Source organism: Canis lupus, chromosome 4 (assembly GCF_011100685.1).
Source record: "Canis lupus familiaris isolate Mischka breed German Shepherd chromosome 4, alternate assembly UU_Cfam_GSD_1.0, whole genome shotgun sequence".
Classification (NCBI taxonomy): domain Eukaryota; kingdom Metazoa; phylum Chordata; class Mammalia; order Carnivora; family Canidae; genus Canis; species Canis lupus.
The window spans coordinates 49,182,262-49,254,350 of record NC_049225.1 but is presented as its reverse complement, the minus strand read 5'-3'; the positions used below and the strand labels follow the sequence as shown (position 1 = coordinate 49,254,350).

General features: G+C 35.6%; 1 long non-coding RNA gene across 1 annotated transcript; it reads left to right on the top strand.

Annotated features, from left to right (window-relative positions):
• The first annotated feature begins 18,368 nt into the window (after window positions 1–18,368).
• Window positions 18,369–58,248, top strand: LOC106558726. Its single transcript, XR_005357619.1, has 3 exons — window positions 18,369–18,538; window positions 41,872–41,987; window positions 57,450–58,248. It is a non-coding gene; the product is annotated as an uncharacterized LOC106558726 (long non-coding RNA).
• The last annotated feature ends 13,841 nt before the right edge of the window (window positions 58,249–72,089 follow it).

The window sequence follows — 72,089 nt, the reverse complement described above, 5'->3', positions numbered from 1 at the left end:
GCTGCTTTAGGATGAAATGCTCTGAATATATCTGAAATATAACAGGTCAAAGCCATTGTTTCTCTGTTGATTTTCTGCTTAATCTGTCCGTTGATGGAAGTGGGGTGCTAAAGTCCCCTACTATTATAATATTATTATCAATTAGTTCCTCCGTGTTTGTTATTAATTGTTTTATGTATTTGGGTGCTCCCAAGGTGAAGGCATAAATATTTGCAATTGTTAGATCTTCTTGTTGAATAGACCCCTTTATCATGATGTGGTGCCCTTCATCTCCTGTTACAACTGTTGGTATAAAATCTAGTTTTTCTGATATAAGTATTGCTATTCTTGCTTTCTTTTGACATCCATTTGCATAGTAAATATTTCTCTATCCCCTCACTTTCATTCTGCACGTGTCATTAGATCTAAAATGAGTCTCTTATAGGCAACACATAGATGGGTCTTGGTTTTTGGTCCATTCTGACACCCTATGTCTTTGGATTGGAGTATTGAGTCCATTTACATTCAGAGTAATTATTGATAGATATGAATTTAGTGCCATTTTATTACTTGGTTTGTCACTGTTTCTGGAGATTTTCTCTGTTCTTTTCTAGTCCTTGTTACTTTTGGTCTTTCCCACTCACAGAGTCCCCTTTACTATTTCTTGCAGGGCTGGTTTAGTGGTCACAAACTCCTTTAGCTTTTGTCTGGGAAACTCTTTATATCTCTTCTTCTATTCTGAATGATAGTCTTTCTGGATAGAATATTTTTGGCTGCATATTTTTCCCATTCAGCACATTGGTTATATCATGCCACTCCCTTCCAGCCTGCTACTGTACAGAGTTCTCATTTTGTCTTTCCTTGTACATTAGGGACTTCTTTTTTCTTGTTTCTTTTAGGATATTTCTTTATCTCTATATTTTGCAAATTAACTACAATGTGTCTTGGTTTAGGCCCTGTTTTTATTGTTTACAACAGGAGGTTTCTGTACCTCCTGATCTTGGATATCTGTGTTCTTCCCTTTTATCTTATTTTATGTTCTATATCACTTATTTGTTCCTCTGCTTCTTCCATACTTGTGGCCATTACATCTAGTTGGTTTTGAGTCTCAGTTACTGCATTTTTCATTTGGGCTGCTTAGTTTTTAGCTCTTTTATACTTTAGTAAAGGACTCCCTGTCATCTTTTATGCTTTTCTCAAGCCCAGCTAGTATCCTTATGATTGTTGTTTTACATTCTCCATCAAGCATATGACTTATATCTATTTTTATTAGATCCCTAACTGTGACCTTTTCTTGTTCCTTCTTTTGGGATGAATTCTTCCATCTTGCATTTTGCCTAGGCCTCTGTCTTCTGTGTGTTATAAAACCCTGTTATGTTCCCAGCTTCTGAGAGTAATGGCTTTATTAAGAAAAGGTCTATACTGTCCAGGGCCTGGCACTTCAGAGACTGTCTCTGGTATGTGGTGCATATAATCTGCTGCTATGTTTTGGATAATCTACTCCTCAGGTCAGTTGTCTACAGGGTTTCTCCTTGCCTGCAATGGGCAATGTTTGGATCTTGGCCAGAGTATGGTGAGTTTTAACTAGTTGAGCTCTGGTCGGCTTGTTAAAAGAGACGTGATGCTACTTACTAGAAATGAAATCTTGCAGAACTCTATGGTCAGTACACAAGTGTGCAGAAGGTTGTTTTTTTGTTTGTTTTTTTGTTTTTTTCCTGGGCTTCTGGGGAAAAGTCCTGTTGCACTGATCTCTAGGCACAACTGCCTGAGAAAAGCACTACAGGAGAGTATAGGACAGTGATACTCAATGTAAGCAGGTTAGGCAGCCAGAGTTGGTGCTGTGCTGTTTACTGAAATTAATTTATGCTGAGGGGCAAGGGAAGAAAATGGTACCAGTCAGCTTCTTTGTCTCCATAGAAGGGAGTCAGTGATTGCTGTATTCAGGGAAGCACTGTCAGAAGAAGGAATAATTTCCTCTCATGATCCCAGGTGTTTTTTAGACTGTTGTTTTCATGCTGTCTCCACATTGCTTGCCTGCCTGGAGTAGTGCAGGGAACTCCAGGCTCTATCCCAGCCAAATCTGCTGACTTTTAAAACTCCAATCTATAGGGATCTGGTATGGTAGGGACCCCTGATCCTCTGGGGGAGGATCTTGCTGCACCGGTGCCAAGGAAAGCTTCAATGAGAAGGGCAGTCACTAAAAGACCATGAAGATAGATTAAGGAAAATAAACGACAGTCCTGAGGAAGAAAACCCTACGTTTAATTGGTGTTCCCGAGGGCGCCGAAAGGGACAGAGGGCCAGAATATGTATTTGAACAAATTCTAGCTGAAAACTTTCCTAATCTGGGAAGGGAAACAGGCATTCAGATCCAGGAAATAGAGAGATCCCCCCCTAAAATCAATAAAAACCGTTGAACACCTCGACATTTAATAGTGAAGCTTGCAAATTCCAAAGATAAAGAGAAGATCCTTAAAGCAGCAAGAGACAAGAAATCCCTGACTTTTATGGGGAGGAGTATTAGGATAACAGCAGACCTCTCCACAGAGACCTGGCAGGCCAGAAAGGGCTGGCAGGATATATTCAGGGTCCTAAATGAGAAGAACATGCAACCAAGAATACTTTATCCAGCAAGGCTCTCATTCAAAATGGAAGGAGATATAAAGAGCTTCCAAGACAGGCAGCAACTGAAAGAATATGTGACCTCCAAACCAGCTCTGCAAGAAATTTTAAGGGGGACTCTTAAAATTCCCCTTTAAGAAGAAGTCCAGTGGAACAATTCACAAAAACAAGGACTGAATAGATATCATGATGACACTAAACTCATACCTTTCAATAGTAACTCTGAACGTGAACGGGCTTAATGACCCCATCAAAAGACGCAGGGTTTCAGACTGGATAAAAAAGCAGTACCCATCTATTTGCTGTCTACAAGAGACTCACTTTAGACAGAAAGACATCTACAGCCTGAAAATAAAAGGTTGGAGAACCATTTACCATTCGAATGGTCCTCAAAAGAAAGCAGGGGTAGCCATCCTTATATCAGATAAACTAATATTTACCCAGAAGATTGTAGTGAGAGATGAAGAGGGACACTATATAATACTTAAAGGATCTATCCAACAAGAGGACTTAACGATCTTCAATATATATGCCCCAAATGTGGGAGCTGCCAAATATATAAATCAATTAATAACCAAAGTGAAGAAATACTTAGATAATAATACACTTATACTTGGTGACTTCACTCTAGCTCTTTCTATACTCGATAGGTCTTCTAAGCACAACATCTCCAAAGAAACGAGAGCTTTAAATGATACACTGGACCAGATGGATTTCACAGATATCTACAGAACTTTACATCCAAACTCAACTGAATACACATTCTTCTCAAGTGCACATGGAACTTCCTCCAGAATAGACCACATACTGGGTCATAAATCGGGTCTGAACTGATACCAAAAGATTGGGATCGTCCCCTGCATATTCTCAGACCATAATGCCTTGATATTAGAACTAAATCACAACAAGAAGTTTGGAAGGACCTCAAACACGTGGAGGTTAAGGACCATCCTGCTAAAAGATGATAGGGTCAACCAGGAAATTAAGGAAGAATTAAAAAGATTCATGGAAACTAATGAGAATGAAGATACAACCATTCAAAATCTTTGGGATGCAGCAAAAGGAGTCCTAAGGGGGAAATACATCGCAATACAAGCATCCATTCAAAAACTGGAAAGAACTCAAATACAAAAGCTAACCTTACACATAAAGGAGCTAGAGAAAAAACAGCAAATAGATCCTACACCCAAGAGAAGAAGGGAGTTAATAAAGATTCGAGCAGAACTCAACGAAACCGAGACCAGAAGAACTGTGGAACAGATCAACAGAACCAGGAGTTAGTTCTTTGAAAGAATTAATAAGATAGATAAACCATTAGGCAGCCTTATTAAAAAGAAGAGAGAGAAGACTCAAATTAATAAAATCATGAATAAGAAAGGAGAGATCACTACCAACACCAAGGAAATACAAACGATTTTAAAAACATATTATGAACAGCTATACGCCAATAAATTAGGCAATCTAGAAGAAATGGACGCATTCCTGGAAAGCCACAAACTACCAAAACTGGAACAGGAAGAAATAGAAAACCTTAACAGGCCAATAACCCGGGAGGAAATTTAAGCAGTCATCAAAAACCTCCCAAGACACAAGAGTCCAGGGCCAGATGGCTTCCCAGGGGAATTCTATCAAACGTTTAAAGAAGAAACCATACCTATTCTCCTAAAGCTGTTTGGAAAGATAGAAAGAGATGGAGTACTTCCAAATTCGTTCTATGAGGCCAGCATCACCTTAATTCCAAAACCAGACAAAGACCCCACCAAAAAGGAGAATCATAGACCAATATCCCTGATGAACATGGATGCAAAAATTCTCAACAAGATACTGGCCAATAGGATCCAACTGTACATTAAGAAGAATATTCACCATGATCAAGTAGGATTTATCCCTGGGACACAGGCTGGTTCAACACCCATAAAACATCAATGTGATTCATCATATCAGCAAGAGAAAAACCACCATATGATACTCTCATTAGATGCAGAGAAAGCATTTGACAAAATACAGCATCCATTTCTGATCAAAACTCTTCAGAGTGTAGGGATAGAGGCACATTCCTCGACATCTTAAAAGCCATCTATGAAAAGCCCACAGCAAATATCATTCTCAATGGGGAAGCACTGGGAGCCTTTCCCCTAAGATCAGGAACAAGACAGGGATGTCCACTCTCACCACTACTATTCAACATAGTACTGTTAGTCCTAGCCTCAGCAATCAGACAACAAAAGACATAAAAGGCATTCAAATTGGCAAAGAAGAAGTCAAACTCTCCCTCTTCGCCGATAACATGATACTCTACATAGAAAACCCAAAAGTCTCCACGCCAAGATTGCTAGAACTCATACAGCAATTTGGTAGCGTTGCAGGATACAAAATCAATGCCCAGAAATCAATGGCATTTCTATACACTAACAATGAGACTGAAGAAAGAGAAATTAAGCAGTCAATCCCATTTACAATTGCACCGAAAAGCATAAGATACCTAGGAATAAACCTAACCAAAGAGGTAAAGGATCTATACCCTAAAAACTATAGAACACTTCTGAAAGAAATTGAGGAAAACACAAAGAGATGGAAAAATATTCCATGCTCATGGATTGGCAGAATTAATATTGTGAAAATGTCAATGTTACCCAGGGCAATATACACGTTTAATGCAATCCCTATCAAAATACCATGGACTTTCTTCAGAGAGTTAGAACAAATTATTTTAAGATTTGTGTGGAATCAGAAAAGACCCCGAATAGCCAGGGGAATTTTAAAAAAGAAAACCATAGCTGGGGGCATCACAATGCCAGATTTCAGGTTGTACTACAAAGCTGTGGTCATCAAGACAGTGTGGTACTGGCACAAAAACAGACACATAGATCAATGGAATAGAATAGAGAACCCAGAAGTGGACCCTGAACTTTATGGTCAACTTATATTCGATAAAGGAGGAAAGACTACCCATTGGAAGAAAGACAGTCTCTTCAATAAATGGTGCTGGGAAAATTGGACATCCACATGCAGAAGAATTAAACTAGACCACTCTCTTTCACCATACACAAAGATAAACTCAAAATGGATGAAAGATCTAAATGTGAGACAAGATTCCATCAAAATCCTAGAGGAGAACACAGGCAACACCCTTTTTGAACTCGGCCACAGTAACTTCTTGCAAGATACATCCACGAAGGCAAAAGAAACAAAAGCAAAAATGAACTATTGGGACTTCATCAAGATAAGAAGCTTTTGCACAGCAAAGGATACAGTCAACAAAACTAAAAGACAGCCTACATAATGGGAGAAGATATTTGCAAACGACATATCCGATAAAGGGCTAGTTTCCAAGATCTATAAAGAACTTCTTAAACTGCAACACCAAAGAAACAAACAATCCAATCATGAAATGGGCAAAAGACATGAAGAGAAATCTCACAGAGGAAGACATAGACATGGCCAACATGCATATGAGAAAATGCTCTGCATCTCTTGCCATCAGGGGAATACAAATCAAAACCACAATGAGATACCACCTCACACCAGTGAGAATGGGGCAAATTAACAAGGCAGGAAACCACAAATGTTGGAGAAGATGCGGAGAAAAGGGAACCCTCTTACACTGTTGGTGGGAATGTGAACTGGTGCAGCCACTCTGGAAAACTGTGTGGAGGTTCCTCAAAGAGTTAAAAATATACCTGCCCTATGACCCAGCAATTGCACTGCTGGGGATTTACCCCAAAGATACAGATGCAATGAAATGCCGGGACATCTGCACCCCGATGTTTATAGCAGCAGTGGTCACAATAGCCAAACTGTGGAAGGAGCCTCGGTGTCCATCGAAAGATGAGTGGATAAAGAAGATGTGGTTTATGCATACAATGGAATATTACTCAGCTATTAGAAATGACAAATACCCAACATTTGTTTCAACGTGGATGGAACTGGAGGGTATTATGCTGAGTGAATAAGTCAGTCGGAGAAGGACAAACATTATATGTTCTCATTCATTTGGGGAATATAAATAATAGTGGAAGGGAATATAAGGGAAGGGAGAAGAAATGGGTGGGAAATATCAGAAAGGGAGACAGAACGTAAAGACTGCTAACTCTGGGAAACGAACTAGGGGTGATAGAAGGGGAGGAGGGCGGGGGTGGGAGTGAATGGGTGACAGGCACTGGGGGTTATTCTGTATGTTGGTAAATTGAACACCAATAAAAAATAAATTAAAAAAATGAGAAGGGCAGTCACACCAAAGTTCAGGGGCATGAGATTAAAGTAGGCTAATAGCCAGTGTCCAAATCTCATCACCCTAAGCAGATGTCTCTGTGCCTATACTGGGGGTTAGAGAAGGGAAATGGAGCCTGGAAAGGGAATTTGTGTCCTGAGAGGTGGCTGCAAATGTCACCTCTCACAGATGCATCCAAAGAAGAATGACCAGTCTCTCAAAGCACCTTAGGTGGTCCTCCGATCAGAGTCGGCCTTGGGGTTGCTTGTGTGCCTTCTCTTCAGGGTCCTCAGGCCCTATCCCAGCCAAGCCCACAGACCTCTAAAACTCCAGTGTTTCAGCCCCTCATGGTTGCAAAAACTCACAAAAATTATGCCCTCTCATTGTCCCAGCCAATGACTTTGGGGAAGTGTTCACCTAGTGCATATCCCCATGTGCTCCACTCTCATCTTTCTCTGCTACCAAGGCTCCCTTCTGTCTGCAGCATCTGTGATCTGTTTATCCCCTAAACCATATCTCTGTATTTTCTACCTTCCTCAAAGTGGCCTCTTCTTTCCCTCTAGATATGCAATTTGTTCCATCAGTCCTCACATCTATTTCTTGCATATTTAGAATGATTTGATAACTATCTAGCTGTGTTCAAGGGACAAGGTGAGACTAGAGTCCTCCTACCATCTTAGCTCCCCCACTAGTAATATGGACATTTTAACAATATTAAGTCTTCCAATCCATGAGTATGGGATGTCTTTTCATTTATTTGTGTATTCTTTCATTTCCTTCATCAATGTTTTGTAGTTTTCAGTATACAAGCCTTTTACTTCCTTGGTTAAGTTTACTCCTAGGCATTTCTTTTTATTTTAGGTGCTATTATAAATAAGATTGCTTTCTTAATTTTCTTTTTTGATATTTCCTTGGTAATATATAGAATTACAACTGATTTTCTGTATGTTGTATGTTTTATGTCTGTTTATGTATGTTGATTTTGCATTCTGTAACTTTATTAAATTTATCAGTTCTAAGTTTTTTGGTGAAATTTAGAGTTTCCTATATATAAAATCTACCATCTACAGAGACAATTTTATTTCTTCCTTTCTGATTTGAATGCTTATTTTACTTTCTTGCCTAGTTGCTCTGGATAAGACTTCCAGTACTATGTTGAATAGAAGTGGCAAGAATGGGCATCCTTGTCTTGTTCTTGATCTTGGAAGAAAAGCTTCAGTTTTTCACTGGTAGGTATAATGCTGGCTGTAGGCTTGTCATGTATGTATTTTATTGAATTGAATTCTTCTGTAACTTGAAAAATAATAGAAAAAATTTAAAAAGGAAAAGTGGGGGCTTTTTTAAGATAAGCAAAACTGGCAAATATTTAAGTTGACTAAGAAGAAAAAAGAGAGGAAATACAAATAAAATTAGAAATGGAAAAGGAAACATTACAACTGATGCCACAGTAATGCAAAGGATCACAAGAGACTAACTGAACAATTATACATCAATGTATTGGATACGTTGGAAGAAATGGATAAATCCCTGAAAATATACAACCTACCAACACCAAAGAAATAGAAGAAATGAAGAAATAGAAAATCTAAATACACCAGTAACAGTAAAGAGACTGAATCAGTAATCTAAAACTTCCTAAAAAAGAAATTTAACCCAGGTGTAGATGGCTTCACTGATGAATTCTGCAAAACATTTAAAGAAGAATTAATAACAATTCTTCTCAAACCCTTCCAAAAAATTAAAGAGGATGGAACATTTCCAAACTAAATTTACAAGGCCAGCATTACTCTGAAACTAAAGCCAAAGGAAAGGAAAAGGAAATTATACAAGAAAAGGAAATTATAGGCCAATACCCCTATAGTCATAAATGCAAAATCTACAACAAAATACTAACAAACCGGGGATCCCTGGGTGGCGCAGCGGTTTGGCGCCTGCCTTTGGCCCAGGGCCCGATCCTGGAGACCCGGGATCGAATCCCACATCAGGCTTCCAGTGCATGGAGCCTGCTTCTCCCTCTGCCTGTGTCTCTGCCTCTCTCTCTCTCTCTCTCTCTCTCTCTGTGACTATCAGAAATAAATTAAAAAAAAAAATACTAACAAACCAAATTCAACAGTACATTGGAAGGATCATAAAACATGATAAAGTGAGATTTATTCCTGGGATACAAGAATAGCTCAATATACATAAATCAATAAATATGACATAGCACAAGGAGTATTTAAGAAAATTCAATACATTTTCATGCTAAAAATGCTCAACAGCTTAGATTAATATTTGATTACTTTGTGTCTTCTGAATTCCCTGCGGGCAATTAGTGCTGTATTCCAGTTTTTAGAACACTGAACATCTTTCCCATATTTGGGAAGTTCCTCACCTCATGAATATCTCCCACCAGAAAAGAAAATGCTGGATACTCGCTTCCCTAGATTTCAATGCTATGACATATACATATGACCTAGATTAACTGCATCAGAGCTAGTGACTAGAGCAGCAAAAGTGGTGAGGATCTCTCTCTTTATAGCAACAGTAACAGTTTCTGAAAATAATAAACCCCCCCAAAATTCCAATTCTATTAACAGCTTAACTCTATGATTTAGTTTTAGATGTGGTTTCTATCTGTAAAGCTTTGAATCTTGTCTTCCAGCACCCCAATAGTCCTATAAATTTCCAATATTTTTAAATAAACTATATTTCTGCTTTCTCAGCCAAAGTCAGCTTTGGTTGTTCTCCACCAAGAACAATGAGTTATATAGACAACATCAAATGTGCTAAGGGAGACACTGAAGGAGTTAATGGTACTTCATAGCAAACCTAGTTTTCTACAATCTATGGCTCAGGTTCTGAAAGAGTGGAATACAGCTTTGCCCTTGATGTATTACTGCCACTCATCCAGGGAACTTCATTTGAAATAATTTAGCTATGCATTTGGAAATTGCCAATTTATTCCTACTTTGTTTTTGTTTTGATATCAAGTCACTTTTTTTTCTATTTACATGACTAAGTGTTCAATGAATTATAAGCAAACAAAAATTGCCAATTTTGATACATTTGCATAAGAAATAAGTATAATGATTTTATATTGCATTCCAGTGAAGTAAATTCATAGTCACAGCTATTCAGATGAAAACCATGCATATTTTTTCTTTTAATGAAATATGGAGTTTTTTATTTAGAAGATTAAAATTAAATGCTGTATGCTTTTAGGCAAGCCTTGAAAGTAGTTTCAAACAAGAGCTCAGAAACAACAATAAAAGGTTAAAGTTTAAACACTGTACCTAGTTTAAATCATTCATTTGGCTGCATCATGTATTTTTTTTTATTCTTCAATTTCTCACTTTTTCTTCTTTTGCTGCAGATCATGTAAAACTAAAGAGAGCCCAAATATCTAATTGTGGCCACTTGTTCAAAATTTTGAATGATGGGTAAAAGTAGAGACAGATATCTCTTATAAATGAATGCTAATAGAAATTAAGTGAAAAAGAGAAAGAACATAAAAATCACCAATAATTATTGCTCATTGGCACTACTTCCATTTTATTTTAGATATTGCCTAGAATAGTAAATGGCTATGTTGTCCAAAATATATCCTTGTATTTTCTATCCTGCTTTAAAACAAAGCCTGGTTCTGAATCTGTATGCTGGGTCTAACTGACATGACTTTTTTTTCTTATACCTGGTTTATTATTAGATACAGGCTTAAAAGTCAAATTAATATTAACAAATTCTGTACAGCATGTCACCTTTGTAGATTATTATTCTTCCCTAGCATTTTCAAAAGAAGCTTTTACCAGAAACACTATTTATTTTGTGTCAGTTTAAAATTCGTAGAAAACGAATTCCAGAACTCACTCTGTGTCTGTGACTAGCTGTAGCATACCTTTATTAGCAAGTCATTACAGATGACTGTTTTGCTAAATTAGATTCATTTAGTCTTACCAATCTTGACTGCAAAAAATAAATCAGAAACTAACACTAACTATTGTGTATACATTTTCAGTATGTGTGTGTGTATGTGTGTGAGAGAATGTGTGTGTTGTGTGTGTATGAGTGCATTCTTGTGCCCTGTAAGCAATGTCTCTTCTTGAGGGGAACTCCCCATTGCAAATATAATTGGTGGGATACCTTATATAGGAGGATAGACAGAGGATGGTTGTAAAATCTTTAATCCTTATTCTACCCACTTTGCAGGTAGCCATATGCAAGTGCATGAACCAATCACAAACTCCGAAATCTATTCTTATTCACTTGCCTGTGAAGTTAAGAGTAAGAGCACCTGCCTCCTTCAATATGTTATGTGCTTCCTTTCTTTCTATCCCTCCTGCCCAAATGCACACCTTATAAGTTTGATTTTCCAGCCTTTATGTTACTCTGAATTCTAAAGAGCTTTTTATTAAATTTATCTTTTTCTAAGGATATCTAGGGATGGTTTCAGTTGCTTGCAGTAAACAAACTAAAAGCCGAAGCACCTTGACCGATAAACTATTAGGTTTAAGGAATGGTATTGACTACTTATAATGGTGCCGGATATTCAGGAAAAGTAATTGTATGTGTAGATGAATGGCATGGAAAAGGATGTTGATGCTAGGTTTACAAATACTAACTGATAATCTAAAACACCCTACCCTTTCTATCTCCTTTTTTAATAGCATTAACATGACTCTATGAAAATATCTCAGTATTTTCTTTTCCAAGCAAGCTCATCAAACTTTTCAAGGTAAAAATTGCCAGGTTTAAACCTTTAATTTAGCAAATATGTACCCTTTAAAAAGAGAAAAATGAAAAACTAAACAAAAATTTATAAAATCAACTTTGACTGCCATCACCATTCACACAAAATTTTAGAAAACTGATTATGTTTGCATCTCCAGCCTTCCACAGTTGAGCTTATGTACTTTCACTGTTTAAATTTTACTTGTCATAAGTGAGAAGCTAAGTAAATGAAAGTAGCTTTAAAAAGATTTGCACCCAGCATCATTGCATGAGAGTTGCAGACATCCAACTCAGGCTCATGAGCTTGCCTTCAGATTTAATTCTAGATGTCCTTTCTCTCCTGCACATGTGAATAAATAGGAAAATGATTTCCGTTAGCTAGATCTCTGGTTTAAGCAGAAATGCAATCATCATAGTTCCTAAATGTTGTGTGTACACTCTCTAACTCAATTTTCTCAGCATTATTTAGACACGCTCACTGCTTAAACCTGATAGGAAGCCTTCCTGCCCATACCAATTAACCTAACCCTGCAATTTAGTTTTTACCCAGTCGTCCTTGAATCCTCCCTTGTTCTCTGTGTGGCTTATTTGAATTGGTTTGAATCTTTTCCCAGAAAGTGTTTGTAATCTAAAAATTGTCTTAATTTCTTTGGTCCAATTTTTCCTGCTCTTTAATTTCCCATGGGACCCAAGTGGATTTCCGAACTTTGCCACAACACAATTTTTTAAATACAATTTTCTTTTTGTGTTTTGCCCATGGGAACCGGCATTCTAAAAACAGCAGTCATCAGCCACATCACAATAAAGGGCTTCTCTTGTTCCTATTCTCATGTGGTTTCTAGATGTTTCTCTCAGTAGGATCCAGAAAGGAAAGAAGAGACAAAAATATGTCTTAACTAACACGCTAATGCCACTCTCTACAGGTTAGGCATTGAAAAATAGAAATTGAGAGGTAGGAAGTCAATGATGCCCTTGGAATGACAAATTCTATTGTGCTTGGGACCAGACTTAAATAAAGAAACGAAGCTTAGACAGATCTCCAATTTGGCTCAATCAAACAAAAAAATATTAATCTTGCATCACTTATCATTATAAAAGCAAAATACAGTCATTAGATGAGGTGAGTATGTTCTCTGAAGATTTCATTTAGTACTTGGCACTCTTAGGTCATCATCTTTAGAGCCTCTATGTTTAACCTTGAAGTGATAATATGGACTTATGGGTTTAATTGGCTTATTTTTATACATAAATTCATCATTTCTTGCAAAAACACTAACAGATATTCATATCACTCTACATGCATTCACATTTTTCTCATATTTTTCTAGGTAGGAATTTTTATGTTAATGTTCTCCATCCTGTAAACAAATTGAGCTTTGTAATAAGATGTTGTAACAAACTGGTCAACTTGGGATTTAAGATCTGTACAAAATAGATTTCCTATAAAACTAATAACAAAGCAACACAAAATACAGTGATATATCCAATTTCTTTTTAGCGTCGTAAAGAGATTAAGCCGTGTTTCTATAGAGTTATATATGTTAAGGGAAAATGGAGTTTAAATAACAAAAGTTCTCAAAATTCTTTTTTTTTTTTAAAGATTTAACCTATTTCTTCATGAGAGACAGACAGAGAGAGAGGCGGAGACATAGGCAGAGGGAGAAACAGGCTCCATGAAGGGAGCCTGATGTGGGACTCGATCCCAGGACCCCAGGATCATGACCTGAGCCAAAGGCAGACACTCAACCACTGAGCCACCCAGGTGTCCCAAATTCTTAAAATTTGTTACTTCCATTTCTTCAAGTAAGCTTCTTCTTAAAAAAAAAAAAAAAATAAGCTTCTTCTTGTTTTTCCTAATAAAACATGGCCCAAAGACTAACAATAATAACATAGTAGACCATGTATTCGTGTAATTTTAGTTTATCCCCAAAATGACCTTCTGAGTTAGGTATCCACATTACTTCAATTTTAAAAAGAGAGTCAGGGTGGCTTAAAAGGGACTGTTATTTGCCTAGAGTTACAGAGCTAGTAGAGCCAGTACTTGAATCTAGGTCTATGTGGCTATACAGTTCAAGTTCTCAAACATCTCATCTCCATGGAGAGTCACAAATATTTATATCATAAATGTAAACCATGCAAACTACAATCTCAATAGTAAATCTATGCCTGGTACGAACATCTATACTATGTTCTTTTTTTTTAATATTTCTACATTAGGATCATTTTTCTTGATATTCTTTTTTTATTTTTTATAATAAATTTATTTTTTATTGGTGTTCAATTTGCCAACATACAGAATAACACCCAGTGCTCATCCCATCAAGTGCCCCCCTCAGTGCCCGTCACCCATTCACCCCCACCCCCCGCCCTCCTCCCCTTCCACCAACCCTAGTTTGTTTCCCAGAGTTAGGGGTCTTTATCTTCTGTCTCCCTTTCTGATATTTCCTACCCATTTCTTCTCCTTTCCCTTCTATTCCCTTTTACTATTATTTATATTCCCCAAATGAATGAGAACATATAATGTTTGTCCTTCTCCGATTGACTCATTTCACTCAGCATAATACCCTCCAGTTCCATCCACGTTGAACAAATGGTGGGTATTTGTCATTTCTAATGGCTGAGGAATATTCCATTGTATACATAAACCACATCTTCTTTATCCATTCATCTTTCGATGGACACCGAGGCTCCTTCCACAGTTTGGCTATTGTGGACATTGCTGCTATAAACATCGGGGTGCAGGTGTCCCAGCGTTTCATTACATCTGAATCTTTGAGGTAAATCCCCTGCAGTGCAATTGCTGGGTTGTAGGGCAGATCTGTTTTTAACTCTATGAGGAACCTCCACACAGTTTTCCAGAGTGGCTGCACCAGTTCACATTCCCACCAACAGTGTAAGAGGGTTGCCTTTTCTCCTCTCCAACATTTGTAGTTTCCTGCCTTGTTAATTTTCCTCATTCTCATTGGTGTGAGGTGGTATCTCATTGTGGTTTTGATTTGTTATACTATGCTCTTTATCTTTGGCAACAGAGAAGCCATTATCACGTAAGACAGAATCTTCCCATCTGTGAAGTAATGATTTGCATTTCTCTCTTAAAAAAGTAGAAAAAAATTGAAACTTCCCCAACAGACATGACATGAATACCAATCTACACAGAGTGTTTTACTTAACCTGCAATTATAATAATCTTTATGTCCAAAAGCCCCAACCATAAGACCAAACACACTTGTAAACAGAGACCTGGTAATTCAGTCTTTTTGTAGAATTATGTAACAGACCAGGGTAGTATATATTCTAGATATACAGGAGAGCAGGTGGTTTACATGGTTTACTTTTAGCATACATCTCAATATGTGTGGGTGTTTGCAAGTGGTGGACATAGAAAGAAAGGGGAGTATTCAAAACCATCTAGTCTCACAGAATTATTTTAAAAGTTACCAAATGATATATGTCTTTAAAACATAGAATATTTGTAATCTCCTATTCAAAGAATCCCATGTATCCTATAATTAATGCATTAGTTTAATTTTCTTTGATCTTTTAAATATTTTTATCCTTCAAAAGTATGCAACTAAAATTACATACTCTCAAATTACTTTTCTTAAGATTGATTTCCTGCTCCAATGGTTGCTACCTAGAAATATATCAGAAAATGCTGAGATAAATAGCTAACCATTTACAGAATATAGCATTAAGCTATGATAAACCCAGAACTATATATATTATATTACCAAATATTAGGAGTTGCCATATTAAAGACAATTTATAAAATAACTTTTTTTCCTCAGAACAGACATTTCACCAGGAATATTATTTTCTCTTTGTCTATGTCCTAATATATTTGAAAGGAAATTTTTAATACTGATGTGTGTGTGTGTGTGTGTGTGTGTATGTGTTTAATAATCAGAGGCTACAAAAAACAAACCATAGGTCTTTGTTAGTCTACAGAAAGATTTTACTTGAATATAAATTTAAGCCTTATGAAAATATAGTTAATCCTTAAACAACAGAGGTTTGAACTGCAAGAGTCCACTTATATACAGATTTTTTACTTTCCCTTAAATGTATTTTCTCGTCCTTATGATTTTCTTAATGACATTTTCCTTTCTAGCTTACTCGAATGTAAGAATACAGTCTATAATACATACAACATATAAAATATACATTCATGAAGTATTTATTTTATTGGTGAGGCTTCCAGTTGACAGTATGCCATTAATAGTTAAGTTTGGGAGCAAAGTTATATATGATTTTTAACTGCGTGAGAGGCCAGAGCCCCTAACCCGCACATTGTTCAAAGGTTAACTGTGCATTCTCTGGGTTAGCACTCTCCTGCAGTAAAATACAATTTCTGTATTTTATTTAAAATCATCAAAGTGATGTCTAAGTTCTGATTTGAAACAATGTGAGATGTTGGATGCTGAAAATTGCTATCTGTCATTTTAAAATAAAAGGAGGGCTACCAATTTCTACTAAAGTGATACCTTCCCTTGGTAGGGCTGGAGTCGGTTAGTAGGAGTGGATAGCAATGTTGTTTGCAACTCTCTAAGGTAATACCTTTCAAACTAGAATATCAACCTGAAGACTATATTTGCATTTCTAACAAGCTTCCTTGTCATGCTGATGTTACTGGGCCATAGACAAATTTTGAAGAGCACTCAGTGACCTAAGAATCTGAATCATCCAAAAGGCATTCAACTCATAGTACATACAAAAATTAGCATAAAATGTAATCAAAGACCTAAATATAAGAGCTATAAAAAAGCTGTACAATCTTAGAAGCTACAAAAAACTATAAAACCTTAGAGGAAAACATAAATACACCTTCATGACCCCAAATCATGTACCAGTAACAACAGAAATAAACAGATAAATAGACATCATCAAAATTTAAACAGTTTTGTTTTAAAGGACACCAATAAGCAGGTGAAAAGAGAATTCATGGAACCAGAGAACATTTTTACAAATCATATAAAATATAAGGAACTTGCACCTAGAATATACAAGGAAATCTTACAATTCAACAGCACACAAAAATTTATCCATGAATGTTCATAGCAGCATTATTCATAAATAACCAAAAAGCAGAAACAACTCAATATCTATAAAATGATCAATGGATAAATAAAACATCTTATATCCATACAGTGTAACACTGTTTGAAAATAAAAAGGAAATGAAGCATTGATATGTGTTATAATATAGAAGAACTTTGAAAACATCATTAGACTTTGAAAACTTTAGAGAATTCAGTTACCAAGGGGCACATATTGTACGATTCTATTTATACAAAAATGTCCCAAATTAACCAAGCTATAGAGACAAAAAGATTAGTAGTTGCTTAGGGCTGGGGGAGGAAGAATAGGATTCTGGGGGTATCTGCTAAGGAGTATGGGGTTTCTTTTGGTAGTAATGAAAATGTTCTACAATTGATTGTGGTGATGGATGTGCAACTGAGAATATACTAAAAACCATTGAAGTCTATATGTTAAATGAGTAAATTGTAATGCAAATTATATCTCAGTAAAGCTGATTTTAAAAGGCATTAAATATTTATTGAGCAGATACTACATTTGAGTACTGTCTTCTCCCTCTTTTTAATTTCAAAAGTATCAGATTTAATAGCAATTTCTCTGGAACATTTTTCTAACTTTCCCCTTTCCCAATGACTTGATCTGATGCTTTGACTAAATGCTTTTAACACACCTCTACTTCTGCTTCAGAGCCGGTGTGACACTTCAGTGTGATAGATTATTTAAAATTCTGTCATCTGTTTTAGATTCTAAACTGCAGTGACCATGAATAGTTTGTCTGGTATGTTATTTCCATAACTTAACACAGTGCTTGGTAGAGCTGGTGCTTAATAAATTATTCTCACATTAATGAATGAAGGGCTCCTGGTCTTGCGGGACTGTAAATCTCCCTGTTTATAGTCTCGTAAGACTTGGTAGCATGAGGTCAAGAGATTGTCAAGCACCTCCTCTGCTATTCCCGGGCATATAGCCGTGGTTATTGTGGAGACAAAGCAACTTCGTTACAATTGAAGAGGACACCAATGGAATAGCTTAAAAAGGGGCATCATGTTGCAGAAGATTTAGACTAAAATGCTTACCCTTTTTTTGTCTCTTAAGCTATGCAACTCTGCCTCATCCAAGTAAACTTCAGTTTCCTTATCCTTAAGGCATTGATAATGATATTCACTTCTACTTTATTGTCTGGGTGATTATGAAGAACAAAGAGAACCCAGGAGTTAACTTCTTGCAGATGTGAAACTATATAAATATAATTTGCTAATGGTATGGCATATTCATAGAGAATTAAAAATATGACAGCTAGGGGATCCCTGGGTGGCTCAGTGGTTTGGCGCCTGCCATCGGCCCAGGGTGTGATCCTGGAGTCCCGAGATTGAGTTCCACATCAGGCTTCCTGCATGGAGCCTGCTTCTCCTCTGTCTGTGTCTCTGCCTCTCTCTCTCTCTGTCTCTCATGAATAAATAAATACAATCTTAAAAAATAAAAATAAATAAAAAATATGACAGCTAAAGAAAGACATTTGTTTAGATCAGAACCAAACAGAAGGCATTCTTGTTTGCCTACACAATAGCCATTTCTCTATTCTTCCTTGCTAACAGAAATCCAATTTTGTTCAAGCAGCTGTGTGCCCTCCCCCAGGAAATGAATTACAATTGGTCTAAGCAAATCATTAAAATTATATTTCCCTTACCTACAATTGGTCTTAAGATAGGCATTAATTCAGTTCTGGCCAATGAAAAATAAGGTGAATCTAATATGTGCTTCAGGGGAAATATTTAACTCCTTGAAAAGAGGCACACAAGAAAAAAGTCCCTTTATATCTACCCATCTTCCTTCCTGTGTGAGATTCTGTTCTATTAGGACCTTAGGCAGAGTGCTGCGGCTGCTAACTTCCAATCATGAAAGAAGGGCCAAGAGAATCACAGAGATGCTTCACCAGCCACTGATCCACCAGCCACGGAACCACTGGCCACCAGAATTTTTAGTATGTAAATTCAATCACTGTCTTCAATACGGAAGTCGCTATTAGTGGGACTTTAAAACAGTTTTTTTTTTTTTTTTTTTTTTAAGAAAATGCTGTAACTGATACTTAGTTCTTTGGGGAAGTGTAGTGGCAGAGTGACACAGGGAGGATTAGGGTTTATCTTAACAGCCTTCCTCTGCCATGTGTAGCAGTGGCAGTCCAATGTCTCCTTGCACTTTGCCACATTAGAGCTGTAACAATAGGCAATTAAATCTTTGAAAATTAGAAAACTTGCTCTTGAAATTAGGCAGATTAATTGAAATGATAAAAGGTATTTTTAAATGATCATGTCTAAGTACTTGTCACACTAATTTGGTGAAAGAGGGGAAGACAAAGCATAAGAGAAAAAGAGGATGAGTCTTTCAAGCCTAAAGGATTTGTTGATTTCTGATGTAGATTCCTACAGATTCATGACATTGTTTTAAACAAGGTACAATGTACAGTTGAAGACTAATTATACAATTTTCTGTGTGGCTTCTGTAGCCTTGCTGTTCTAGCCAAGACCTGTCTCTTTTGTTACAATAATCACATCAAAGTAGCTATGAGGCCCAGGAATACATAAGCAGGCACAGGGACACACATTTACACACACACACACGCACACACACACACACACAATTACTTATAACAACACTTCCTTTATCTAACTGAAGAAAATGAGAGTGATTTCTGCCCAGTTGGACTTCTTTGGGGAGGAAGGTGCATTTATTGAAAACACACAAGTGCTATTAGTTAAATAAACCACCTAGTGCGGGATCCCTGGGTGGCGCAGCGGTTTGGCACCTGCCTTTGGCCCAGGGCGCGATCCTGGAGACCCGGGATCGAATCCCACGTCGGGCTCCCGGTGCATGGAGCCTGCTTCTCCCTCTGCCTGTGTCTCTGCCTCTCTATCTCTCTCTCTCTCTCTGTGACTATCATAAATAAAAAAAAAAAAAAAAAAAAAAATTTAAAAAAAAAAAAAAAAAAAAAACCACCTAGTGGAAACTCAGACAATAATTGATCTTAATGCTTTTTAACACCATGTCTAGAAAGAATGTCTATTGACACATATTTTTCAATGAATTTATTCCTCTTCCCTCCAGAAATATAGCCAAGGCAGTCTCAGCCTTGTTAAGCATAGGTAAAGCTAAATGATTTTAAGATACACTAATGAGTCATTTGTCTAAAAATGCTGACTCTAAGTTCACTGATAGCAAGGCTTTTTGCTTTATTCATATTTGAGTTCTCAATGGCAGAAGCGCTGGCACAGAGAAGTGGCTCAAGAAATTTTTGTGGCATAAATGTTTGAATGAAGTCATGAATAAATTACTAATTCCCCAAATTTTACCACTTCATTTCTTTTATTTTCCTTCCTAGATCAGGAACGTTGCATTTTTGTAAAGTATCTTTCAAACTATATGTATCATGAATATTTTGAACCGTGAGGGCATATATAACTCTATATAATTTAGATCATAAAGTAGAATGAAGAATCTTTTATTTTAGATTTATCGTGTTACACATTTATAAACCTTGAATAAGTAATGTGTGATCTCCTACAGGGATCCAGGACATTGAAAATAATAATTATTATTATAAATATGATTTTGAAATAATATTTATGAAATATAAAATAATTTCATATGAAATATGAAAATAATAATAACTCACAGACCTTGTGATACCTGAGCAGTCCACTGCATGTGCAGAGAATTCTAGACTGAGGGTCATTGGTATATTAATGGCCTGTCCTGGAGAATATACTATGACCAAAAACAATTGCATTCAGTAAGGCCATCTTTTTTATCCAAGCCCACAGCTTCAGGTAAGCCTCCTAGGAAATAAGTGTAGCCCGTCCACCTAAACACAAGTATAGCTTTGCAGTCCTGAAATAGAATATACTGTAGCCAAAATGCCCTCATGTCTTGCCTTCCTCTGTCCATAGGAAAGGAACTGACCTAAACAACCTCACAGGCCTCCTCCCAGATCAGCCACACTACCACTTTGACATTGTCCTTCACACAAAACTCGTTCATTCCCTGCTTCTGATTCTATTGGCCATGAAAACCTCAAGAATATCCTTCTAGGCTTTGCCTGCTCACTAATATGCTCTTCTTTATAGCAAGGTACACAATCCATTTCAAAGCAATCTCTTCCTTCCCTGAATTCCTAAACCATTTATAGCCTGCCCCATATCATTTGCCTATGCATAGTATGTCTTACATTATTTCACTATGTATTGCCAATCCTATGTCATTTCAATATAGGTTGTCTGTCCTATATCATTTTATTATGATCACTATTATTTTTAACAATCGATATATTTTATTGTTTACATATTATATACTAGGTGCTATGTTAGGTGTTACATCAGTGTGTGTCAGGGCCATATCTCAGATTTATCCCAAGGACAGTGTTCCCCTTCCTTCAGCCTATTCCAAAATAGAAACAAGGACTCAAAGAAAGCACTAGCCTAAGTATACATCCTTGACTAAAAGGTGACTGTGTCTCCCCTTAGATACCGGACACATATTTCATCCCTATGTTTACCTTTTATTTCCTTTTTAGATCATGGACTCTGTGTTTTTATAAAAACAAGGTTTATGGAAGACCCAGGAAGAGACAGAGGGGAAAAAAGTGGGGGACTTTGAATAGCCAAAGACAAAAGAAGTTTCCATTCTGGAAGATGTAGGAGTAAAATAGAAAGGCCAACCCTTCCAATTTTCTAGAGAATGGAGGATCCATTTTTGAAGGACACTCCACTATTCTAACAGTCTCAGTCACTTGTAAGTCCCTGAAATAAGAATGTCCAACTTGGGGAAATGTTATGTAGTTCTCCCCACTTTCTCTGAATTAAGAGGCCTTGGTCCATATGATATTTAGAAGGGTTTCATTAAAAACTATTACCATGTCTATATAACCCTTGAGTTCACCTTGATTATCCATTTCTATAGGACTAGAATGGTATTCAATTTATCCCCAGGGTACAGTAATTATCCTATTAATCAACATATTCAATTAACTAAGATGTCCTATTCATCAAAAACATACTTAATAAATGCAAGTTCATTTAAGTAAGAAAAAGCACAAGCATCTGAAACAACAGTAAATTTCAGATGGCAATAAGATTAACAAATGTTTACAGTCCATTTCTGTCCTCTGCCATCAAAGCAAACATCAAACTCAAGCTGTCATCACTTTGATCTTAAATCACATAAAATGTTAACAAGCTAAGAAACTTTAAAAACTAAACAAAGCACAAAGCATGTCTGTTGTTAGGGGGTAGGATGGGCCCAGACACTTAATCCTTCCTTACTAGTTAACCAAAGGAATTCAAACCTGATTTTTATCAATTTTTGTCCCTCCATATAAGACATAAAGTAGTGGTTAATAAAGTTTTCCAGGTTTGTCTACTGAATAATTTGTGACATCATTAATCACAAAGGAATTGATTATTTTTGCCACCTAATTAGTGAAACAAACTTCTACTTAGCACCTTGTGCTGAAAATGTGTCAGCACTTCATTACCCAGATATTGCAAACTGCAATCTGGTTGCTATAGTGACAAGATCCCATGGGGATTTTTTGTGTTTAGCTGACACCTCTAGATCAGATGGAATATGATTAAAAGGAAAAGAATCTAACTTAAAGCACTTTGGTGCTGAAAACACTGCAAAATTATGGTTTTAAAACTGCCAATTTCAAATAAAATGATTGCATAAGTCTCCATAGAAATAAACTTTTTTTGTATTTCATTATTTTTGGACCTTCATTTTTCTTTTTTAGTTGGAAGATAAAAATCGTTATTGTAGAAACACTCAGACCATAACCCCAATTGTTTCAATATTTTATTGGGTATAGTAATGTATAAATCATGTTAGAAGCCATGGAGTTAAGCCAAAGCAAAAAAGACAAAAGATGTATGGCCATAAAGCAATGAATAAATCAGAAACATAGATTACTTTATGTTAATATGATTCTGTGACAGTAATTGGCAGGGAAGCTTGTTAAAATGGCAATTCATTAAAAGTTATAGCTGTTTGGTTAGATGCTGAGTTTTCTCCTGCTCATCCTTTACACTATCCCACTGCATTCATTCATAACACTTTATTTTTACAACCTGACTTATGTATAATGGAGCTCTGGGGTCAATATTAAAATATAGAAAATATTCCAATCAACAAATAATTATTGAGCCCTCATTTATTCCTTTATTTTGATACTTTAATCCTCCTTTCAAAAATTTCATTGATCTCAAAATATGCAATGACTTACTTGCATAACCCAAATCAGCAACTAAAGACATAACCCTGGGGCACCTGGGTGGCTCAGGTAGTTGGGCATCAGAATTGATTTCAGCTGGGATCATGATCTTGGGGTTGTGGAATAGCCCCCAGATGGGCTCCATGCTCAGCATGGAGTCTGCTTGAGAGTCTCTGCCTCTACCTCTGACTCTCTCCCCTCTTTCTCTCTCTCTTTCTCTCTTTCCAATAAATAAATAAAACCTTTAAAAATAAAAAAGAAGACATAATCCTGCATAGCCTTGGGTAGTCAGGACCTGGATTTTGTCAAGACTAGGGTGCCATTACTGACAGGACAGTCAAGACCCAACAGAGTGAGAGAATCCTAGGATTGGTACAGCATGTGCTTAACAAGTGTACTCCAGAGCATATATTGCTGGCAAAGTGTGGCAAAGAGAGAAATCACTTGGCAGTTGGAGCCCCAAATGGTCAGTGTTCAGGATGGCTCTCAGCAGCACAAAGGATCTGAGATTTAATTGCAACAAAGATCTCAACCTTGGAAAAAATAAGATATTGGGCAGGAAACCAAGGCATTGGCATACGTACAACCTAGTTTGGGAAGTAGTTTTAAAAGTGTCTAACCTTCACTGATGCAGAATCAATAGGAACCAACAAGTCATTATTGATGTCCCAGGTGACACAGAGTAGTTAGTTCTGCCATTGGACATGCAGATTTGAGAACAGAAGTGATAACTCTTTGGAGACTCTGACCATAAAATATAGTAGATTGTACTGGTGAATATTGACTCAAGAAAGCCCAAGACAACTAAAAAGTGTGTTCATTAAAAAAAAAAAAATCATTACACAGAAATCATTTTGCCAGTCTGGATAATAATTTAGCAGAATTATAAAGACAAAGAGACTCTTTCCATATGACTCTAAGAGTAAATAGCAAAGCTGTTAGCATAAATTATCCTGCTGGCCTCAACTTCTCTGGAAGCACAAAAGGTAAATAATCTTCTACAATAAAGATATAAAACCAACCTTCAGTAATCCAGATGCCATTTACTCAAGGCAAAATAATACATACTATATTTTCTACATTTCTCTAGAATTCTTAATTAAGTCAGTAGCTTTGTATATTTGGTATATGTCTGCAGGGCTACTTTGAGTGTCAATGGCTTTACTTTTAGCTATATTCATGCTAGGTAGACTCTCTCCTAGGTACTACATGGCACTCTCAACTCCATGACTGGAGCAGGGAAACATAGGCTTACAGCTGTGGAGTAGATTTAAGTTTTTTGCATGATTTATGAATAAGTATCAGAGCTTTATACTTTATTGTTAGATATATATTAAATCAATTCCTACTAAACTAAGGAAAGTAGATGGCTATGTCATGATTTACAGAAGTGTTTATTAAACACTAAACTACAGACAAATATGAAAGTATAAGCTTGTTTGATTTTTCATTAAATCTCTTATTTTGAGATAATTTTAGAATCACATACAGCTTTAAGAAATAATACAGGAAGGTCCTGTGTACTCTTATCCAGTTTCACCCAAAGTTAAGATATTTATAAAACTATGGTACCCTATCCCAGCTAGGGTATTGACACTGATACCATCAACTTATAGAACATTTCCATCACCACAAGGAGCCCTCATGTTGCATTTTTACTAACATACTTCATTCACAACCATTCTGATAGCCACTAATCTGTTCTCTGTGTCCATAATTTTTCAAAAATGCTATATAAAGAGAATCATGCAGTATGTAACATTTTGTAATTGGCTTATTTTCTTCAGTATAATTCTCTGGAGGTTCATCCAGTTTTTTGCATGCATCAGTTTATTCCTTCTTTCCATGGTAGGAACGTACCACAATTATCTAACCATTTATTCTTTGAAGGCATCTAGGTTGTTTCCAGTTTTTAGCCACTATGAATAAAGCTGCTACCAATACTCATATACAGGTTTTTGTGTGAATGTGTTTTTATACTTCTGGGATAAACACCCAGGAATGCAACTGCTAAGTCATATGATAGTTTCATGTTTAGTTATTCAAGAATCCACCAAATAGTTTTCCAGAATGGTTATAACATTTAACATTTCCAAATGTGGTCCATGAGTGATCCATACTTGGTATTCTTGCCAGCATTTGGTGTCATTACTATATTTTATTTTATGATTCTGGTTAATTAATAGTGTGAGCTGATTGTGGTTTTAATTTTCCTAACAATATGATACTTATACCTTTTCATTATCTTATTTTCCATTTTCATATATTCTTCATGTCTTCTGCCCATTTTGTAATTGGACGAAATTGTTTGTTTTGTTTTTACTATTGAGCTTTGAGTGAACTTTATATACTCCAGATTCGAGTCCTTTGCACATTTAGTGTGCAAATATTTCCTCCAAACTTGTTGATAGTCTTTTCATCTTCTTAGCAGTCTTTCACAGCAAATTTTTTTAATTTTGATAAAGTTCAATGTACAATTTTTTTTTTTATTTTATGTGTCATACTTTCAATGTCAGGTCTAAGAACTCTGCCTAGCTCTAGAACCTAAAGATTTTCTCCAACATTTTACTTTTAAATATTTTGTACTTTTACATTTTACATTTAAATCCATGATCAGTGTTAACTGAATGTTTGTATAATGTATGAGGCAAGTTGAGTCTCATTCTTTTTTTTTTTTTTTTTAAAGATTTTATTTATTTATTCATGATAGTCACAGAGAGAGAGAGAGAGAGGCAGAGACACAGGCAGAGAGAGAAGCGGGCTCCATGCAGGGAGCCCGATGTGGGATTCGATCCCAGGTCTCCAGGATCGCGCCCTGGGCCAAAGGCAGGCGCCAAACCGCTGCGCCACCCAGGGATCCCTCATTCTTTTTTTTTAAACATTTTACTTATTTATTTGACATAGAGAGAGCACAAGGCAGAGCAGCAGGCAGAGGGAGAGGGAAAAGCAAGCTCCCTGCTGAACAGAGCCTCACAGGGGCTTGATCACAGGACCCTGAGCAGGACCACTTAACCGACGGAGCCACCAGGCCCTCCTTGGTTCATTCTTTATCTATGTTATTCATTCACTCCAGCACCATTTGCTCAAAAGTGATTTGTTTTCTCCCTTGAATTAATGTACTCCTTTGTCAAGAATTAATTGGGAATATTTGTGTGGGTCTATTTCTATATCTATTCTGTCCCATTAGTCTTTGTGCCTACCTCTGCGAAACAGTTTGGATTACTGTGGATACATAAAAAGCCTTGAAGTCAGACTGATTCCTCTCATTTTATTCTTCTTTTTTAAAATTGTTTTAGCTATTTGACATCCTTTGTCTATTAAATTTTAGAACAGTTTTGTCTATATAAGAAGTCTGGCTGTGATTTTGATAGAAATTGTTAAATCTGTATATCCATCATCTCAAAAACACAGAAATGGCTTCTGTGCCCATGGACAACAATCTAATACTCTGTAAGTCATTATGCCCATGCCAAGCTGCTTCATAGAACTCAGCTGGGTTTGAGAGAGAGGCCTGGAAGTCTAGTTTCTCCTGGTTCTTGCCTAACAATCTTCAATCAGTCCCATTTAAAACAATTTTATATATTGGTATGTGTATTAATCATTGCTGTGTAAGAAATTATCCCTAATTACTTAAAAAATAAATATTTATTTCCCCTCAAAATTTTGAGAGTCAGTAATGTAAGAGTAGTTTAGTTGTGTGGTTATGGTTCAAGGTCATTCATGAGGTTGCAATTAAGTTGTGAGCCAAGGTTGCTTCAATGGTGACTCATTCACAAGGCTATTAGCTGGAAACCTCACTTCTTCACCATGTGTAACTCTCTACAATGATATTGAGGATCTTCATGAGGATCTTCATATTCTCCCAGAGTGAGTGATTCAAGAGAGAAAAAAGAGAGGAAGCCCTAAAGCCATTTTTGACCTGGTCACTCATACTATCACTGTCGCCATATTTTATTTTCTAGAAGAGTCAATAAGACTAGCCTACCCTTAAAGCAAGAATTACCTTCCACCTTTTAGAGGAAAAAAACCCATCAGAGAATTAAACATAAGATACCAGGTTTTTAAAGTGTTTTGCTACTTTAGAAAAGTTAGAAAATATTTTTCTAAATTAACTTCATGAAGGTACACAACAATTCAATTATATCACCATTTAGGCATCATAAAGCTTATTATTGGTAATCTTTAAGCAAGGGAACAAAGAAAATTGTAAAAATGGTTATCAACAGAATAATAGTCTAATATTTGATTATAAATTACATAAATGTTAAATGACATTTAAATGCTGTCAAGAATTTCTGTATTTCCTGTCAAGATCTTATTACTATTTGGTATGTTTTAATTAGAATGAAATATACAGGAGGCCCTAAAGAAGTATGAACTATAAATGAAATGTAACTTGGGTTTTAGGCAATCATACTGGGCAGACAAGAGCTGATTGTTGATGCTAACATCTTTCCTAGGATCAATGATACATACTAGTTCCCAGTTTCTTTCTTTCTTTTTTTTTTTTTTTTAAATAGTACTAAGTTTAGATATATACCCTATGGTTTGATTAGAGAACTGAAAGAATTATAAATTAACATCATATTGAACATAACTATAAAGATCAAATGGAAAGCAAATTTACTAATTCCAATAAAAATAAGTGTCTAGATTTCTTCCACTACCAAATTTCATCATAGTTAACTATTAAGAAAAAATAGTTTTTGTGGCAAGCTTTGCAAGACGGTTTTACATACAACCCCCATACACATGCACTGACACACAAATATATCTCTACATTCCATGGACACAGATATAGATAGATAGATAGATAGATAGATAGATAGATAGATAGATGATAGATAGATAGATAGATATTCACTTGCCTAATCTTCATTTTTCTCAAGTACACAATAACAATAAAAATAGTACATAACACATAAGACTCTGAAGATAAAATGAGATGATACAGGTAATGTACTAAGCACAATGTTTGGCACATGGTTAGTCTCCAATTGTCCAATATGTGTTAGCTATTTTTGTTACTTAAATGGCATTATCACAAATATGCTTTCTTGTGATTGTAAATAGGAAGAAGTTATAGAGCATTAATTCTGCATTCTGGTAAGTATCTGGTTAATATTAAATTTCTCAAACAGAACTATCCTATTTCTCCACCACTATATTACTATTTTTTAAGACTCAAAGCCACCCACCTAATAAGTAGGCAAAATTGTGATTTAAATCCACAGTTTCCTGATCTTTCCACTACAGTATATGAATTGAATAGATGGTCTTCTGGTACATAATTTTAAGTGTATCCTTTTGTAATCATCCAATGATATACAGGTTTTTCATGTAACCCTCATTATATAGATACAATAAATTCTAATTAGATGTGTGAGGTCCTCAGGGATGGTCTAGAGTCTTACTGCTTTCATTGTCCTCTTTGCCCATCCTTTCCCCAACATAATCTCTCAGGTCAATGCAATTCTATGTACAGGTACTCAAAAAATTCATGCTTCTTAAGATGATAAATTCCTTTCAGCACCTACTTATTTGTAATAGTTTGTTTTGACTACAAACATTTATCTCTGACAGGAAATTGATTCAGATATTTAATAGCCAAGTAGAGTTTACAAGTGTGATAGTCAAGTGAACATAATGACCAATAGGTGCCTGAGTGTTCTGAGGTTAGTTTTCTCTTCAATGAGTACAGGCTTTGCTATAAAAAATTTATTCATGTTGGTATTTCAAATAAAGGAGAAGAAAAACCCTTCTCTTAGACTTCAACTCTACTCTAAAACAGCAAGCTGGAATTGGAGGGTATTATGGAAAGCGAAATAAGTCAATCAGAGAAAGACAATTATGTGGTTTTATTCATATGTGGAATTTAAGAAACAAAACAGAATCAAAGGGGAAGGGAGAGAAAAATAAAATAAGCTGAAATCAGAGAGGGAGACAAACCATAAGAGACTCTTAACTATAGGAATCAAACTGTGGGTTATTGGAGGGCAAGTGGGTGGGGGGGATTGAGTAATTGGGTGATGGACATTAAGGAGGGCATGCAATGTAACACTGGGTGTTACATGCAATAGATGAATGAGTTCTATGTCTGAAACTAGTAATGTAGTATATGTTAATCAATTACATTTAAATAAAATAATATTTTTTTAAAAGATGCTTAATAAAGAGTACAGCTCATTGGTTCTCAGAAACTAAAAGTAAGTATATGAATGGAAAACACATTTCAGTTCCTATTTGGATAATAACATCTGAGGAACTGTTGGTTGGACATTCTTATAAAACAACAAATTAGGATTGTCTCTGGTGCCCTTGCCCCATAAGTGTAATCCAACAGATCATTTCCCAAACTAAGTTGGTACTTCAGAGATAGAGTCAAGTCCTCTGGCTGAATTGCGTTCTCAAGAGGAGATTGAGTAGAAACAAGAGCTGGGTAATGGTCTGGAGAGACTTCTGGAGTGGCAATACTATTAAATATGGTGAATTTGAAAGAAGTCTTGATGCTCTGCCCCTACTCAGGGAATGTGCTTTAGAGGTTATGCTGGACTCTGGACCAGGGAATCTGAAAAGGAAGAGTATAATAAAAAATATCTTTTATTCCACAAGATGAGGAACCCACCAGCCTTAACAATAATGAAATTGGTAACCAGAGAAACCTCTCTCAGGGATCTAGACTCCAGAAAGAGATATACAAGTTGCTGTCTGGTTCACTAATCAACCAAGATTCTCCAGAGAGAGATGGCTTATGTAATTTACATGCTTAATGGACTCTAGATGCTCAACCTAAATACCAGAAAAAAAATAAGCCACTAGATAGAGAGGAAAACAAACAGAAGGCATAGAATGAAGAACTCTTAGTAAAATAGAACTATCGGAGAAAAGGTAGTAACTTGAGCAACACAGAAAAAAAATAATGAAAGCAATTAACAACTTCAAAATTAGCAAACAAAAAACGTTTATGTGGAAAAAAAGTGACATACAACTATAAAATTCAAAAATGAAGGCAAATTGAAGAGACATTGTTGCAATCCAAATTAGTGGCCTCAAAGATTAAGAGGAGAAATAATACAAAAGTAATAATAAAGGAGATGGAAAATATTAAGAAAACATTAGAAACTTGAAAGATGGATTTAGAGTACTAACTAAAAATAATAGGTGGCCCCAGAGGAAAAAAGCAAAAGAAGAATACATAGAAGAAAGATCATAAGTAAATTGAAAGAAATTTTCCTGAGAAAAAAAATCTCCAGAAAAATCTGTAACCAAAAATACAAATATTAGGACAGAAATCTTAATATTAGAGAAGAAATTGAGACTAGGGCAATTATTTTTGCAATATATATAGTTTAATCTAAATGGATAATGATATAGTGGCGGAGGGCTGAGAGTATGTAATTTAAAAGCTAAGCAAGGATTCTTAGCATAGAAAAGACACACTGCTGGGGAAAACATTATAATCTGGAACTAAAAATACTAAAATATCTCTGACAAAAATGAAGCATTAAAATAAGGCAGGATTCAGAGGTGGACTATTCTCAATATCTCTTCTTGGAAAATGAGGGCACAATAATAGAAAAAAAAGTCTATAATGAGAAGGAACTACTTATAAATTACTTTCATGTAATAGCCATGTGTATTCCACTAATAACAAAGTTTAGTAAATAGAGCAATGAAATAAACAATAAAACTCCAAAATAGCAAAAAAGACAGAGGCAAATAAAATTTTTCTAAAAAACAACAATAAAAAAGAAATGATTAGCAACTTGGTCCAATAGGCAAAAAATGAAATGGAAAAAGTAAATAACAATAAAAATAAACATTAGACATACATGAACCGGAAGAAATAAAATCTATTATAACCATTGTTATGCTAAATGTTAATATTTAAAAGCATTGAAAACTTTAAATGGAAAAGATATTATAAAAGGAGACACAGAAAAATGATCCTTCTGTATACTGCTAAAGGGTCATCATCAGTTCCTTTGGGAAGAATTAGAAATAAATAAAACCCATTTTTCATTATTTATATTTGATCTAAGGAATTCCTTTACAAAAGACATTGAATGGGAAGGAGGAAGGGAGGGAATAAGAGAGGGAGGAAAAAAAGTTGTATCTACTTGGTAGCGGTTCACCATTTATGTTCAAATGCCAAACATAGGAAAGTTGCCATTTATCATTTTGAATGGCTGGCATGCTCTTTGATTTAGAACATGTTCTTTGTAACTAGGAAAATGGTCCTATCTCTTACCCCAAAGAGATATTGAGGAAGTGTTTAATCAAAAGATAAAGAACAGAAATGCCTTTTCTCTAGATCCCTCTGTGTTTTGGTAGATTATCTCAATTGCCTCTATCATTTTCATCCTCTTAGTAAAAAACCAACTATGCTCCTACGGCAACAGTCAATCCTAGATTTTCCTTTCTGTCTCCATTCAACCTATACCAGATGTATTAATTTTTTAGGGCAGTCATACCAAAGTACCACTATCTAGCTGGCTTATATAACAGACATATATTTATTTTTGCACAATTCTGGAGGCTAAAATTCTAAGATCAAGGTGTTTATAGGGTTTTTCCGATGAGGCCTCTCTTTGCTTGTGGATGGCCATCTGCTCCCTGTGTCTTCTCATGGTCTTACCTCTCTATGTTCTAATCTTTTCTTTTAATAAAGGAACCAATTTTATTGAATTAGCCCCCACCCTACTGACCTCATTTTAATGTAATCACCTTTTTAAAGGCATTATCTTGGGACACCTGGGTGGCTCAGCGGTTGAGCAGCTGCCTTTGGCTCAGGGCGTGATCCTAGAGTTCCAAGATCCTGGAGTCCCGTGTTGGGCTTCCTGCAGGGAGCTTGCTTCTCCCTCTGCCTATGTCTCTGCCTCTCTCTCTCTCATGAATAAAGGCACTATCTCCAAATTCAGCCATATTCTGAGGTACCACAGGTTAGAATTTCAACTTAGGAATTTAGAGAGGGACAAAATTCAACCCATAGCCCCTGTCTTCCTCATCATTGCTTGCTAAGGATTGGAAGGACATTTCATTGACTCAGACTGATCAGTGAGCAGCAGCATTTTGGTGTTCGTTTTCCAGTCCTGTAGTGTCTATGAGATTGCTTAGAAACACCAAGGTCAAGAAATAATAGAATTAAATATTATCTTGCCAGCATTGCACACACTTCATATTATTATTTGTTGGCACTAATTTAGAGGCTTCCTGTCTGACCCTTGGTGAATATGGACTAAAGACAGAAATAAAGGAATGCTGGTAAAAGGAAAAACTTTTAGGGGCACCTGGGTGGTTCAGTTGGTTAAACATCTGCCTTTGGCTCAAGTCATGACCCCAAGAGGCTCAGGTAATGACCCCAGGGTCCTGGGATCAAGCCCTGACTTGGGCTCCCTGTTCAAGGGAGCCTGCTTCTCCCTCTCCTCCTCCTCCTCACCCCACTCTCCTCTCTTTCACTCACTCTCTCAAATAAATAAATAAAAATTAAAAAAAAAAAAGGAAGAAAAATTCTATTGTTCTCTATTCTCACACTTTGCTTATGAGACCAAATGTGTGTGTGTGTGGGGGGGGGGGTCCAATATTGAACAGCTATCTGGCATCAGTTGGTGTCCTGCAATTCAATTTAATTCTGACACTAACCAAATTTAGTACAGACACCACAGATTAAGGCCTCATCCCACAAAACACTCCCCAACTCAGATGCCAATCCTAGTGCCAAGTTATCACCTATACTCCTGACTGACCAGCTATAAATTAGGGGTTCCTCTGACACCGCTCTCGGGTTTGATAATTGTTAGAATGGCTCACAGAACCAAGATAATAGCTGACTTATTATTACTGATTTATGGCAAGGAGTATATTAGATGATACAAATGAATAGTCAAGTGAAGATTTCATACAGGATGTAATCCAGAAGTATCTTAAAGCAAAGCACAGGAGCTTCTTTATCCATGGAGTTTGAAATGTGCCACCAGCCTGACACATACATGTGTTCTTGTTCACTAATCTGAAAGCTCTCCAAAGCCCTTTGGCTAAAGTTTTTATGGAGTTTCACTATGTAGCCATGATTGACTAAATCATTTACCATTGGTGATTAACAGGCTCTAGCTCCTCTCCCCTCCCAGATGTCAGGGGATGGGGCAGAAAGTTCCAACCCTCCAATCACATAGTTGGTTCACCACACTCCTTTTACCTCTATCAATCCAGAGCCAACTCAGGAACTGGGGACAAAAACCAAATATTAATTTATTTTATTACATTAGGATCTCTGTGCCAAGAACCAAGACAAAGACTATATATATATATATATATATATATATATATATATATATATATATCATTATATCATTATATCATAATATCATACTTGGAAAAACCTGAAATATATTATCTCTCTTCCTTAGAAGTATTTTTCTCTTGAATCAAGCTTTATTGGGTTAATAACTCTTGGTTAAGTTTCAGGTAATTAAGTTTGACTATTACTTTTAATATCTCAGAACAAACCTCACCTAGAGGGGATAGAAAAGATCACATAATCTGCTCTAGGCAAGCAGAAGAGGTCAGTGTTTTTGTACAAGAAATGTCTTTATCTATTTATCCATCAAGTAATTTTTTAGTATCCATCACATTAGAAGCTCTCTACTAGCTGTTAAAACCATGCGACTATAGTCTCAACTATGACTAAAATAGACAGCACTGGTCTTCTCACACTTACAGTCTGATGAGGGGAGATACTATGAGCTGTACACCCTCTTCAGATCATACACATCATGTAAGATGATAAAATGTTAAACTTAGGATGAAAAAAATCTAGCATTTTTCATTCATTAAGAATCTGAGCACTCTCGGGGTTCTACTAAGAAATTGTTGCTTGAGAAACACTCAATTAAAAGTTGATTGCTGAATACAATACACATTTCCCCACAAAGATATACAAATGCCCAATAAAAACATCATTAGCTATCAGGGAAATGCAAAATAAAAGCACAATGAGGTACCACTTTATACCCAATAGGACAGCTATCATCAAAAAAGCAATAACAAGTGTTCTTAAGCTTGTGGAGAAATTGGAATCAACTAATACTGCATTGTAAAATGGTTATGCTACTTTGAAAACAATCTAACAGTGACTTAAAATGTTCAACATAAAGTTACCATTTGACCCAGCAATTCCACTCCTGTGTATGTACCCCAAGCAAACAAAAATATATGTTCACGCAAAAATTTATACACAAACGTTCATAGCAGCATTATTTATAATAACCTAAAAGTGAAAACGACCCGAACACCTATCAACTGATAAACTGACAATCAAAATGTGATATACCCATACAGTGGAATATTATTATGCAATACAAGAAAATGAAGTATTATTGCAGGTGCTATAATGTGGACAAATCTTACAGGTATGCTAAATGAAAGAAGTCAGTCACTAGAGATGACCTATGATACCATATAAATGAAATATTCAGAATAAACAAATCTACAGAGACAAAAAAAAAAAAAAAAAAAAATAGAACACTGGTTTCCCAGGGCTGGGATGTTGGGGTAGAAAAAATGGAAAGGAATTGGGGAATGAATGCTAATGGATATGAGGTTTCTTTTCTGGGTGATGAAAATATGTTCTAAAATTGTAATGATAGTTGCACACTACTGAATTGTACACTTTAAATAGGTGAATTGTATATTATGAATTATGTCTCAAAGCTATTATTTTTTAAATGCCAGTTGCTGTCATTCTAGGTACCTACTTCTCATTGATATGATGTTAAAAAATAGGAAAACAGGTATAAGTAGAACAGTCATTACTGATATAAAATGATTACCTCAATGGTCTTTATTCTTTAAAATTGTCATCGAGATAATAGCTCAACATTAGCAAAGTTAAGTAAGGAATTGAATTCTTCTAGTTTCTTCCATTATATTTTCTCCTTATGGATTGCAAAACCTCAAAAGGTGCCGTTCACAAGATAGTACTGCAAATGGCACCCCCTGGAGTTCAGAACAAAACCGAAACAGCAATCTGCAGGGATCCTGATTGGGCCATTGCTCCAATGGGTAGAAGAGGTTTAGAAGTATTTGAACTTCCCAAAGGTAACATATATCCTGATTTGTTTGCTGAAATTTACCATGTACTTTGCATTCTATTATCCTTTCCCAGGACCATGAAATCAGTATTTAGAAAAGCAAGGCATTTACTAACATCTGTAAATTACCGCTCTGAGGAGCCAGTATGGTGGGAGTCATGGACTGCTATCTGGCTGAACAAACTTGTCCCAGTGATTTTCTACACTCAAGCAACCCCAAGCAACCTTAAAAACAAAACTAAATCTTTTTATTTTAAGCTTATATAAAAAAATCAACATGATAGAATTTAGCGATTTAATTTGTTTCCTTTAATTTAATTTTCACATGCCAAAGGTGCAGACTAAAGAGGTGTTAAAATGCAGGGAACAACTTTATAGAATTATCCTTGCTCCCTGTAAGAGGTTATGAAGATGACATTGGTGAGCATTCCCTGAACCACTAAATTTTAATGCAGGTTGATTTGGGCATATTTAGGTGAAGTGTGTAAAGGGCTGACTTCCTTGAGATTTCACAGTGTACATAGATCATAAATGCACATCCTTGATGTTTCCCAAAGGTCCTTATGTTATCTGCTTAGAAGGCAGTACATTATATGTGAAATGCTGAAATCACGTCCACTATATGCAGACAGTGAAAATTTTTTTTCTGTAAATATTGATTCTTCTTTAAAAGTTTCAGTGAATTAATGATGAAATATGTTTTAAATAATAGATTACAATAAGTTAATATGTATGAGAAATAGTTTGAGGAAATCATAAAGAATTGTGTCTTTCCCTAACAACAGTTATAGATAAAATGATAAATATTACTTTTGTCTTTCATTAGAAAAGTAATGCTTATTCCTTAAAGAACAGGTTGAACACAGAGAACATTTTATACTATCCCAAGAACCACCACCATACAATAATCATGCTAACATTTTGGTGCATTTCCTCTTATGTTTTTATATATAATTTATTTTGTTTAGCAGAGCATCAATTATATATTTAACTATACTATTTATCTTTATAGTTTGGGTCCAAAGCACAGATGTAAGCCTGAATCATGCCATATTTTTCACTCACACATGCACACACACACCAACCACAATTTTATCTGAAGGACAAGTCCTATTTACTCTCATGTCCTTACTTTAAGCCAGAATATGTATATGCTCCCTTGAAGCTGAAAGCTTCCAGAAGAGCTATCAGAGTTCATTAGCCTGATCTAAACAGTTGCCAAAACAGATGCCTGGGGTTGAGAAGAAACTCAGGACAGTTGCCACTGTGGATGTTGGAATTCATCATCTTATATAGTTCCAATGCTAATGCTTGGACTGCGACTTGTTTCAGAGACATTATTATCTTCCAGGCAGACCACTGGGTTTGTTTAAGGTAGAAGAGAGGACAGCCTTACCATCAGGGTCGTGAAAGCTAAGGATTTCACACCAACATTAGCCTTGGATTCCATGATAGCCATTTAGATTCAGTCATAAAAGTTACTTTTGCTAGGACAGAAGCCTGGCTAGGACAGGATATATCTCTGTGTCACCCATGAAACCACTTCCTTTTTACTTAAAGCTTTAGAGCAAGGGAGAGCCCACTCATTCTTTCTGTGCCTATCTGCTTTTATGGAAAGTTTAGCTCAGTAGTAATACTATCCTCACCTGATCCCAGGACCTCACTCTGGGCCACCTCAATCCAACTGGCTTAGAAGAATGGGGTTGGATCTTGTTCTCTTTTTCTCTCCTAAAGCTCCTGGCACCTTATATAAATAAGCCCACTAATTCCAAAACACAACTTCAATACTTTCCTTAAGCAATAAAACAAAAATTTACCTTACCAAACAAATCATTGTCCTCTACATATAAGGCCACATCACATGGTAGTTAACAGTATGGGTTCAGGCACCTGGGTGGCTCAGTGGTTGAGTATCTCCACCTGCCTTTGGCTCAGGTCGGGATCCTGGGATCCTGGGATCGAGTTCTCTCTCTGCCTATGTCTCTATCTCTTTATCTGTGTCTCTCATGAATAAACAAAATCTTAAAATGATGATGATAATAATAATAATAATAATAATAATAATAATAATAGTATCGGTTCTACAGCTTCAAGGCCGGGATGCAACTCTCATGTCTGTCGTTTACTTTCTTTATGACCTTGGTCAAATACCATAAATCTTCTGTGCCTAGACTTCTTCATCTGCATAACAGAGACAATATCAATGTCTTCTTCACAAAGATGTATCAGAATTCAGAATTAACTTATGTAATGCACTTAGAAAAGCACTTGACAAGTAGTAAACACTGAATATATATTACTTATCAGTATCTTGATTTTTCTCACTCAGATTATGAGTATTTGCTATGCTATTTGATAGATGCCTATTTTCTATCAAATGAACTTAAGTTTTTTCAATAATTCTCTTATAATCAGACATTTAGCTTTTTTTTTCAGTTATTTACTACTATTACTCTATGGATATAAATATCTTTGTGCACGAAGTTGCTTATGTTTAGTGTTACATTTTTGAGTTCAAGTTTTCCAAAATGGAAACAACTACATTAAGGAATAAACAGTTAGGAGCACCTGATAAATTTTGCCAGAATACCTTACAGAATCAATCTAATTGTGTTCAGCAATTTTGATGCCAATTTAGTCTCATATCTCAAAAGGTAGAATGTGAAAAAGAAAAAAAGCCTCTTCCCCAATTTTTTAAACAAAGTTGTCAAGCCTAACCTTCAGACATTACCATGGATCTTATCTCTCCTCACTTTTTGTTCTGAGAGCAATAATACCATGCCAAACCAATACGTGGGCTTGAATTTAAACTTGGTAAAAGTGTAAAATGGTAGCTGACCTGCAATACCAATATTCTCAGTCTGTACAGCTCTCGGTATATATTGCTTAAACATTCATTGTACCAAAAGCCTTATGATGGAATCAAATGAAAAAAAGGGATGACTCAGAGACAAATACCTGAGATAAACCTGAAATGCATAAATTCAGGATAGTAGATAAAGAAAACTTAGAAAAGCAAAATCATTTCCTATCATCAAAATGTTACTATAGAAGAGCAGCATAGCAAAGTAGGTAATGAGAGCTCTAGGTTAGACTGCTTAGTGTAAGTGTGAGGTCTACCACAAATAATGTTTATTTTGAGCTAGTCTTAATATTAGATAAAATCTAATGGGAGACTGAATTTTGGTAGGTCTTCATTTATGGTACAGGGATGACTGAATTCAACTGTCCCCTAACATTCCTCATAAAATTTTGGATGGGCATGTGATCACCCAGTTAAACTACATTTCCCACAACTCTCACATCTGAGTTTGGCTGTGTGATAGAGTTCTGGCCATGGGGATATGAGAAGAAATTGAGTGTGCAATGCCTGGACATTGCCTTTAAAAGGAGTGAGTGTATACTCTCTAGTCTTTGCCTCTTCCCATAGTTTGATACATGGTGAGATGTGAAGGATGTGCCTTGGTTACACATACAAAACAAAAATATTGTAGATGACTGAGCTGAACTGTTCTATGAGAAGGGGTTAAGGTTCCAGGCATTTTAAAAGTAGGGTTTCCTTGTTATTGCAACTTAAGCTGCACCCTTTCTAATATAATACAACTCCACCAAAAGTCATTTGTTTTTATTTGAATTTTTAAAAAGAATAGGCACAAAATATCAAAAAAACATATTCACTGACTTCCACATTGTTCAATGATCTTACCCTAGCTGCCAGGAGTACCGTTGGTCCCTCACCTTCATCTGTCAGTTCTTCAAAGTTTGCCTTAGCTGTATAAGGCCACCTTGCCCATGTTCACACCCTAATAAACAGCTTGCACACTACAACTTTCTCATGTCCACTTCCCAGAGAGTTCAACCTACAACAGTATGATAGAAGTGGTCCCAAAACTCAGGCGGTAGAGTGGATTCTACGGCTGGATTAGTCACCGTCTGGCTGTCAGTTAAGGTCTCATCATTTGTAGACAGAACACAGATGGACCTTGGTACAACTACATGGCCCAATTGCTAAAACTCACTGGTGCTGAATTGTGATGGTGTACCAGAGCAAGGGAAGGCGTGAGCTAACACAATGTATGAAGCATTTGAAAAACTGGGGTAAATAGTAACCATAATGACAATGGAATTAAGTGGCTATTAGTAAGCTCCACTGATGCTCTAGAAAAAGACAATGAAAAGCTGAGAGCAATTAACAGGCAATTGAAAGCCAAGTGTGAGAGCCAGAGAGCCTCTTTGGTGGTAATAAGCTCTCACTTCCTGCAGCAAGGGGCCAAAGTTAAGGACCAGACTCAACATTTAATTGTTACTTAAGGAATTTGTACTTTGTCTTCCAAAGACTCTAGGTTCCTCAGAGATAGAGGTCTTGGTAATCCATAAGGCATACTGCCACCAGGGAACTAAGCAAGAGACCCTTTGGGTTATAAGCAAGAGCCATTGCCTCAGCACTTTGCACACAATGTGTCAAGAGACCAGTTGGCAGAAAGTCACCCCCTTGGCAGAGTTCCTATTACACAACATGGCAAGGATGAATATTTTTGGCACTCCAGTGTTCCACTTGGGTGCTGCTTGATACTCCTTGCCAAATTTTGATGCTACATCAACAAGTGAAGCAACATTGCCCTGAGAAGGACATAGTGGCCAGAAATGAGGTTCTGGATCATGCCACCAGATAAGCCAATGAAATCACCAGAGACACTAACTGGTGTTTAGGAAAATCTGGAATGTACAGATGAGGAAAGACACAAAGAGCATCAGTTGCAACCCCAAAACCAGCTATCATAGCAGGGGCTCTGGTTTATCTCAACTAAATTTCCTTTTCTAAGTTTATCTCAAAAAAGAGGGAAATCAATTGGAGAATTATATATTTATATATTTATAATTTTATAAGTTTATATAAGTTTATATATTTATAAATTTTTATATATAAATTTATATATTTATAAATATACATATATATAAATATATATACATAGTCACACACATATGTATATTTACATACAGTCACACACATAAATATATCTAATCTGTGTATATGTAATTATATATAATTTACATATATTTACAATAATAGACATACAAAATTTTAGATATACAAATCTGAGTGCAAAGGGTGGATTATAGTGGGCACAATGATGCACTGCTTAAGGAAGGGTTTGTCTCAGCCACTGGAAGAGACAACTGGAAGAGCCAAGGCTGTCTCAGACAACAACCCTTGGCTATCAGCCCCTTAAGGAACTGCCTTAGCTGCACATTCATCTGACTCAAGGTTACACCCTTCCTGGGGAAACACACATTCAGTGACTAACTGTGGTAGGGTATTAAAAGCCTAACCATTTTGGCCCAACCAAGGATAATTCTGGATGGACCATTTTAACTCTGGAGTTAGCCAAAGCTGTTATCATCAGATGGGCATTGTGGCTCTCTTTTTGCCCCATGTGGCTTCCTTTCTCTTCTTCTCATGGGTTTTGCTCTTATAGGCATTCCCTAATAAACATTGCATATGCTACAACTGGTCTCAGCATCTGCTTGCCAGGAAATCTACCCTGTTGTGACATACACTTTAACCCTCATACCCCTTGAAACACATTATTCACTTAGATTATAAGACAGTGTAGTCTCTTGTTTTTTCTTCTACTGCATCCGGCCACTATTTCTTCCCCCTTTTTTGTCCTTTCTTTAACTCAGCATGCTCCAGGACTCCCTTTTCAGTCTTTATCCCTCTTATCTCTCCATTTCTCATGCTGATATTAGCTAGTCCTCTTGCTTTAAAAATCATGCAATCTGTTTTTAATAAAGCAGACAAAACATTTTGTTAAAACTGTGGAGGCCGAGAAAATGAAGGCCATTCCACTTCAAGTTCAGCATTAGCACAAGTACAGCCATCCCAGGCCCCTGTGAATAAGAGCTGAAATTTACATTACTTCAGTTACAGGAAGAAAACAGTTTACAGCTTAACGTCCTAGAAAGCCCCATATTAGAATGAGAACAGAGCCCAAGCCAAGGGCTGGAAGCCCCATATTAGAATAAGAACAGAGCTCAATGCCCTTAAAAGCCCCATATTAGAATGTAAAGGGAACTTGAAAAATTCCTCCACCCCTTCTGGAGGTCCCCTAGACTAGCCCATAAAACTCAGCTGAAAGGGGGTCCAAGTCCCTGCTCCGCTGTGTCAGCTGTGTCGGGTATACTTGGACCCAAGCTCGAGCTTGTAAATAAACCCTCGTGTGTTTGCATCGGTGTCGGCTCCTTCGTGGTTTCTCCGATTCCCAATCTTGGGCACAACAAAAACACTGAAATCATGTCACTCCTGCCAAAACCATCCCATAAAACTCAGTTTTGGTTTTGTTTGTTTTTTGCTACAATGATCTACAGGTGTTGACACTAAGGGCTCTCAGACCTAGATATACATTAGAATTACCTGGGGAGCTGAAGATCTAGGTTAGAAAAAATAAGTACAGTATTTCAACTTTATAAAAAATTATTTATGAAAAGAATTTTGATAAAACAGGTATATTATTATGTCACCAAATCAAGTACAGATAATGTTACCAAGCAATAACAGCCACAGATATAGGTATAATAAAGCACACTTTTGAATACTACTAAAGTCAGATTCATACTTATGTCCATAACCACTCCCAACCATTACCATTAATCATTAATTACATAGATCAAACCTTAAGAATCATCTTTGGTTTTCCACTTTTTCTCATACCCTTACTCCATCCATCACCAAAGCCTGTGGCTCTATTTTCAAAATATATCCTTTATAGAAGTAATCATTAATGTTCAACACATATATCCCCAATATCCTTCATATTTCCCAGTCCCTGTGGATTTTAAGTTGGAACCATGGAATTAATACAAGTCAAGGAAGTTTGAATGGCAATAATGAGTATCATCTCCAGTCTAAAGAATCTAGGAGCTGATATGCCTCCTTTATCTCTCATTCTTCCTCTGCTGCAGTGACCTTGAAGGCGCCATGCTCCAGATGGTGAAGCTAAAGATGGAAGAAACTTTGATTCTCCAGTCACCATTTGGAAGAGAGCTTCTTTGGACAGCTGCCCAAATTGCATCAGACTGTGAGATAAAAAATACACTTTTAATGGGTTAAGCCATGGAGATTTGGGGATTTATGTCTTATAGCAGCTAGCATTAATTACTCTAAAAATTAACATTGGTAACAGGAATGGGCAGGGGTTCTCTAAAGAAAACAAAAGCAAAAATATAAAGCATATGTTCAGGGGTCAAATGTCAGGTATAGTAACTATGATCATATCATTACTGAGCAAGCAACTCTAGGGGAGGAAATGGGAAAATAGAAAATAAGTAGTGTTCATTGCGAAGTATAGGCTCTAAAACTATCCCTCTTCACAGATTTTCCTCTCTCCACTTCCCACAATTTAACCCTTCATTCTGTTCTATATCATTTTATATTACTCATTATTATCCTAAATTATACTATATTGTTGTTTCCTCATTGAGGATCTGTCTCACGAGCATAAAATCTCCACAAAGAAATGGCATAGAGTCCCATGTTTACCATTTTATCATTAGAATCTTTAGCAGTATCTGCCATACAGTAACAAAGAATAAATGTTGAATGAATGAACATACTTTTCATTTGAGATGAAGACTCCTTTAATATGCTGTGGGAACTGTTGTTACTCTTCCTTCTCTCTCTTATTCTACTTCACTTTCTTGTTCTCTCTACACAGTCTCTTTTCTTTTCCATTTGTGCATCTGCCTATTCTTTTCTCCCCACAGACTGGTTTCTCTGCTTCCAAGTTTACCCAACAGCCCCCCATTTTCCAAATTAATGTGTTCTCTTGCTATACTGTAATTCCAAGTTACCCTAAGAAATTATCTAATTTAGCTAGCTTGGGCCATTTATGATCATGTATGGTTATTTGGGGGGAGGAGATATATACACAATGGTTAATGCAATGTCCTAGGCAGAAATCTCAAAAGATGTCTACTATAAATGTTCTTGGCAACAGAATAATGAAGAGGAAGCTGATTAATGAATTTTCAAATAGTTGTCCCCTATTTGTGGCATAAATCCTGTACAGGTGGTTCCTGAGGATACCAACCATTGGAAAAAGTAATGAAGAAAAGCCCTAAAACTGCATTCTAAAAAGGAAATAGCTGAGTATTGACCATTTTGAAGAACAAGGAAATAATAAATATTTTAATCAAATCATATATCATGCAATACCCCCAAATCTTTGGAGTTACTTGCTCACAGTTATATGTTTAAAGCAAAACTCTCCTCATTGGAAGCATATTCAATCACAATATTACACAAAGATTATGAGGGTTAAAAATGGAATCACATATGCTTTTTCTTATATGTAAATATTTTATTCTGTCATTCATTTAGGAAAAGAAAAATTAAACAGCTCTAGCAACAAATTTATAAGCAGATGAAAAAGAAAGTCAGCTATAGTTTATTCTGGTACTTGCCTGGAAAAAGTTATAGATCAAAATAAAGATTCTGACAGTAAATACTATGTTTATGAGTGTGTTTTGTCCATGAATAGAGCTACTGATTTAAAATAAACTCACAGCTTATACTTCAAAAATTATGTTTTAAATGTTACTCTAATTATGTTGTCCAGTATAATCAGGCCTATTGGCACTGTCATTTTAGGAAAATAATTTTAATATATTTTGTTATTTGATAACTCTTTAATGTATTTGTGGCATACATAGTTGTGTAATATATACATATATCTGTATGTATGCAATATATATGTATATCCTGTAAACACATTGTTTTGAGTTGAAAATATTAAATTTAAATAAAATTTAAAACTATACCATGGATGTGTAGTTATCCTACCTCTTGAGTTCTCCAATCAAATTTTTCAGTTACCCATTATCCTCTATTGCCCAGAAACTGTCAAATTTTACTAGAGTACTAAGGTCTTACTATTTTTTTCCATGAAATATGTCTTCTGTTTCCCTTTCCATACCAATCAGAAGTTACATTCCAGAATGTCAGATAGATGATTATCTTATTATTGTATATGGTAAAAAAAGTTTTAATTTTCCCCATGTTCATTCAAGTAGGACACACACACACACCCCAAACTGACAATATGCTAAGGGTTAAAGAAACAATAGCGAACAAGCCAATTTCCTACACTTTTGTCATTTAGAGTCTAATAAATAAAATTATTAAGCCCTTACTATATGCCAACAGGTGATAACAAAGTATGGTAGCACATTTTGTTCTTTCAACCCTCTGACCTAGGGTTAATAACATTTTAAAGATGTCATAAATTATTTAACAAGTCAAAACTCAGATGGTGTTATATTTCTAAGTCTCTGGATATCAAATGCTCAAACACAAATATTAGGCATTAAGATAGTGTTTAAGGCACTATTAGATAGAATTTGAATAAGAAACAAAGGACCTGACATTCCCATTTCATCAAAAACCTTTTCCTTCTAGATAATTGCTGAACACACTAAATACATATATCGCTAATAAATGGTAATCCACACCAGCACATTAGTATTAGGTAAGCTAACAATTATACCCACACTCAAGACTTTCTTGTGACCTAGATCAAACACACAGTTTCAACTTAAGTACTAAGTGGGCTTCTATACGTCAAAGAATGGAATCCAATCAGGTTGATTCTCTAGGTTTGAGTAATGCTCTGAGAGGAACATAGAGATACAAGAGGGGCAATTGGCTATCTCATGCAGGAGTAGGCTTTGGTCTCCTTATTGGAGAGAAGAGAACGAGAAGGAGCTGCACAGTGACCCTGATTATAAATAACAATAGTCCAACCATTGATCCAAAGACAGAAGTTTTCTTTCTCTAGAGAAAAAGGAAAAAAAAATGTTTTGGAAAGAATGGAGCTTCCTCTCCCATGAAATTAGTAAATGTTGAAACCAAAATATGATTCAGGTCTTTTTCACTCCAAGAATTATTATTTTAACCACTCTACTTTTTTAAATGTTATTATCATGTATTTTTTAAAGAGAGCTTTATTTACAAAAAATGAACTTTAAACCAATAGAATATTTATAGGATCCATTTTTAAGCATACATGATTATTCTGCTTCTCTTTCCAGCAAACTGCTTCTTCCCACTACACTAATTCATTCCACTCATTTCTCGCATTGGTATTCTTGCCAAAGTGGTTTTTCCCAGATTTTTTTTCCCCAGATTTTATTAGCCCTCCAATTTAGATTGAGGAACAATCTAAAACTTTCCATTAGTGATATTTTATTGAAATAGAAAGATCAGGGCACCTAGGTGGCTCAGTCAGCTAGGTGCCTGCCTTTGGTTCAGGTTATGATCTTAGGGTCCTGGGATCAAGTCCATGTTGGGCTTCCTGCTCAGCGAGGAGCCTGCTTCTCCCTTTCCCTCTGCCTCTCCTCCCTACTCAGGCTCTCTCTCTCTAAAATAAATAAATAAAATCTTTTAAAAACAGAAACCAAAAGATCAAAATAATTATCATGATTAAATATTAACCAAAGCAATGATAACCTTAGAAGAAAACCTATTTAACCTTATGAGAAATATGTTTTGTCTTCATTTTTTTTTTACTTTAAACCTGAAACATTAATGAAATAAAAAATCTTCTACTTTACAAGATACCCTCATTCTGGGTAATATGGAACATATAGCCCATGAAAGCCCAATATTATTAAGTAAGTTGTGCTTTATTTTTTTGAAATGTTCATTTCTTTCCCCCACCACCAGATTTTGGGATAGGTATGCCCTTCAAAATCCTTGTGACTTTGAAGTTTTTTCTCCCATTTCTGGATTTTTTTTTCCTTTCTTTCTACTTGGTAAACTATGGATTGATAATACTCAAATCCTATGGGTCATTGGCACTGCACTTCACAAATGTGCATGCCTACAAAATTGTACATTTCCTAATTTTAGAATTTGCTACAATGTTGTAACCATAACACTATGCCATAACACTGTGCCATAACACGATGACATCCTGGAAAGAAAAGACTGTATCCCATTCAATTCTTAAATTTTCCTGCTGCAAAGCCTACCCCTCGCTGTACCTGTCTATGAACTGAACAAATGATGTTTGGAAGTGAGCAAGTACAAAGATTCACAACTCGAAACTCCCAGAGGATTATTCCTCTTCCCCATCCCCAGATCTATTAATACCCATATGAATATAACAAGCAAATTCTCACTTGGTGTTTTAACCTCTATTTAGTTCTGGGAAATCCATAATTTGTGAGTAAGTTACAGGATGAAAAGATTAATTTGTGGTGACTCATTTTGATCTATGTTAAGCAGGACAACAAAATGTATAAACTTCAAATTTTCAGAGTCTAGATTCTATGCAATTCAAAGGTATGGTATCTTATAAGAAAATTAAAGTTGACCGTCCAGCTCTTTAACTATTTGATAACTCCATTCATATAGGGAAATATTTTGATTCAGCCACTCAACTTTTTAGACCATAACAAAAATCTATATGTGAAAAAGAAATAAATTATTAGCAAAGAAAAATAAACTTGAAAACTTAGGAAAATCAAAGAACAACTCTTGTTAGTTACTGGTATTGACTTCATAGAAAATAGTTGGACATATAAAGGTATTTGAATGTTTTTCTGATTTAGACCATCTAAATCATTTTAGAATCACTTATATATGATTGTTAAGAGGTCTTTGTTTCATTCCACAAAGACATTTGAACATTTACTAAGTAGCAGTTACCACAGCTTTAGATGATGAAGAAAAACAACCAGAGAATCACATGCATAAGCCTTAATTAGGAAATGCCTAGCAGAAGAAGTCTTCCAAGAAGTATTTAACTTGGGGAAGGCTTCAAAAGAGTCCCTAACTTGTGTTAAAGGGATTTAGCAGAAGGAGATTGGCCAGAATTTAGTTATTTTCAGGAATGATTGATGAAAGATAGTTCTGGGAAAATGAGGGATTGTTCTTGTAAATTACCATTTATTGATTGAGCAATTTGGGATGCAGAGGAAAAGTAAGGAGATAAAGTTGTATATAAGAGGGAGTAGGGAAGACAGCTGCAGGAAACAAGGACATGCATTTTAAAATGCACAGCAGTAAGAAGACAAGGTACCACTGAAGAAGTTATTGTCACCACCAATACTGAAACAGCCTGTTCATCTAAACAAACACAAAGTATACAAATGCCTACCCCAGATCCTGAAAAACAAACAATAAAGTTATAAGGCATAGTTAAAAGTTGTGTTTGTCATATGGAAGTTATCTTTATCTTTCTTATAGCATACAATATCTAGAGGAAAATATTTACTATATTCTCACATCTAGAAAAATGTGTTTCTTCTAATAAACTATTGTTATTATATGAAAAGAAATTTATTATATGAAAATGAAACGTAATTAATCAGTATATCCTTCCTTGTGCTGATCATCAGAAAACTTGAGAACTAGTTTATAATCCTCCTAAGGCAATGGTCAGAACTTATAGTGCATAATTTTATTATAAATACCATCCTTGGATTTATCCTATTTTTCTTTCTTTGCCTGAATGTCCTTATAATTAAAAATACATGTATTTTTGTAAATGACTTTAAATCATTCTTAGAAAATTTGAGTAGATGAATTAAAAGATGAATGAATGATAAATAAATATATCCCTCCAAAATTTTTTTACAACTGACAAATGCAAGTTCTAGAGTTCTATTATAACACTACATTAAGTTGAGCACTAAAAGCAAAATTGGTTATTATTTAAAATTTGGTGTTGGGCATTCTCCCAATGCACATTTTCCACACCAGAAAGTTAGAGTTTTACTGGCCTTAATTCCTATCTTTAAACTCATCTCATATCCAAACAAGCTGTTTTATTCAATAAATATTTATAAAGCTCCCTTCTGACATGCATTTAAAGTTGTTCTGTCAAAGAGAAAAGGTTAGCAAAGCTCAACTAGACCAAATGGAATGCTTGAGAGAACAGAACTGTCTTTGGCAATTTTTGAACGTTAATACTGTTAGTGGATTCTATGTCCTTGGACAAGGAATTCTGTAGCTCTGGGCTGGAATTGACAAATTTGTCAGTAGCACCTGCCCACGCCAATCTCTATATGGGATGAGTAATAAGCCATCACATTAGGGTTAAACATGGTAATGCAGAAAAAAATTTATTTTCAAGTAAGCATTCTCAGCTATTTGATGTCTTTAAAAGAAAGCTTGCACTGTTGCTTTGAGTCTGATAGATGCTCTATTCCACTTCAGAGGAAGGTACCATTTAACATTGAAATATCTGCAGAAGAGACATTATTAAGTGAAATATTTAGAGAATTTTCCAGAAAAAATGGGGTTGCTCCTTGAAGTTACTGAAACTATTTTCTCATCTTTTAATAGCACCTCTTAAGTAAAAACTAAAATGTGCAGTAATTCTCTGCTTGATCACCAGAGACTTCTCATTTAAACACCAGATATAAACAGTTGAAATTGAGATTCAAACTGAGCAAATGTTCAGTTTAGTAAGACAAGTACATGTTAAAGCTGTAGATTTGGGAAAAACCGTGTGAATCTGAAATGTAATGCCTATATCTCTATGGGACAAAATAAGAGCAAATGCAGATCTTTTTTGTTACATGACTGATTTGTGTAATGGGATATAGAGTAATACTGATAATTAAAGAGATACATAGAAACATGAAGGAATCTCTGATAGAAATAAAGTTAAAAAGAGGGGAATGGATTAAATACCAGAAGTTTTATTTATTTTCTCAACTATGTGTTAGCAATAGAGGTTACCATGTAAATGAATTTCTAAATTGTTAGTCAATGTTAGACATTTTCTCACCAAATTAAAAATGCTAAATCCTAGTATTTAACTTTTCCAGTAACCTGCTACTTGAATTTAGGCGAGTTTCTTTATAAGACACTATTTTTATCAATAAAAATGGAGCTAATAATATCTTTTCTTCCTTTCTCCCAAGATCATTATAAGTGTAAAATGATATAGTAGGTAAATGTAAAGCTCTGCATTTAAATTCAAATGTTAATTGTTCAAAATAAGTCAGTTGCTCCCAATATAGATAGGATAGGAGAAACTATTTTTAAAATTATACTTGAAAAGATAAGATTATAACCTCCTGTTAAAAAGCTGATGAAATCCAAGACTACAAAAACAGAACTGTTGTGTAGCTCAAAGGACAGAACAAGCTATCTTACCCTGTACTGGTCACATCAAGTAGACATTGCTCAAAACTTTAAGAAGCTTTCTAAGAAGGTAGTGTTGAGAAACTGTGCCCTAGGAAAAAAACTTTGAAAGAGTCACAGATGATTACACAGGACAAGTAAGGTTTCAGAAGTGGTGTCATTAGACCATTACACCAGAAAAAGAAATTGGGCTTGAAATACTCCTAGCAATCAGATCTGTCCAATAAGTGAAAAGACAATGCTACAATATAATGAACTTCCTGTCATTAGAAGGGATCAAGTATAGGCTATATAATCAATCAACTGTCAGTGTGCTACAGAGAAAGCATTACTAGACATGCTCCAAAATCTCTTCCAACTAAATAATTTAATATGGTGAACATAGTAGTAATACTAAAATTAACAATATTATATAATGGAAAACTGCCATCTTATGGAACTAGATTTCTCCAATGGAAAAATCACTGAGTAATGTACTAATATGCTATTACTCTGAAGATGATGGTTCTGAATGGTAAAAAGGATACAAAAAGACCAATTAGCTCTTGTCTACCATTTTCACAATGAATGCTATGATTTCCACATGGATAAAAACAAATTTTTTAATGTGAACATGAAATTTGTCTATCATTTCTATTAATGGGAGCAGAAATTGCTTCTGTTTTGAAAATAAACTATAAAATTTTTGTCTCAGAAATGACTTACAAGGGATCCCTGGGTGGCGTAGCGGTTTAGCGCCTGCCTTTGGCCCAGGGCATAATCCTGGAGACCCGGGATCGAATCCCACATCGGGCTCCCGGTGCATGGAGCCTGCTTCTCCCTCTGCCTATGTCTCTGCCTCTCTCTCTCTCTCAATGTGTGACTATCATAAATAAATAAAAATTAAAAAAAAAAGAAATGACTTACAAGAAGTAAATTGGGGTTTTTTTTGCGTTAATACCAAGAATATTATATTATGAAACTAATAACTTTTTCATAAATAAAGTTATGGTCCAATAGAAAATGACTTGAGTTAGTTTTTTTTTTTTCTTTCTTGTTTCCTTGGGGTTTTTGTAAGGTTTGGGGGCTTTGTTTGTTTTTCATTTAACTTCAAGTTAGTTAACATATAGTGTAGTATTGGTTTCAGGAGTAGAGTTTAGTGATTCATCACTTATATATAAAACCCAGTGCTCATCCCAACAAGTGTCTGCATATGAGTGAAATCATATGGTATTTGTCTTTCTCTAACTGATTTATTTCACTTAGCATAATACACTCTAGTTCCATCCACATTGTTATAAATGGCAAGATTTCATTATTTTTGATTGCCAAGTAATATTTCAATATATATATCTTTATATATATATATCTTTATAAATATCCAAGTAATATTTCAATATATCTATTCTTTATATCTATTCTTTATATCTATCTATCTATTTATCTATTTATCTGTCATCTATTTATCTATCTATCATCTATATATCGATCATCTATCTATATCTCTCTATGTATCTATGTATCTATGTATCTATGTATCTATCTATCTATCTATCTATCTATCTATCTATCTATCATCTATCTCACTTCTTTACCCATTTGTCAGCCAATCAACATTTGGGCTCTTTTCATAATTTGACTATTGCTGATCATGCTACTATAAACATTGGGATGCATGTTTCCCCCAAAATCAGCATTTTTATATCCTTTGGATAAATATCTAGTAGGGCAATTGCTGGGTTGTAGGGTAGCTCTATTTTTAACTTTTTGGGGAACCTCTATACTGTTTTCCAGAGTGGCTGCACCAGTTTGTATTCCCACCAACCATGCAGGAGGGTTCCCCTTTCTCTACATCCTTCCCAACATCTGTTATTTCCTGAGTTGTTCACTTTAGCCATTCTGACAGATGTGAGGTGGTATCTCATTGTGGTTTGGATTTGTATTTGCCTGATGATGTATGATGTTGAGCATCTTTTCATGTGACTGTTAGCCATCTGGATGTCTTCTTTAGAAAAGCATCTGTTCATGTCTTCTATCCATTTCTTAACCGGATTATTTGTTTTTGGGGTGTTGAGTTTGATAAGTTCTTTATAGATTTTGGATACCAACCCTTTATCTGATATATCATTTGTAAATAACTTCTTCCATTCTGTAGGTTGCCTTTTAGTTTTTTTGCTCTTTCCTTTGTTGTGCAGAAGCTTTTTATATTGATGAAGTCCTAATAGTTCATTTTTGCTTTTGCTTCCCTTCCCTCCAGAGATGTGTCTTGTAAGAAGTTGCTGGGGCCAGGGCCAAAGGAATAGCTGCCTGTCTTCTCCTTTAGAATAAATTCCTGTCTCACATTTAGGTCTTTAATCCATTTTGAATTTATTTTTTGTGTATGGTGTAAGAAAATGGTCGAGGTTCATTCTTTTGCATGTTGCTGTGCAATTTTCCCAACTCTGTCTATTGATGAGACTTTTTTCCATTGGATATTCTTTTGTGCTTTGTTGAACAAATAGTATGTTGAACATACAGTTTTGTGTCCATTTCTGGGTTTTCTATTCTGTTCCATTGATCTATATGTCTGTTTTTGTGCCAGTACCATACTGTCTTGATTATTACAGCTTTGTAATATAGCTTGATGTCTGAAATTGTGATATCTCCCACTATAGCTTGACGTCTGAAATTGTGATATCTCCCACTTTGCTTTTCTTTCTCAACATTTACTTTAGCTATTCAGGGTCTTTTGTGGTTCCATACAATTTTAGAATTGTTTGTTTTAGCTCTGTGAAAAATGCTGCTCTCATTTTGATAAGGATTTGCACTGAGTGTGTAGTTTGCTTTGGATGGTATAGACATTGTAACAATATTTTTTCTCTTTTGATCCATGAACATGGAACATTTTTCCATTTCTTTGGGTCTTCTTTAATTTCTTTCATAAGTATTCTATAGTTTATTGAGTATAGATCTTTTACTTCTTTAGTTAGGTTTATTCCTAGATATCTTATAGTTTTTGATGCACTTTTAAATGGAATTGATTCCTTCGTTTCCCTTCCTGCAGCTTAATTATTGGAATTCATGTATTAGTTCTAGCAATATTTTGGTGGAGTTTTTCAGTAGTTTTGTTTGTAATCTCTCCTCTTTCATTCAGAATTTTATTTATTTGGATCCATTCTCTTTTCTTTTTGTTAAGTCCAGCTAGGGGTTTATCAATCTTGTTAATTCTTTCAATAAACCAACTTATAGTTTCCTTGATCTGTTCTACCATTTTTAAAAATTTCTGTATCATTTTTTGTTCCAATCTCTATTATTTTCCTTCTTCTATTTGCTGTTCTTTTTCCAATTTCTTTACATATAATGCTAGGTTGTGTATTTGAGATTTTCCTTGTTTTTTTTGAAAGCTTGTAGTGCTATGACTGCCTTTGCTGAACCCCAAAGGTTTTGGACTGCCATGTTTTTATTTTCATTTGCTTCTATGCATTTTTTAAATTTCTTCTTTAATTTCCTAGTTAACCCATTCATTCTTTAGTATGATGTTCATTGTTCATTAACCTCCATGTACTTGTGGTCTTTCCAAATTTCTTCTTGCAGTTGACTTCAAGTTTCATAGTGTTGTTGTCCGAAAATATCTATGGTATGATCACAATCTTTTTGTACCAGTTGAGGCCTGATTTGTGACTCAGTATGTGATCTGGAAAATGTTCTGCATGCTTTTGAAAAGAATAGGTATTCTCTTGCTTTAGAATGAAATGCTGTGAATATGTTCTTTAAGCCCACCTGGTCCAGTGTGTCATTCAAAGCCACTGTTTCCTTGTTGATTTTCTGCTTAGATTATCTGTCCAGTACTGTGAGTGGGATGTTGAAGTCCTTCACTATCACTGTATTACTGTCAATAAATCTCTTTAAGTTTGTTATTAATTGATTTATGTATTTGCTGCTGCCCAGTTTGGGGCATAAATATTCACAATTCTTAGATCATCTTGCCTGATAGGCCCCTTTATTATGATATAGTATCCTTTTCATATTTTATTATAGTCTTTGGTTTAAAATATAGTTTGTCTAAAATAAGGATTGCTACTCCAGCTTTCTTTTGATATCCATTAGCATGATAGTGGTTCTCCATCCCCTCGTTTTCAATCTGAAGGTGTCTTTGGGTCTAAAAGGAGTCTCTTGTAAGCAGTGTATTTATGGGTCTTGTTTTTTTTTATCCATTGAGTCCATTTACATCCAAAGTGATTATTGATAGGGGATATGAATTTAGTGCCATTGTATTCCCTATAAAGTTTCTGTGCCTATAGGTTGTCTCTGTTCCTTTCTTTTCTTTGTTACTTTTGGTTTTTCTTTTCTGCTCAAAGGATTCCCTTTAATGCTGAGCTGGGTTAGTGTTCACAAATTCCTTTAGTGATTGCTTGTCTTGGAAACTCTCTCTTGCCTTCTATTCTTAATGACAGGCTTGCTGGATAAGGTACTCTTTGCTGTGCATTTTTCCCATTTAGCACATTGAATATATCATGCCACTTTTTTCTCACCTATCAAGTTTCTGTGGACAGGTCTGCTGCCAGCCTTATGTGTCTACCCTTATAGGTTAGGGATCTTTTCTCCCAAGCTGCTTTCAGAATTCTCTCTTTATCCTTGTGGGTTTTTAAAAAATATTTTATTTAAATTCATTTTGCCAACATATAATATAATACCCAGTGTTCATCTCATTAAGTGCCCTCATAAGTACCCATCACCCAGTTACCCCATCCTCCCATTCTCCTCCCCTTTTGCAACTCTTTGTTTGTTTCCCAGAATTAGTATTTTGTAAGTTTCACTATGATCTGTCTTGGTGTTGACCTGTTTTTGTTTATTTGGAGGGGCGTTCTCTGTGACTCTTGGATGCCTGTTTCTTTCCCTGAATTAAGGAAGTTCTCAGCTATAATTTGTTCAAATAAGCTTTCTGCTCCTTTTTCCCACTCTACTTCTTCTGGGACTCCTATGATATGGATATAATTGGATTTTATAGAATTACTGAGTTCCTTGTCTACATTTGTGATCTAATAGTTTTACTTCCCTCTTCTTTTCAGCTTTGTTATTTTCCATGATTTTATCTTTTATTTCAACTATTCATTCTTCTGCTTCTTCCATCCTCACTGTGATTATATCTAGTTAGTTTTGCATCTCAGTTATAGCATTTTTTATTCCTACCTCACTAGTTTTTAGGTCCTTTATCTCACCAGCCAGGGTTTCTCTGGTATCTTCTATGTTTCTTTCAAGCCCAGCTAGTATTCTTATGACTATTGGTCTAAATTCTTATTCAAATATATTGTTTATATCTATTTTTAGCAAATCCTTGTCTGTGATTTCTTCCTGATCTTTCTTTTAGAGAGAGTTCCTTCATCTTCTCATTATGTCTGGGTTGCTGTCTTCTGCATATTTTGAAAGCTTGTCATGTTTCCTGCTCCTGAGAGTAATACATATTAAGAAGGGGTCATACCCTGTTCAAGACCTGGCTCTTCAGGAAATGTTTCTGGTGTATACTATATGCACTCTGCTGTTGTGTTTTGATTGCTCTTTTCCACAGGTCAGTCCTCTGTAGAGTTCCTCCTTGCTTGCAGTGGGGAGTGTTTGGACCTTTAACTAAGTATGCTTTGATCCGTTTCCTAAGATAAGCCCAATTTTTAAAAAAAAAAGAAAAAAAAAGCCTTATCCAAGAAAAAAGGAAAAGAATCAAAAAAGCAAACAACAACACAAAACTATAAGCCTGATTCTAAAGAAAAAGAAAGAAAGAAGAAAAAGAAAAGAAAAGAAGCTTGACACAGACATGAGGAAAGGAAACAAATCAATAAATTTTAAAAACTTATGAGATTCATACCAAAGAAGGGAAAAATAGAAAAACAAAACAAAATAAAATAAAATAATAAAAAATAAAAATCTAAAAAACAACTGTGGTTCTATTTCCATCAGAACTGAAGCTGATAGTTTGGAATACTACATGATCAGTAAAATTAGTACATTCAGGGGTTCTTCAGGGGCCTTCTGAGGGAGAGGACCACTGCACTGGTTCACAGTCAGACCAACCCTTGTAAAGATTCCCTTGTCAGCATCAGAGGGTGGGGTTTGGTATAAGCGCCCCCAGTGGAGGCTGGAAGTGCTGTGTTTCTCTCTGAAGTCCATCGTGCTAATGGGTCAGGGGTGGAAGATGGCACCACACTACCTTCTCATCTCTGGAGAAGGGTACTTGAATCCCTGGCTGTTCAGGAGGTCCTTACAGAAAAGCAAACAATCTCCTCTCCTATATCCTAGGCTCTCATCAGCTCCCTGCCCTTAATCTGTCTGTTCCCAGTCATCAGCATGCCCAGCAGCACAGTTCTGTGTTTTATCTCTGGCCAGTGGCTGGGATTCAAAACTCCAAATCTTAAAGAGCCCATCAAGGTGCAGACCCACACCCCTCCCATGGAGGAGAGGTTTTGTCTCAGAAAAGCAGTCACACAGCAAGCACACAATTTCTGGAGTCTATTGTGATGCACAGTGGAAAGCTGTGACCAGGTTATCTGCCCCCCCTATGCATGCCTCTGTCCTCTGCTGATGAACTGCTGCTCAAAGTCTCCTGGTGGGTCTTTTGTCCTTGGAGAGGCAAAATACCTCTTCTGAATGTACTGTAGACAGGAGAGTTATCTCTCCCAGTATGATCCAAGGGAACCCCTCACTGAAACATACTGTGCAAACCTTTGGGCTGCTCTCCCACTGTCTCTATGACCTGGTTCTACACAAAGGGTTCCCTCCCCTTTGCAGTATGATGGCTTTTCTCTCCCCCAGTTCATGGCTCTGAACCTCGCATCTGCCATGTTCTCTTCCTCCAATTGTGCAGATTGTTTTCTTAATCCTCAGATCAATTTCCTAGTTGTTAAAAATGATTTGATGTTCATCTAGCTGTGTTCTGGGGACCAAGAAAGCTCAAGGTCCCCATACTACTCCACCATCATAACTCCTTTTTAACTTTCTGTCTCATTTCAAATGGAAATTGTTGGCAGAGAGTTAGCTAAGTTTTCAGAATGCACCACTCTCTATGAGCTAAGTAATTTTAAAATTTCTTGATTTTAGTATATGTACATTTAATTTACATATAAACACACATTTAAACAAAGAATCTCTACTAGATTTTGTGGACATATATGGAAGAAATTCAAAATTCATTTTAACATCATATTTGACTATATGCTAAACTAAATATATAATTTGGCCCCTTATTCTTTGTTGCTATTCAAGTACATTGAGAAAGTCCAGACAGGCTAGGTTGGACCATTCCAAAACCATACAGTTAGAATCATAAGATTTTGAGGTCATAACTGTCCTCAGGGAACATCTCTTGAAGGGAATCACATTATCAATTGTCTTTCGAGACCAGGCAAATAAAAGAAAGGTAAGACTTCAGAAAATGACAGAATTTATGGACAATTATAGACTATCCCTTGACAAAATGTATCGGATTCAATTTATAAAAATTATATAATGCTCAATAAACATTTTTCTGTACCAGATCTGATTCAGAGCCATGTAGGCGAAACTCTGGATCTAATGCTCAGCCTCATCTAATGGATAACAAACAAAAGTGAATGTTGCATTAAGTAAGTGACTTACTCAAAGTTATTACAATAAGTCATGGCAAAACCAGATCTACATTCTAAGTGTTCTGTCTTTCAGTTGCATAACTTTTACATTACACAATGACTATTGCCAATATTCATAGCTCTTTGTTCTGGCTTTTTAAAAAATATTTTATTTATTTATTTATGAGAGACACAGAGAGTGAGAAAGAAAGAGAGAGAGAGATGCAGAGGGAGAAGCAGGCCCCATGCAGGTAGCCTAGTGTGGGACTCGATCCCAGGACTCCAAGATCACACCCTGGGCCAAAGGCAGGAGCTAGATGGCTAAGCCACCCAGGGATCCCCTGTTCTGGCCTTTAACATGTTTTCATAAACAAAAAAAAATGTGTTTAATTATACACTGATGTCTTTTATAATCCTAATTCACAGTTCTTTTTGCTTTTTCCTATTTACAAAAGGCTACTATGTGAAGTAAAATATAGTGAAAAAACTTTATAAATATGTTTAGTGGATATCCCTGTAAGTTGGTGGAAAAATTACACTACTCTATGTTATGAAGCACCCAAAGTTTTCTATTCTGAAAGGCAGTTATATAATGAAAACTGAGTCTACCATATTTTCTTATCCATATCTAATTTTGCTGTATTTGCATAAATATCTCCTTGAAGAGAACAGTAAACCATTTTATAACCCCCTGTGCAGTTGGCCTGGCATGGATCTTCATAGTCTGATATTAATAAAAGAAATTTTGTTAGGATAAGTCAAAGAAAAATAATTGTTTGCTTGCTAATAAGTCATCTGTAGATAGACCATAATCTTACTTTTTTTTTTCACAGCTTGAACATGTGTCATTGCATTTTGGGAAAGATTCATTTTTGCTTAGTGGAGACATAGCAAGAAACTGGAGCCTCAATCTGGTGATCTGCAAGAAAGACATCGTACCAGAAATAATCACCATGTTTACATTGGTTATGTCCATCAGGACATTAAACAATTGTTGTTCCTAAATAGGCCAGAGAAGAGAAACAAAAAATCTAATGAGCATCATTATTGAAGTGGCTTCAATCTCAGAACCCAAATTACAATTATTATTTGCCTCTAAGGCTTCTGATTATATAGGAATTCTTCAATAACAATTTATCTCTTCCAGAAATTTGTTCTTCATTCTTAAAATAGAAGCCTAACTCTTCCATGAATATAATGATGAAAGATGAGAGCATGCAGCCTAATCCATTTGTATGAATGAGTTGGTTTGATTTCCTTTTTGGCAACTCCAAACCCAAAGCATTAGGAATAAATGTGTTCATTCAACAAAAAATGCGTCTTATTTGATTGAATAATGCTCTGATCCAAGCAAAAAAGTCTGAAAAAGTGGAAAGGATTTGTGAGGAAGCTAATGAGATATTCATATTGTAATAGAAATAAAGCCACTCACTGGAATTTTTTGGAGACATATTTAATTCTCATCTGGAATGTAAGAACAGCACACAGCTCTTTCCCACTGACACATAGTTTCTAAACAGTTCTAGTTATTCCCTGGTCCTACAACCAATTGTTTATTTAGCCTTTGGTATTGGTAATGCCTGTGTCTGTTAAGATTTTTTGGTTATCATCAACAAAAATTGACATTTAATAATCAAGGAAAATAAAAAATTTACTGGAGGGCACCTGGATGGCTCAGTCCATTAAATGTCTGTCTTCAGTTCAGGTCATGATCAAGAGTTGGATCAAGCACCACATTGGATTTCTTGTTCAGCAAAGAGCCTGCTTCTCCTTCTGCCCTTCATCTCACTCACAAGTGATCTCTCTCTCTCAAATAAATAAATAAAATCTTAAAAAAAAATTCACTGGAAGATAATCATGTAGCACACAGATTCAAAGATAATACAGATAAGCCAGATTCAGAGATGGACAAGAATCAGGAAAACTAAATAATTGAGTTCCCAAAGGCAAGTATCTGACTGGCAGAACTTGAGACATGCTCAGAGAAGACACAATGCTTTGTGGCAATTGCAAGAAAACCACACAGAGAACAGGTGACTCTCTAAAAGGAAAAGAGGGTGAGACTATCAAATGGGAGGCAGGGGTATAAAATAAATATGCACTACACTGCCCTTCATATTTTGGCTTCAATCAGTGTAAGACTTGCTAATAGAGGCCCAGAGTACCTGTACAGGCTTTTGCTCATTCCTCCTGATTTGCCTCCATCTGACTCCAGTCTTGCTATCTGATTAAAGACACATTTTCTTCACTTCTGATTTGGGACCACACTTGCACTGTGTGCTGATACTGTGTACTGCTGTTTCATGCTTCAGTATCACAAAAAGGAAATCAAGCAAACCATCAAAAACTATTTTAACAGGAATCAGGCTGAAAATTTGTTATTTTTTTCCACTTTATTTTATAGAAACATAACTGTCTACTACCAATAGTTTCTGGATGTCTCTGAATTCATTATAACAAACAGTATCAAACAAAGAAAAACATTTTTTCATATAAATCAGAAGTGAAAAACCAATTTGTGTTTTTCAGGTTTCCAAACTTTAAAGCTTCATGTAGAAATAAATTTTGAGGAATATTTATTTCTTTAACAAGAACACCTAAAAACAATTTTACATGCCCAACATGCCATGGTGAGCATTTTGACTGATGGATATTTTATGATGTGCTTAGTAGGCCTAAATGAAATTCTTATCTGCAGCAGCATCAATTACTAAAATTTGCTATTTCCACCCCATGATGAGTGCTTTGCAAACATTAGTCCCTGATGTTGAGATACACTTGTGAGATGAATGGCCCTATTTCTGTGTTATGGATAAAGACACTAAAGCCTACAGTCATTAAGTAACATACCTAGAGTCCTTAGCTAGCAAATGCTTAGAAGTGGGGGCTAAAGGCTTCTTGGAATTCAGTTGTTACCCACTATGCCATAATTCTCCCCAAATCACCAGCTTTGAATATTATTTAGGAAAAATGAATCTAACTTATTCTTATTAGGTGGCTCAAATTTAATTCAGCTGACTTAGTCACAGATGGTGTCTATAAAATTTAAATAAAGGGGTAGAATTCAGTGTAGAAGGGTCAGGAGCACCAATAATATTCAAATTTCACATTGTAAAAATAAATTATAGTAACTCTCTAATGAAGTCAACTGATACTTTTTTTTTAATTGCCCATCATTCAGAGCTTACTAGGAAGTAACCACATTACTAGAGACATAATTTAACCATATGACAAAAGTTATGGTTAATATTATTTAGTACTCATCATTTGATTAATATCAAACATAAAAATATGCCCACTTCTTGCCCCATCCTATTTTTTCTAGTCTTTTCCTAAATGGAAATTGTTGTCTATTCTATACATGGTTTCTCACCATCAACAGTATTGACATTTTGTGTTGAATAATTTTTTTTTTTTTTTTTTTGTGTTGAATAATTTTTTGTTTTGGGAGCTGTCCTGTTCATTGTAAGATGTTTAGCACTATATCTCACCTTATCCCACCAGATGCCAATAGCACCACCTCCCCAGAGTGACAACCAAAAATATATCCAGAATTCCCCAAATGTTTTGGGGACTAAAGGGAGAAGGAATAAAATCAATCTCAATTGAGAATCACTACTCTAGAGTTTATCCCTTCTGTACCAACTTCTTGTATTCATCTCTGCCATGTTTGTAAGAATTTTCCCATCTCTATAATCACCTTCTCTCCAGAATGCTTAAAATCTTTTATATAGATTCTTCTCATTGGCTTTAAATACACAAGTCACCCCCTTTTATGAATACTGATTAATTAATTAATTAAAAGTCAACTGACCCCTTAAGCTTGTCTTAGTTCCTGTTTTGTCTCTATTTTCTTAGCCAAGTTTCTTAGAAAAGCCATCTATTCATATTGTATCATTTACTCACTTTTTTTCCACTCTGTAGCCCCATCCAAAATTGGTTTCCATCAATCCCTCTCTTTCCTTGGCTTCTGTACTTAACAGTCTCCTGATTTTCTTTTCTTTCTGGAAATTTCTCTCTCTCTTCCCTATCATGCTCATTCTCCATTACTTCACCATGAGATGGTGGAGTTTCTCAAGTCTAATTTCTAATTCGCCTTTTCTTTTAACACAAGATTCTGCACTTCAATGATCCCAGAGCTTAAATAACTATATATATAGTGACAGCTCACAACATTCCCAGGTCTCTCCTGGGAGCACCAACTGACTGTATGGGTCTAAATGATTTGACATTTTCTTTTGGAGATCCCAGAGCACCTCAAAGGCCAGATGTCCAAAATAAGACTTATTATAATAAAACTTATGATCATTCCATCTCTAAACCTATTTTTGTTCAATTCTTTATACAATAACTGGACCTTTGACTCATCTTGTTTTGCAGTTGAGAAATCTAAATGTTATTCCTGAAACCTCCATTTTATCTCTTTATCAATTTAATCACAAAATTATGTAAATTTTCCTCTTACATGTCTCTCAATTCTATCTCCCTATTCCATATTCATCAATTCTGGCCTAGCACACACAATATTTTTCTCATACTTGGAGTTATGACAATAGTCTCCAACTAATTCTACCAGAATCTTCTCTCTGATCACACATTCTCTACATCTTTAAAACTTTAAAAGGCCCCCCAATGCCATGCAAAACACACATTATTTAAAGTTTATACTACAAGCAAATCAATGTACAAAGCATTGTAGCCAATACCTCATCAAGCTATACAGAAGTGAAATCTACAATGACAACAACAAAACAGCAACCAAAACATGAAACCTTCACTATAAACCAAATACTATTCTAAGTACTTTACACACATAGAGTAATTGAATCTTCATAACAGTCCTAAGAGGTAAATATTATTTTCATGTCTATTTCATGGATGAAAATACTGAGTCACACAGAGTCAGAAGCAATCTTTTCAGATCACACCATGATGGAGGGTCAGAGGCAGGACTGTAATCCAGACACTCTGGTTCCAGGTTTACAGTTTAGACAACCACATTATTTTCTCTCCTAATAAAATAATTTTAACCACTTCAAAAATCATATGCCAAGATTTTTATTTAACTGAGATTTTCTTACCACTTTTAAAGTGATAACTAGCATAACCATTGGGAAAAAATGGTATCCAATTTCTACGGTTTAAGAAATATTTAATACTTTCAGTCAAATGTGTGTTACAATAATGCCTCTTCTGAAGTGCTTGGACAGGAGAAGAAATAGGCTCACCCAGCTAACTATGAAACAATGCATCTGGAAAGAGTGGGAGAGCCATGCTAAGGGCAGAAACTGCTCTCAAGGCAATAATGGGATTAAATGCATTACAGCTTTGAAAGGAGCAGACATTAATTGGAAGTGAAAAGAAAATTCACAAAGGTATACTTTTGCTATAACAACCATCAACAACAACACAGTCATGCTGATATTTATTGAGCATTTGTTATAAGCAAAAAAATTGAGTGGACCCCTTTATGTTTAGTAATTCATCTGCTTCTTACAGTAATATTTGCAATAAGTATATTATCTGTAATTTACAGTTGAGATTCAGGACCACAGAGCAAGAAAACCAGGCTGGAATTTGGATCCAACTTAATGGAGCTCTAGCAATTATAAAATTAAAAAATTAAAAAAAATTAAATCCACTACTTATAGAAATGAAATAAAATAAAATAATAAAGCATAGTGATGCAAATATAGGTCAGACCTTTCCAGGTCCTTGTCAGTAATGAGACTGCCTTGCCAAGAAATGACTGAGAAATATATGTAGAAACCTTGAAAAGCTCAAGAAAAAGGGCCTAAGTTTACTTACACAGCTGCCCTTTTTGCCTGCTCTGCTCTTTACCTCTGCTTTGCTCTGAGAATTTGGTAATTGGTTTTTAAAGCAAAAAGTTGTTCTCTAGCAAAAGGGTTTTGGTCCAGCCTTTAGGTAGATTAATTTTTTAAGCCTTCAGAGCTTATTTTTCAAACACTGCTCTCTGGCACTGCCTGAGGAAGGCAATCACTGAAGGCCTTCAACACACAGCCAGTATTGGAGAGTGTAATTGCCTGAAAAATAACAACAAAAAGGGAAAAATGGTTAAATTCAAATAAAAGCTGATTTGAAGTTGGTCTTTATTCTTCTTGACCTCTAGACAACTTGCCTCAAAATAACTTATTTTAGCCTGTATTCAAGATGCCCGAATCAGAGACCACCCTTCTGATGTACACAAGGTAGAAAAGTTTGAATGTTGTCTGGAGAACCCTTTACAGTCATAGCTTCTACACAAGTCGTTTTGTGGAATTCCTCTCAGGATCTCCCTGACCATAAGTTTCTCTCTCAGAGACATCTCTGGTGGCAAGATAACTTTCACACATATGAAAAATTAAATTTCTAAAACCAATAGGAATTTAGAAAGAACAAGATTATCTGGTTGGGAAAAGAAATACACTGAATAATATTAGGGGACATATGTAAAAATAACTTTCTTTTCCTTTAGATGAATCCTCTACAAAGATAACTCAGACTCAGTGATTAGGCACAAACCAAGACTTTAATAAATACTTATTCATTATGCAATGGACCATAATATAAGTAAGAGCTTGATCAAAATTTCTTCTGCATTTTATTGCAAAGAGCAGTCTGACTTGAGTATGTAGGCCACAGTTCACACCCTATTCTAAATCCAAGCCGTAACAGATATTAAGATGGTTTTTTGGTAGATTTCAAGAGCACCTAAATTGCCAGAACATGTTCTATAGAAGATAACAAGGAATTATGTTCCACTATTACTATTACAAGACAGGATACATTTTACTGATAGTTGAAATTTTTAGTTAAGCTAAAACACTCTAAAAATAAGGGTGCCTGTGTGGCTCAGTAGATTAAGCATTGAGCTCTTGGTTTCAGCTCAGGTCATGATCTCAGGATCATGAGATTGAGCCCCGCAAGGGCTCCATGCTCAGCATGAAGTCTGTTGGAGATTCTCTCTCTCTCTTCCCCTCCCCCTACTTGCTCTCTCTTTTTGTAAAAAGAATAAGTAAATAAAATCTTTCAAAAAATATTCTAAAAATCCACAACTCTAATGTTTCAAATACCATAGTTTCTAAGTGCTTTCTCAGAGCAAAGCAGGAGATTTTGGCAGATGGCTCTTATCTGTATAGTGAAATGGGATTCATATTTCTTCCATTCTGTCATCCCTAGAACCTAGTCTGTGCCTAGATCCCACCAGATGAAGGGAATAAAGAGGATACTCACTTTTTATTTTACTTTATTTTTCTTATTTTTTTACTTTTTTTTTTTTTTCACTTTTTAAAGGTCATAACCCAGAAAAGGCACACAGCAATTCCCCTCCCATTTCATTAATGAAAACTAGATGCATGACTGCATAAAGATGCCAAAGAGGCTGAGAACTGTAGTCTCTGTCTGGGCAGCCACCATTCAACCACACTTCAGCTGGCAAAAAAAAAAAAAAAAAAAAATTGAAAAAAGGATTTTTATGGCCACTTAGTCATCTCCATCACAAATCAATAAGAGTACAAACAAGTTAAGCTTGACTGACAACAGAATTTCAAAGGCAGAAAGTTAATAATTTAGGTTCCAGGGATTGATCATTCAAAATCAATGTAAAAATATCAGGAAAATAGCAAACACAATTTTAAAGTAGAAAGGTTCAAAATGTTGGTATGGTATTGTAGAGGAGGACTAAAAATTCACTCGTGGATCAATGGTCAATAGTTACGCTATTTTATGCTGTTCCATTTCAAGAATAAGGAGATAGTATGTAACAGGAAAGTCAGACAGATGTGGTTTATTTGAAGGCTCTGAATATTTCCAGCTGTATAAGCTTGGGAGAGTCAGTTAATTTCTCTGATTCTCAGTTTCCAGTTCTGTAAAATGGAGTTATTACCATTTGTTTACATGACTTTTAGTATTCTATTAATATATGAAAAGAGCTTAGTGGAGCTTACAGTACAAATGAGCGCTAAATGAAACAGCCATTACCATTATTATTTTTGTGATGTAAGTTTAAATTTAGAGGTTACCACAACATATTCAAAACCAACTTCATTCTACTGCAACTCTTTTCAAGTCCTTTGCCTGAGAGATGCTTCTATTATTGGCAAAACAACTATACCTGGATTCCTCTTTGATTTCCCCCTATTTCTGTATCCAAATTCCAGGTGTATAATTAGCCATCATATTCCTATTCAATCTTCCTAATTCACATTTCTATTATGTTTTTTTGGATCACCCTAAACTTTCCTGCTATGAGGCTTTTTATCCACCAGGGGTAGGTAAGAGCGTAAGAGAAAAAATAGTTCACTGTATTCCATGATGTCTAGTCCATCCTATCCCAATCAAAAATTTTAAATCACATGATTTTGCTAGATATGTGGATTTTGAATCAATGCTTAATTCAAACTGTGGTCTCAGAATTCAACAAATCACAATAGAAGTTTCAAAGTACAAGATATTAACTGGTCTTGTATTTTATGATTATTGTCATTTAAAAGCAAGTACATAAAATCATTTTCATCTTTGCTTACACACACACAGATAAAAAGATAGTGTATACTACTAACATAAAGGCAATTCTTTCCATATTCAAGACCATAAATCTTATTTCCAAGTACCTGTAACATTTCTTTCATCACTGAACCATCTGATTTCTTTAACAGATCTGACATGCACTTCTATCATCTTTTCTGATTATTCATCCAAACTAGACACTTCTCACATGAATTTTCATCATTACCTAATTTGTCTCCATATTTCTTGTAATTTCCTAGGCATGTTGATTTATTTTTTTTAAATTGGGCAACATTTGAATATATAATGCAGTAGAACTAGAAAAAAATAATTTTCTTGAACTCTTTCCTTTTTGCAGCCTTTAATCTGAGCCATTTGATCTCCATTTTGCCTATTACATGTGGAAACACTTTTAATAGATATAACAGAGAGGAAAAAAAATGGGCTTTAGAATCTGATAGACTTATCTTTCACTCTTGATCCTACAAATTATTCCCTGTGTTAACTTGGATATGTTAGTTAACTTTGAGATTTACTTTCCTTTTCCTTAAAATGAGGACAGAATATCATGCTCTTAAAATTACTAAAGAGTTAGATAAGCTACATTTTAAGTTCCTTGAAGTCAAATACCTCGCCTCGATCTTTCGATCACTCACTGTTACATTCCCAGCACCCAACACAGTGCCCTATACATGATAGGCAAGCAATAAACCATTAGTTGATATTATTCCTAATAAAATGTTATAAAAAAAAACTCTAGAGTAATCATATATAATTCTAGATAGAAGTAAACACTATGCGCCGCAAATAATTGATTTTATTAAGAAAGGTCATATAAGAAATAAACAAATAACAAGTTCCTCAGGCTAAAAATCAACCCTCAGCTAGTCAGTAACCTTTAAGGAAAACAAAACAAAACAAAAAAAAAAACTCCATAAGTGCTGAAATTAGTGTTAGTACATCACTAGATAACTTATGTCACCCTGAGATACAGAAAACCCTGAATGTCCTAAGGAAAATACCTTCAGGAAAGGGAAGGAGAAAAAGTAAAATTTGTTCTCTCTGTTCAAAGTCAGAAAAAAAATGGATCTCCAATTTGCTGGTCTAGAAGTTGTTAAGAATTTGTCTGCAAATGAATAATCAAAGTATCAGATCCTTTTGACCAGGTTTCTGTTGCAAAATGGGCTTTATACCTTCTTTTTTATGAGCAGGCTTTATAGATACCTTCTTTTTTATCGTGTGGCCATTATACTACAAGCAGGACAATATTAATAAAATCCTCCTTAACTACATATGCACTGAGATCATCAAAATGTGGTAAAGGCCTGACAGCACCATTTCCTTATTTTTACTGAGCCCTGAACTAACTTGTTCTATTCACATGCAGTGGTTACTTAATAAGTATTTCATTGTTTAAAACATAAATCGGTCTTTTTTTTTTTTTTTACCTTAGTTCTGTTCTTTGGAACTGCATGTTTCTGTAAAACAAAAAGGTATACTTTAATTTTTACTGCATGACATGACACATTCAGCTCCAATGACTTGTACTGAATCACTCAAATTATAAACAGCAGTTCCAAGGCACAAATGCAAACTAGGTCTGGTCACATTTTTGTATTTTACAGCACAGGGGGAAAATGGCAATTGGAACAACCACTTTCAGCCTCTTGTGGAGCTTTGTTTTCAATCAATACCACAAAGTGAGTCACATATTCAGCATGGCTCCTCTTAAACCAACTGATCAATAGCTTACCATAAATCATACCATAGTGCTGATAGAGTCATTCAGTTGTGTATCATAATTTCCTATTTTTTGGTGCCTTGGTGCTTTCTAGCTCCTTTTCAGAGAGGTGACTTTAATATGCATCAAAGAGGGCAGCCCTGCAGTTCTGTTCCCTCTTGAGTCTGTGCTCATCAAAATATCAAACTGAACAAGAGAAACCAGAACTGGAAAAAAAAAAAAAAAAAGTAGAAGAAACACATCTGAGAAAAAGCAAAAGACAGACTTGTTTGGGTTAATTTTCCACCCTCCAGCTGTCATCGTCTGTAACACTGGAAAAAAAAGGGGCAAGTATCATCCAAGCACATATATATGGTGTAGGACTTTGGAATGGACATATTCTGCTAGACAGATCTGGTAAAGCAAAGCCCTGTGGTGCCAAATCATAATGCTCACCTGTACAGAAGAAGCCCAGGGTTCTCGGAAATTGTAGCAATGGTCTCACACCCTTTAGTGATGCAAAGAACAGTCACTTGGAAATCATTAAAGGGGCATCAAAGTGAATATGCATGGAATTTCATTTATATACATACATCAGGGATCCCTGGGTGGTGCAGTGGTTTAGCGCCTGCCTTTGGCCCAGGGCGGGATCCTGGAGACCCGGGATCGGAATCCCACGTCGGGCTCCCGGTGCATGGAGCCTGCTTCTCCCTCTGCCTATGTCTCTGCCTCTCTCTCTCTCTCTCTGTGACTATCATAAATAAATAAAAAAAAAAATTTAAAAAAAAATTTAAAAAAAAGAATCACTTTTATATACATACATCAGTCATTTTTAAAAAATCTTGCCAGTGTAACCCAGATGTCTTAAAGCCTCTGGCCTTCATAGGTTCCATTTGTAATATTCAGATAAGGTGGATCCATTCCATGCACAGTGGGGAACATCCAATATTTTCGTGGTCTCCCAAGGGGCTTATATTCCTCTTGATTCATTTATAATATAGTTTAATTTGTAACTACTATTCTCATCTTTACTATTTCTCTTTTATTACTTATTTCCTTATTCACGGATAGAGTAGGCAATGTAGCACATGGAAAAAGAAAGTTGAAAGAAGATTAAGGTTCTGCTCTGCTCTGTGACTTATTAACATACTTATATGATTAAAAATGAATTAAAATTGATAAGGGTTTTAATGTTCTGGCAGGAAATTCCTCATAGTTGGATATTATTCACTGTGTATTAGGATTTCTGAATTGTAAGTTTTCTTAGCAATTGCCTTTGATCAAACAGAAAAAATGTAGCTTTTCTGAAATTTTTAAATTTGTTTAATGAGTTTACTTGAGAGGTTGTGTATACACTTTTCCAAGGGCAATTTTTAAATTTGTTTAATGAGTTTATTTGAGAGGTTGTGTATACACTTTTCCAAGGGCCTCAAAAGAAAGATCAGAGTGTGTATTTAAGAACATTGTCAATTTTTAAAAATATTTTATTTATTTATTCATGAGAGATGCAGAGAGAGAGAGGCAGAGACACAAGCAGAGGGAGAAGCAGGCTCCTCACAGGGAGCCTGATGTGGGACTCGATCTCGTAACTCTAGGATCATGCCCTGAGCCAAAGGCAGGTGTTTAACCGCTGAGCCACCCAGGCTTTCCAATTTTCTTGAACCTTAGCAATTAGCTTGTCCCAGTTTAGAAATGTAGAGACTAACAATCAAATGTTAAGTATCTAGCTTAAAATCCCCAATGGAAGTGAGAGCCAGTTTTAAAAACATCTCTCCTACTTGGTAAATTGTTTCTTTGCTGGGAAAATGGCCTTAGTTTCCTGAACCAGATTCCTAGATCTCTACCTTCCTTTCAGAATTTACATTTCACTGACCCAGCAAGTATTTCAGATTCTTCTTTAGGGCACTGATTTTCAGTCAGATTAAAGCCAGTAATGGGACTAATACAAAAAGTCCCTTCAGAGGAGTATCTTCTCATAATGTTTGGGCACAATTGAATGACATCTTGACTCTCAGCCATATGACCTTTCTATAGAGCCTTTGAAAATTAAATTCATGTGAGGATACACCAGGGAGAGATTGCTACCAAGATAATAGGGTTTCATAATGAGGAACAGTTTTTCACCAAAATACTCAGAGGCTTCATTCTCTTACTATTCTAGGGGTAAAAAATGCCTGGAAGTTTCTAGGTGGAAAGAGAAGATAGGCTTTTAATTTTTCTGTTATTGTTGTTGTTGTTGTTGTTTTAATACTTTCAATGAAATAAAGTTGATTGGTGTTTTCAAAGAAATTAATCTGAGTGGCAAAAAGTATTTAAAAATAGTCACATTACTGATGTCTCCAGCTTAGAAGCCAATCTTCCAATCAATCTTGCCTTCAGAAACTTTTCAGTGTAATGAACAGCAGGTATGAGATTATTAGGTATATAATGTATTATATTTGGTTCAATTAATTAGTGTTACTAATAGTTACCTCTTTTTTTTTTTTTTGCACATTAGCTGTATGCTAAAATGTGGGCTAAGCACTCTAAAGCAATTATCTTTAATTGCAACAGCATTTTTTGAGGGATGAGCTTAATAAATATTAATATTTTGATTAATATTTAATTAATTACTATATTCAGTCAATAATTAATTAATATAAATGTTGTTGATTAAAATAAATATTAATTAATACAAATATTGTTAGAATAAATCAATGTAATAGTTTTTGAGAGATATAGTTTTTGTCTACCTAAAATACCCCTTCCTTTCTTGTGGTTCTTTTGTAGTATCTTTCCATACTCTGTGAGGTCCTCTGGGTGTTTTTAGTTACCTTACCATACCCTTCTCCAACCAAAGCGAAGGAGCACAAAACCTAGGCTGGCCGTTGAGAGTACGGATCATAGTAATAACCCAAGCAGAATCAATCAGATAATTATCTAGACCTGTGAGAGAAACAATTCAACAATTTCTCTAATCTTTCTATTGTGGGAATACAGATCTGGAAATGACAGAGACCTTCTTGCCTGGTCAGGGACACAATGAGAATGTGACCGAGCAGAGAAAAGAGAAACAATGTTCCAGCACATCTGTTGAACCTCTGCACCAAACTGTGCCTAAAGCCTAACTAGCCTTGGATTTCAGTTACATGGCCAATCAATTCCCTATCAATTCCCTTTTCTAGTCATTGTAGTCAAAAAAGGCCAGACCAAACTTCATGAATGAATCCCACCTTATAAATGAGAAAACTGAGACTTAGAGATGCCAAATAAATATCTCAGGTTCACCAAAATAATTAGTGAAGCCAAGGCTATAAAACTAGGGTCTCTAGACTTGACAGAGTCATGTGCTAGAAGTTGAAATGAGAGCCTGTTTGTGGCACTTGAAGACATTACATTCTTAGAGTTTTTGTTCCTCTAGTTGGCCATAATTTGTCAGTTGTGCTCTAAATCTCAGCCCTCCTTACTACCCATGAAGCACAGTTCTGAGACTGTGGCAGAGAGCAGCAGACTAAAACTAACTGCTATAACAAAAATGCAATCCTGAGCACTGCATTAAACAATGAGTAGAAGAGAAAAATGAGATAATGAAGAAAAAAGAAAAACTCTTTCCTCAAGGAGCAGTAAATTGAAGATACTGCAGAGAGACACATGAATAAGTAATTACAATATATTGTGATAAGTTTTATATTGGAGTTATTTATGCACAGTGAGCTATTAAAGCAAGAGAAAAGTGTGAAAAGCTATCTAGGGAATGTGAGAAAATTTCCCAGAGGGATAAGACTTAAACTGTGAATTAAAAGAAGAATAGAAAGTTGCCCCTTATAGAAAGTAGAAAGAATATTCCTGACCAAGAATATATTTTCAAAGACACACAGAGTCAGACATAGTCAGAAAATGGATTTTGATATGCATCAAATCCAAGAATCGAACTTCATCAGTGCTGCTCTTAAATATTTTTCTTTAAACTGAATAAATCAGTCCTTTAATTCCAGTGCTTTGGTTATTCTTCCAGGATGTTTTCAGGTAAATCTATTTTACTCAGTTCAACAAACATTTTTGAGCATTCTTTATATGCCAGGCTCTGTGCCAGGGAATATGAGCATGTGCGTGGGCAGGTGTGGGGCATAAGCAGGAGTTGCTGGGAAACAAGGTTGGGTGATGGAGCATGAACTCGTAATGGCCCAGTTCTTCAAGGAGCTTACCCAAAGAGGGAGACATACAAATGGATAATCTTCATACAAAGAGGCAAGTACCCATTTTTTTGCTGTAAAAGCACAAAAAAAAAGGGCTCACAGGAAGCTACCCAGAGGTCATCTGACCTGAATCTTGAAAGAAGAGTTAGAAATGAGATTGATTGAAGATAAGGATGACAACAGCCTTCCAGGCTGAAGAAATAACTTGAGCAAATGCATAAAGACTGAAATTACACAAAGTATGCAAAAAATACTCAGAATAATGTGGTGTTATTTCAGCAGAAAATATATAGCAGAAGGGGGCTATAGAGATAAAGAGACCAGGTTATGGAAGGATAAAAGATCTAAAAGTTCATTCCATAGGCCTTGAGGAACCACCAAAGTGTTTTAAGAAGTGTGACTATACCATTCTGTAAAATGGAACTGAGGGGCAGAGGGTGGAGGGGAACTAAACACCAAGTTGTTAGTTAAGAAGGCTAGTGCAAAAGTAAGACTTATCGAATGCATTTTTAAATACAATTAGAGCAGCAGTTACAGTTCAGGAGCGTTCAGACTCTACTCTCTGTTAGCCAAGGCATCACATTGGTACAAAGCTGGCAAATCCTTTGGCATCTCTAGGTTACAAAAGCAAGGTAACTGTGCACTTTGCTATGTAGATAACAGATGAAAGTCTTATCTAAAGTAGCTGTTCTGAAAAATGAACAAGAGGTAGTGGAAGGGGAGGCAGGCCGGGGGTGGATGGGGTGACTGGGTGATGGGCACTGAGGAGGGCACTTGACGGGTTGAGCACTGGGTGAGCACATATACATATATATGCTGGCAAATCAAACTTCAATAAAAAAATTTAAAAACACAAAAAAAGTAGGCGTTAAAGAAGTCTCTCTATCCTTCAAATATTTCTCTCCTCAAAAATAGATTTTACTTGGTTCTTCTTTTGGTGAGCCTAACCAAACAAAAATACTGTTGGCAGGAAAACAAATGATACAGTTCATTGCTCAAACCAATGCAGTAAAATCAATTTGTTTGGAGGGCATTTGGTTTATTGTAAAGTCATATTGAAGCTTTCATTA